General features: G+C 38.4%; 1 protein-coding gene across 1 annotated transcript; it reads right to left on the bottom strand.

Moving 5' to 3' along the window:
* Positions 1 to 2,860: 2,860 nt before the first annotated feature.
* Positions 2,861 to 35,913, bottom strand: GUCA1C (guanylate cyclase activator 1C). The gene is made up of 4 exons (XM_066177340.1): positions 35,710 to 35,913; positions 8,681 to 8,830; positions 5,968 to 6,055; positions 2,861 to 2,991 (listed from the first exon to the last, which is right to left on the bottom strand). Exons 1-4 carry the CDS (start codon positions 35,911 to 35,913, stop codon positions 2,861 to 2,863), a joined length of 573 nt encoding a protein of 190 aa, XP_066033437.1.
* Positions 35,914 to 62,202: the final 26,289 nt, after the last annotated feature.

Here is a 62,202-nt window from a genome sequence, read left to right as displayed (position 1 = left end):
ATCTTATGTATAGTCACAAACATGTGGAGTTACTGTAGATAAATAGTTTTTGAAATGCTGTGCCACACTGTTTACATTAAAATACACAGATATTTGTATCTTAATTACAGAGGTTTCTGCTAAATGATTTTAAATTAGTGTAGGAAATGAGCATTTCAGCTACACCTTCGTAACTTAGTCTAACAAAATATGGCCAAGAATTTCCTTACATACATTGTTTTATAATGCAACACAGAACTCTACCAGAATTGGTAATTCACTTCATATAATTACAGTTATGCAGCAATATTAGGCAGATTTAAATGGAAATACTCTTTTTAAAATCCACTTATTAAAAAAAAAGTCAATGTACATAGATAGTAGTTATTTTTTCAAGTCTATCACTTCATTAGTTTAAAACCAAAAATCCAAAATACAGCTGTTTCCATACACCCAAGCTGCTTAGATTGGACTGTTTTATTTTAAATATTGTAAATCCAGTTCTGAAGGACACCACCCTCATAGGCTTTAAATACAAAAGCATCAGACTAAGAACAGTGAATTTCTGAAGTCTGGGTGTGAGAAAATTGACAGTGACATATTTATGTGTCAAAGATGAGTTAATACAAGAGCTTAAAATTCAAAGCACCAGCAATCTCATACATAATTTTATTTTTTTATTTTTTAAATTAAGGATATAAAAGTTTCAAATGTCAGAACTATAATGTTACAGCTGTTTATAATGTCAAGTGATACATGTTGCATATTCTTTCTATATTCCATTGATCAGCCAGAACCTGGGATAATAATTGTAGATGATGGAGTACATTTCGTGTGCAAATGGACATGGATTTGAAGTGAATTTGGAAGAAAACACTTTCATATTGAAGTCTTAATAACTGTTTTGTTCAACCTGCACCAGTCCTTGCACAAATTATTTTGCTTAATTCTGATGTTTCTTACAGTGATTAGTATTAATGTGATGCCTGCAGGGCATTGTCAGGCATGGAGAACCTAGTCTTATGATATAATATAGTAATTTGATAAAACTTGTTACAGAGGATTAAATCCTCTGAATTGAGGGAGAATCAATCCTGATAGAACCAGGAAGAACTATAGTTTTCCTTTTGCACACATTTCATACCATTCCATTTCAGTTCACAGAATTAGTCTTGTTATTTACAAAGTAAGGTTGTGCTTTAAGCCTGCGTTCCTTAAAAAAATGAAGAATACGTGATCATGCCGTTTGCAGATGCCTTCCCTGCAGTCCTGGCTACCACCTTCAGAGGCAATTGCAAGCCAGTTTGATAGGAGGTAGAAATCTCAGAAAGACTCAATCACTAAAAGCTTTAACTCAGGTATTTGGGCAGGGCAAAGATACCTAAGTTAGTCAGGGAAAGGCTGTCTGTTTTGCAGAAGTACAAGTTACCCTGTACCTCTTACCTTTTGTCTTATGTAGCCATGGCAAAGAGCCCAGTAAACACAATTTTTTTTGCAAAGGAGAACATAGAAATCAAAAGACACAAATCTCTGGGAGTGCTTGCAAAATTATTTCGGTTTTGCTATTCTTTGAACTTCTAATTTTGCTTTACAAAGACTACAAAATTTAATTCCAATACTTTTATAAAAGGTTAATTTGACAGAACAGTGGCTGAGCCCTGGAAAAAAAACCCAAAATATCACGTTGTTTTAATTAACAAATGTAATAAAATCAAGAGTAGTAGAGACCTTGTTGAGGAAGATACACATCTTGGCAATATATACTGAAGTGTTCCCCAGAGAACTTAATCAAATTTTGAGTACTGATTAGAGCAAATGTTAGGTTAATACAAAGCAGACTTTGTTCTTAATTCATCTGGATAGAGCACAGTCCTACCTAAAAGTTTGTGACCACCCTTTAGATAGTAGGTTAAAGAACACATTATCAAAAGAAAAAAATTATTAACTTTGTGTCTTCTAGAAAAATTGCAGTTTGCATTATTTTCATTATTTTATTGATTAGTCTGAACAGAAAAAAAAGTGCTGTTTTCAGTTTGGATAGTGGTAATTTTCTTCATAGTAGCTGGTATGAGACTTTGTTTGGATTTGTAACCAAAACAATATTGATAACACAAAGATGTTTTCATTACTGCTGAGAAGCACTTGCACAGTGACAAGTCCTTTTCTGCCTCTCATCACACCCCACCACTGAGCGGGCTGGGGGTGCACAAGGAGTGAAGGGACAGAGCCAGGACAGCTGACCCCAAGTGACCACAAGGATATCCCACACCATGTGGAGTCATGCCCTGCATATAAAACTGGGTGAGAAGAAGGAAGGGAGGGGATGTTCAAAGCGATGGCATTTATCTTCTCAAGTCACTCTTACGGTTGATGGATCCATGCTTTCCATGGAGATGGCTGAACATCTGCCTGCCTGTGGGAAATGGTGAATGAATTCCTTGCTTTGCTTGTGTGCATTTTCATTCCATATTAAACTGTCTTTATTTCAGCCCACAAGTTATTTCACTTTCACTCTTCCAATTCTCTTCCCCATCCCACTAGAGTGGAGTGAGTGAGCAGCTAGCCAGGGTTTTTCCACAACATGTTCGTAGAGATCAAATAAGTTACTTTTACTGCATCGAATACCTTTTCTATTATATGCAGGCAAAAGTTGTTAGTTTTTGGGGGATTTTTTTGTCTGTGGCTGCCACAGTCATTAGCAAGGGAAAGAATAAAGAAAATAAAAGGAGATATATGAAGAGTGAAAATTGTTACTCCTGGAGAAGGCTGCTCAGTATTGCCCGGGCAGGCTTTGACAACATCAAGCTCTCTGAATATATCAAATATATCAAATATCATCCTTGAAATGATGACACAGAGACAACCTCCATGACTGGATCCTTCAGACACTGTTTCTCCTGCCGTTCTGTATGACTTTAAGCACGTTGGAAAGGTCAAAACTTTTCGTAATCAATTCCATTAGGTCCTCATCTTTTTCCACACCATTGATAAACTCTTCCAATGTCAGTTCCCCTAGAAGAAAGTCAGATACTCTTTAGAAACTGAGAAACCCAGCAATCTCTCTAGTTAACAAAAGACCATTCATGCTAGATTGAATCCCATATGAAAGCTGCTGATAGGCAGATACAGGTAGACTATTTGCTAATGTTTTCTCACTTTGCATCAGTCAGATCCTAGAACTCAGACTCGTTTTTCTGTTCAAACACGTCAAACACAGCTTTCACTGAAGTCTGAGACAATTATAAGTGCTCATAAATGTGTGTAAAGGGCTGTTATGAAGCTTGTATCAGGGCTGAATTTAGATGTACTGGCCACTTCTCACTGAGCTAACTGGAATTTATCTTAGAGCTGGTTTTAAAAGAGATTAGGGTGTGATTTGCTAAGGATTAGTGGGCATAGTCCCTGTGTTGACTACTAGGATTATTTAGAGCCATGATCAGATGCAGGAAAAAAAAAAACAAACAGCTAAATGGTTTGATAGATAAATTCTTCAAGGGAACTGAAACGGGCCATTTAGATTTTTTTGGGCTCATGTTAAAATCAGCTAATAACTTGGAAGTTTCAAGACAACAATAAAATCTCTTTTATTGAAGAGTAGTAATATTGTTTAATGTTGTTCTTCATTTCCTGCTCTTTTCCCTGTCAGCAAAGACCAGTTCTAGGCATGTGTCTGTTTCCATAGTACACAGAAATGCAGTTTTCTGTCTAGGGGTTGTTCCAGTGTTACTGTTTTACTTTGAGAGGAGAAATAAATCTTGGTTGAATAAGAAGAGCCAGATTTTTTCCTCTGAGAATGGTTTAAAGTTTCTTGTTAAATTCACAACAATGAGTGTTTTCTCAGTAAAATAAGAAATGACAAGGGCCAGGCAAAGAGGAAAATAGCTGGATGAGTTAAGGCCCCAGGGTGCAGGAGAGCAGCAATTCAAGTCGTGTATGTCTGGTGAATGCTGAGCATGCTGACTTTGGGCTATTTTCAGGTTTAAGTACTCCCTGTAGGGTTTTTTTTTGTGTCTTGGTTTTTGTCCATGGCGGCCTTGGAAACTTCAACTGACATGAAAAAGGAAAATGATCAGCATTTAAAAAATGTGAAAACCACTTTCTAGCCATAGTCAGTAAAGTTTGCTTTCTGTTTAGTCGCGTATGCCCTTCCTACACTGGTGACAGGCCCATATAAAGAGGAAAGTCATCATTTGACAGAAGTCCTGGTTCTTAGGCTTCAATGATAGAAGATCCTCCTAAGATCCTCTCCAGGAGCTGGCATGCAGAGCCCTGAGGAAGTTTGTACTTCTTTTTTCACTAACAGCCTATATAATCTTTCCACAAGCAGAATCAGAACAAGCCATCTCTGCACACTTGCATGCATCATCCTTCTTCGTCACTCATCCACTCACTTCCTCTGAACTCTCCTCCTATCCCAGGCATTCCTCTTAGTTCCCCCTCTCCTTTCCTCCTTCCTGTATTGCCTTTGACTCAGGTCTTTGGGTGGATGGGGTTCCTGGACTAATCATGTGGACATCCTGCACCATTTTCCTGCTTATTCAGGTCAACTGGTCTTGGATTCTCTCCTCTTGATCCCAAGCTGTACATTTTGAGGTACCAATAGCAGGAGTACAAACCACACTGCAGTTGCCAATGAGGCTACCCTGGCAGGCCCAGACTCACTGCTGCTGTGATGGGCCTCAGATTTCTGTGAGATATTGAAAGCAAATTGCAAAACCAAGAGATTTGTTTTAAGAATTGTTCTTACAACACATGGGATTATTTATTGTATATTAATGTAAAGAAGGACTTTGCAATTTCTTTGTCTATTTGCACTTTTCTTTAATAAGCTACAGAGAGGTAACATAGTTGAAGCTAAACTTGGTAAAACTTGGCCCATTCCTCAGGTCAAGCTAGTTCTGTTGCTTTCCAGAAATTTAAAAACTAAGAAACTATGGAAAACATTTTGAAATGGAATCACTATGAAGATGATGCTGAATATGTCATGTTCTGGACTTTCCTTGCTAAAATGTAAGACACAAGTGATGGTCTAGCTCAGATACAATTATTCCTTGCCAGTATGGTCAAAGGAGTGAATAATCATAGAATTTGGGTTAGATTTTGACTGGGTTATTTGGACTTCTTTCATAATTTGTTTTCACCAAGAGTGGGCCAAGGAAGTGGGTCAAAAAAACCCCTCCACTAATGCATCCTCCACATGCATCACAAGACCACTGTTTATACTCTGATTATATACTGCAAACAACTTTTAAGAGTAACCTCAATACACTAAATTTTAAAGACCATAAAAATGCCCCTCCCTCTGCCAAACTGCCCAAAGTTCCTGTCTGTGACCTGACTTTGCCCTTTTTTTCTTTTCTAATGTTCCTAATTTATCAATGCAGCAGTTGCTCTAAAACTTGGTTGCCAGTGGAAGGAATATCTTCATGATTAGAGGTATGAGGGGGGACTTTAATCTGCAACAAATTTTCAATTAGAAACAACTCTGAAGCCGTGAAATAAAATTATAGTTTCCAAATGCAAGACAAATTGGTTTAATCTAGTATCTTGAGGAAAAAACAGGAGCATGTATCTTAGCATGTGTTGACAGTCAGCCTTCAAGGAACATCCAATATGCTCACCAGTCTTTGGAACATGCTAGAGCATGTGCAACCATGAATCCTATTTGGTTTTGGGTTTTTTTTTTTTTTTTTAAGGATTTAAAATAGATTATGCCAACACAAATATATTACTCCCTCACTGTCAATCACACTTGCATTTTGCTGTGCAACTTGAGAACTGGCATTTTGGATGAACAGTGCAGGACCTCTGTTTTAGCCCTTCCTGCATGTAATTTCTTTGTCAGTTGATTTACACTTCACTGTAAAGCTGAAGTAAAATAAGGGCATCAGACTTTCAGTTATCTAAACCAGTCATTCTTCAGTTGCGTGTTCAAATCCTTTCTTGCAGCGGAGTCCCTGCCAATGCCAACAAAACCTAGATTCTTACCGTCATTGTTCACATCTATCTTCTGAAATATCATGTTTGTGAACTCTTCAGCAGTCATGTTGGTGTAGCCATTAATGGCCTGGATAGCCTGAGGGCAGAAACACAGGAAGTTCTCTCAGAGTTTTTCCCATCAAGTTGTGAAAATAATACACTGGCAGAAGCAGTACTTGAAGTGCAACTCTTTAGTTCACAAACCCATTGAGAAACCTCTAAATAAATAGCTATTTCAAGTAAAACTTCAGTAATGAGGACTGGAAAGTTAATTAACATAACATGGCCTGGAGATTACAGACTAATTTGTGTATCTCTGAAGAACCGTGTGGCACCTCTGCTCTGTAATACACTTTAGATTCCTCATCAGCATTTTTATCTGGCCCTAGAGAGTTCCCTGCCTTCAGAGAGTGCCCTTTGGTCTGTGTGATTTAAATGCAGTATTGTTTTTTGATTTAAATGCAGTATTGTTTTTCCCAGCTGAAAGCACATACAGAGAAAGCATAAGTAATTTTTCTATTAAGACATGTTTAATTTAGTAATCACAAATAAAGTCAGCAGTCCTGGAAGTTGTCAGAGTTTACTTGTCCTCCAGAGAAGTTAAGAAAACCAGAAGAATCCCCTCTTTTTTTTTTTTTTGTAGCGAAATGACTCAATATTTGGAGTAAAGGTATAAATGAATGTTTTTGCTAGATTTTGTCCTTTTGTTCTATTGATTGAGAAAATATGGGCATATATAAACATGCATATACATTATATAATGGGCACACTAGGGAATTTTTTTCTCTGCACTTGAATTATCTTGAGGTGAACTATATTGTGTTTGATAAGTCACTGTATGTACCACTTGTTTCTTTTGGTGTCTCTTCCCTAATGTTATAATAGACCTCATATTTTAAAACAAGAAGTTAAACCTATTCAGCAGTGATATAGAATTCTTGGTCAAATAAAATGATAAAAATGCTCCTCCAAATGCCCCAAATTTCTGTCTGTTTCAAAAAGGAGCAATAGTTTTACAACACACTTGTTTTACATACGCTTGTTTCTATTACTAATTTGTCCTTTAGGTATTTCTGGTGTTTTATATGTCTGACCCTCCTGTGGTCTTCAGTAGAGAGTTGTGTCCCTTCCACAGTTAAATTCATTGCAGTGCCAACAGTAAAGCACTGGTTCTTAAGTATTTGAGTCACTGACTACCACCTAAGCCCCTTAAATAGTAAAATACTGGGCATTGAAATGGTGCATGGTTATCTGGAAGGAGGTTTGGTGGTTGGTAGTGATATGCTGGTCTGTAATTTGCATAGCTGTAGAGACAGATTTCATTTTAATAGCACCTTTGTGTTTCTAAATTAATGTCTCAGATATGAGACATCTTTTTGTTTACTGATGTTTATGATATGCTGAGCACCCCTTAATGGCTGTGAACCTGTTTGTTCTTTTTTTTTCTTTTAGAGCACACCATTTTTAATCTAGTCTAGGTCAGTGACTTAGGCAGGTTTAAACTAAAGTCCTTATGCTTCAAAAGAGATGAAAACACACAGAGGTCTGAACTGGTTTTAAAACCAGGTAAATGAAAAAAGAGCTATTCTTTACATTGGAAGGATTTTAATTTTAATTCTCATTTTGGATAAAGCCCCAGACAAAACACTGTTGACTCATTGGCTCTGGGTGAAAATTAATGGAGAATATTTGCGGAAGAAAGATTTCATTAGTCTCAAGGAGAAATCTGGAAAATTCAGCCTCTCCTGCAGAAAGCGTCTCTTTAGGTGATCACCTTTATTTGTTTGGCCCGGTAGCTCCACCTGGCTGCAGTTCCTTTCAGTTTTAGCAGCAGCTATTTAAAGTCTCTAACAGCGGCTGGCTTGGCACTAGCAGTAATGCCGACTTCAGTAAAAGTACGTTCCTTGTTTGTTATGACATTAAAACTCTATTAAGGTTTGATGCTCCCTGCAGAAAAACTTTGATCTGTAGTGAGGTCTGTACATTTAGAGAGCAGTATTGAGTCATATATATTTGTAAGGAGTCCTAACATACCTTTTGGATGAAAGCAGCTAATGAAGAGCACAATGTTATTTCATTAGAGTGAGTTGAAAATTATGAAGATAGTTTTAAAGAAGTAATTGCACTTCTTTGGTTTTATGGGTTTGATGTTGACCCATTTTCTGCAAAATTTTGGAAGTGTTTTTATCCAGATATCACTGTGGGATTAGTAAAATCATATTTCCATGATTTAGTTTTAAAACGGGTAAATTGCATTTGTAGTAACCAAACCTAAGAGTCTTTCAAAAAATTAAAATATTGTAATATTTTGATGACATCTGTATTTTTCTTGCTGCAAGATCAGTTTGGGAAGCCAGTTTTCCACAATAGACTGGCACATATACTTGTAACCATCTGTTTTATCCATTATGCTGCTACCATTCTACCCTGCCTTATAGTATAGTTTATCACAATAATGTCTCTACTGTTTTTACAGTATTTCACTTTCAGTGAAGTATTTTATCTGTAGAACTATGGTTTAAAGTAAAATACTACTTAGACGTGTTTAATAAGGAAGAAAATAATGTCAGAAGTGTCACTACTAGCCACTGTTAATTTTGGTTTTACAATCATAAAACATTAGATAAAGTACTGACAGTCCATTTACAGCACATGATGAACCACTGTTTCAGGGGCAATGCATTATATCAAATGCTCTTGCTGTTGGTTGTAACTTGCTTACCCTGAATATGCTTAATAGTTCTTTCTTGTCAATGCATCCGTTTCCATCAGCATCGTATAGCTTGAAATACCATTTCAATTTTTGGTCAATTTTCCCTCGTATAACCAAATTTATTGCAGCTATGAACTCCAAGAAGTCTATAAATCCATCCTAAGAGAGAGAGGGAGAGAAAAAAACACACCTATTTAACAACATTGGTTTTCAGTTCTTTCTGGCACTTGCACAGAAACAGGTCATCAAATTCCCTAAAATACACATTGATTTATGAAGCACCTTAACATAGAAATCTTCTGTGGTATTAAAAAAGGATAGAAGAGTGTGCTGAACCGGAAGAGCTATAGGAAGAGGTGTTAGGAAGGATAGTTTTTTCTTCCCTGAAATCTGGGGCTTGTGGAGGTGAGGGGGAAATCTGTTCTAAGCAATTGTTATTGGCTGTTTTTAAGAGGAAAAGAAACACTTTTATGGCAGACTTCCATGCGAAAAAGAGGAGTTTGGGATATCTGGTTTGATACTAATGAGATATTGACAGTGGAGTTGTTTACATCTATACTGCAGAACTATGTATGATTTCCAGTGCCACAGAGCTGTTTCAGGTGTTATTCTTCTCAGAGATCATGTAATAAGTGTTTTAAAATTGTAACCAATACTCTGGCATGAACCCTAAGTACTGTGGTTTATCCAAATAAAAATCAGTCCTCTCTGATGAACATTTTGAATGAGATATAAAGCCTTCAAGGCATAAGCTAGTCTCTAAATATTGAGGATTGGGGATATTCATAAGAAAAGAATTTCAGATTGATTTAATTCATTATTTTCTTACTGCTTTGCTCAAGCTACTGATAGAAGCCTGTCAAGGTCAGGCCTCCATAGTCATGTTCTTCTGTTTCTGTGAAAATGTGGTTAGGATGGAACAAACTGTTGCTGAATTTGGAGCATACTTGCTCCAACTGTTTCTCATGTGCATACAAAAAGAATTAACAGCTGGTAAATTTAGTCTTGTGATCAGAATCCAATTGGTCAGAATCCAATTGCTCAAAAAACCTTGGAAAGACTCGTTAGTTTCAGTTGGCCTTTGACTGAAAAGAGAAGGTTGGATGAGTATCAAGTAGGTTTAGCATGTAGCTTAGTTTTATTACCATACATCAACAGACATCTTGCCAGTTGAGGTTTACAATCAGCAGGCATTAATCAGTCCTGAATATTGTACTACAGGAAAAGAAGACCTGTAATGATGTGGTGCAACTCATTGCCAAAATCAGAACCTCAGATTGTTTAGGTTGGAAAAGACCCTTAAGGTCATCAGGTCCAACAGTTAACCCAGAACTGCCAAGTCCATCACTAAACTGTGTCCCTATGTGCCACACCTTACATGTCATTTGAAGACCTCCAAGCACTATCAGTATATTTTTGTGACAAGGAGCCAGACATATGAGCGTGCAAAGAACGATGAAAACCAGGAATTTATAAGGGCTAGAATATACTGAAATTGAGAGCTCTGCTGACCAACCTTCCATTGAACACAACCCTAAACTCCTGAAACCATCCCCACACATCTACCTGCCTAGATTCAATCAGAAAAGATTGTGGAAGTGAATGCGGGTTCTCAAAGACTGGATTTATATTTTTAAATAGGAGTCTATCCTCTTTTTTTTTTTTTTTTTTTTTTTTTTTTTTTTTTTTTTTTTCCTTTTTTTTTTCTTCATTCTCCTTTTAGATTCCTCACAATTGTGCCCTCATGATGCTGATTTGGGTGAGAGCTCCTGGGAGCCCCTTGTAGTGCTTGTTAAGATTTCTGAGCAAGGCTGATCAGCAGAGTGGCACCTAAGAGAGAAATCCAATGTATTCAAACACCACATTCAGCCTTCATGCAGAAATGGTGTGTGCATAAGTTGTGCAAACTGACCATTGCTTCACAGACCCTCTGCAGGTTTTCTGGTGGTTGCTTGTTTTACTCTAATTGCAATCACAAGCAAATGCAGCAAAGACACCATTTAACCACTGTTTAAGATTAAATGAAATGTGACAGTAACTACATATAATTTTCAAACAAAATTAGGCCCAGTATTAAAAGCAGATGCTTAGCCAAAAATGACATATCACGCACAACAAACTTAATCTTCTTTTTGGCACACTGGCTTAAATTTCCATTTTGCAAGTATTATTTCAAGAAGGATCTCATGAAGTATTTTACTGGAGGTCAAAATGTATTTGACTGATAGCATTTCCATCATCTGATTTGATATATCTATTGAGAATGTGGTTAAATACATTTCACATTGCTGCTTTTTTACTGCATTTCATACTGCTTATTGCAACTACAGATTAATTTTAGGATTGTTGGATGTCCATGACCAGATTAATTTTCTTCTTTCTCCCTTACATTTCACTTGGGATTTTGGAAAATATTATTTTGTTTGCTTTCTTTCTGCATCTTGGTGTCACTATTGTTGCTCCGACAAAACATCAAAAGTTTGGACACCAGTCTAATGTGTTTGGGTATGTAATTGTGATCTGGTGGATTATATGGCCTGTCCCAAACAGCAAGGGACTGAAGGCCAGGGTCAAAAAATTACCGCCTCTGAAAAACACCTGGAGAAATTGTAGTTGTCAGGAAAGCCCTAGCCACTTACTGTAGCCGTGCAAAAACTACAGGTGACATGGTAGCCAGCAGCCAGTTTCTATTTCTCAGGCACTGAAATACTGAGAAGGTAGACAAGTTTGTCTACTTGACGTGGAACCAGAAGCATTTCATAAAAGCATTGATGAGAAATGTAAAACATTTCTCATAAAATGTAAAACACCAAAAAACATACATTGTAAGTAAAAAGGAAGACATTTATGGGATGCAGAAGGCTACAGTGATCTTGTTGCATATATACAGAACTTTCTGAGATAAAGAGAAATACTGCACTTTTTACAGTAGCATCTCAAAACACTACATTAAACAGTGAAAAACATCATAACAGCAACCTATGAAGATCATCCTGTGGTTCTGTGAGTACAACAAATAATGCAATAAATGTGTTATGCTGTTATTAAAAGAATACTGCTGTGCTGATTTACCCATCTGTTTCTCTACAATCATTCTCAGTCCAAGTACCTAGGTAGGTCCTTATGTGTCTCTGGGCTCTCTAAAACACCTCTCTGCAGCATGCACAGCAATGTATCTGTTGCCTGTTAGGAAGTCATTAATTCACAAGCAAAGGGCTACTGTAAGAATAATAAAATAAATTTTTAAATAATGCTCAACAACATAATAAGCAGAGCTGATTACTAGTGGTGGAAGATATAAATTATTTACTTTTGGTGTTTAACTCTGTAATTGTCAAATATTTGTAATATTTTTTATTAAATGGAATTAATGCTAGTGAAACCTGCTTATTCATCAGCTTTGGACACAAGACAAATTTGGGGGTGTAAAGGTTTCTTTTCCATGTCTGTATGGTGCTGCCTCTGCCTTCCTTTGTCTGCAGCATGTTGCCATGGGCACCTGTAGGGATGGTGAAGTCTTCCACCCTCTCCTGCCCAAATGAACAGAGGCACATGGGGTCAGTTCACAGTGTACCCTTCTGGGTATGGTGTAAAATAGAGGGATAGAAATCTCCTAATGTAGTTCTGAGGAGTGGGCTGGAGGCATGCCAAAAAAATGGGTTCAGATCTTCTTTTATATGCCCCAAAGTCTTCTGTATTTCTATACGTAGTAGGCTTAATAAAAATGTAGATCTATTTTTATTCTTTTAACAGCTTGACTGATGAACAAGAAGTTTAAGGATGCATTATAGTCATGCATGTGTTTGTGTCCTTTGTTACTGTGCTTTTGTAACTTGTTTTGCTTTCACTTTTCACTTGGAACAGACTGATTCACAAAACAAAGACAAAAGAAGGCTGCAAAAATGGAAGGAGAGCTTGCTGATGGTATGAAATTGATCCTCAGGGCACTACCATCCATGACTGCCTAAGGCCCAGAGCCCGTTTCAGTTTTTGTTAGCTACTGGATCTCCTGAGGAAAAAGGAATTTAATTTTGTCCTTTCATGAGAGGTTTTTGCTTCAGGCTGTCAGTCTATGTACCTTTACTGGAGGCTGCTCACCATTATTTGGTGAGGACAGAGATGTGTGTCCCCTGGGGCAAAGCTGGGCAGTGAGGGACTGCCACATTATACAATGGCCATTAATTCTCCAGCCCTGGAGCTGTAGGAGGGCATTACCCTTTGGCTCCCAGAAAAGCACCGCTAATCTTCACAGATCCTTAAAAAAACTCTTAGGACTTCAAACTATAGAGATTAAAAATAATTGACTTGTCAACTATAAATACACAGCTGATCTGAAACAGCATGGTTATCCAAGGTTGTGCCAGAGTGTTCTGAACTTTGTATTTTGGCTGCTTAGCTCTTCCATGAAAATGATGTCCTGGCAGTGACAGGGACCTCCTTACAGGCGTAGTCAGCCATCTCACACCACATGCTGTGGCCATGCATGTGAAAAGGAACAATTTCTGTCCCTGAAAATCCTATGGTGAGTGAACTCATCATCTTATTTGGACCACTGTGGGCTCTACCAAGAGTCTATAAAATAAGCAGTGCCTTGTTTCCAAAATTTGCTCCTGAAAAATCTCTAAACTCAATCTGACAGCAGGAGAATAGCTCAAATTGTTTATCAGGATTAATGCATGTGCAAACATAGATGGTCCAGGTATTTCAAACCTAGGGCTTAGGTCATTAAGCCACCTTCTTTCCCAATCGCCTGTCTTTCAGAATAGTCCTTAAACCTCTTAAGGCAGAGGGAGGAGGTGTGGGTCAAACAGCTCAGAATAACTGTGAAATTTATAGGTAATCCTATGTGCTTCTTTCTTTCTCACTGGGTCCAATTTCAAATATAGCACTGCTTTCTCTGCCCTCGGAAACCTAAAGGAGGATTCATTTCACTCTATTTCTTGTTCCTCCACTTCATGGAATCGGAGAATGATGGAATCGTGTAGGTTGGAAAAGGCCTCAAAGATCATTGAGTCCAACCATCCTTGGTTTGTTTTTGCTTCTGAGTACTTTCGTCTGGTCCTCAAAGGTCGCGTGTGCAATTGTTGAAGAAATAAAGAGCTACTTGTAACTCTGTTACTTTGTTACCCAGGATCTTATACTGGAGTTTGAGCTTGGCCAGACTCACAGGTTTCATAAGTAAACAGAGATGGCATTTGTCATGGGGCAGGAGAGATCTCAGCAAGCAAAGATTATTAAATAAGGATGAGGAACAAAGCAGGGAATTAGGATCTGCAGGTCATTAAGTGGTTTTGTAATCGTTGCATTCTCACTGTTACGTAAAGAGATGAGGCTGTATTGACCAGGCTGTTACACAAGGTTCTGCTTTGCCCAGGTGAAGAGGACCTGTTAGGTTTGGGGACTTAGAAATTACCGGGACATTTGTCAGCTATGTGACCTGGCTCTCAGACTTGCAGGCTACCCTGGTAAAACCTGGTGAAATCCAGAATGTTAAGATGGCAATTTTATTACTTTAAAATTAACAACTACCCCCTAACTACCTGCCATCATTGACAATTTTCTTTCAAGATTACTGGAGAAGACAGGGAGATCACCAGGCTGGGGCCTCTGCCCAGGAAGGCTGTACTGAAAAGAGCTAGCCCGCTGCCCTCGGCTGTCCTCTGGATGCTGGAATTTAGCTTTCTGCACTCCTAATTTTGAGCCTTTGCATGTGCTTTTAGGAACATCTTTCCCAACTTAAAGCAGTAGGCCAGAGAGGAAAAACACTAAAAAATGCAGCCATGACAACACATTTTCCAGCAAATTCCTTGCTAAAAATCCTAGCAGATGTTTCTTGTTTGACAAATTCAAAAGCGTAGCAGGACAAACCTCCAGTAAAATTTGCCTTGTTTTAAAAGAAAAATGCTGCCAAGGAGGTCAGGAAAAAAGATTACCTCCTTCTCTCTGAATTATTATAACTTTGAAATTAAGGGGCTTTCAGGCAAAGATATGGGAAAAGGAGTAACAGTTCCTTACTAATATGTATAACATGGCAAACGAACAAACAACAACCACAGCATTAACAACAAGCAAAAACTAGAATCCCAATCACAGCCTTCTCTCAGCTCTGGAGCACTTCCCCTTTGGTGCAGTTACGGTCACAGCCGGCAGGGGCGCTGTTGGACCCCAGACAGACAGGGCAGGTGCGATGATTCCCCCGTGGCTGCAGGGGGCGCTGTGGCGCGAGTGCAGTCACATCTTCCTCACCTGGTGTAAAACTTTTAGTTCATATCTCAAAACTCATAATGTTAAATCCTATAGTCAAGAATTCAACTGTACTTGGTTTAAGCAAGTGATGATTTTAATGATAACGTAGGTTTTTAGTTGGTAATGACAAATTATTACGCCATAAATTTGTATTATCACAGCAATGTTTGCTTCAGACCTTCTGTAACTTCAGCTCTAGAATCCCAGTGATCCCAAGTTACACCAGACACCTTCTGCCAAAGGCTCTGGGAGACACCATTGTTCCCGGCTGTGGAGTAGAGCATGTTCTTCACCTCTGGTCCCGTCCTGACTGGGACAAGGGCTACTGCATGAGTGATCTCCTGCTTGATCTGGGCAAAGGCTTGTTGCTGTTCAGGGCCCCAGTGGAAATCGTTCTTCTTGCAGGTGTCCAAGTATAGAGGGCTCACAATCTGGCAGTACTCGGGAATGTTTATTCTCCAAAAACCTATGGCACCTAGGAAAGCTTGTGTTTCCTTCTTGCTGGTTGGTGGAGATATCACGGTGATCTTACTGATGACCTCAGTGGGAATCTGACACCATCCAACCTGCCACTTTACTCCCAGGAACTGGATCTCTGGGGCAGGTCCCTTAACTTTGCTTTTCTTGATAGCAAAACTGTCTTTCAGGAGAACCTGGATGATCTTCTCTACTTTCTCAAACACTTTGGCTGCTGTGTTCCCCCACACAATGATGTCATTGATGTACTGTAGATGTTCCGGAGCCTCATCCATCTCCAGTGCAGCCTGGATCAGGCCATGGCAGATGGTGGGGCTGTGTTTCCACCCTGGGCAGTCGGTTCCAGGTGTACTGCACGCCCCTCCAAGGGAAAGCAAACTGAGGCCTGCATTCTGCAGCCAGAGGAATGGAGAAAAATGCATTGGCAATGTCAATAGTGGCATACCACCCCGCTGCCTTGGACTCCAGCTCGTACTGAAGTTCCAGCATGTCCGACACAGCAGTGCTCAGCGGTGGAGTCACTTCATTCAATGCACGACAGTCCACAGTCAGTCTCCATTCTCCATCAGACTTGCGCACAGGCCAGATGGGGCTGTTGAAGGGTGAGTGGGTTTTGCTGACCACTCTTTGGCTCTCCAGTTAACGGATCATCTTGTGGATGGGGATCACGGTATCCCAATTCATCTGGTACTGCCAGCACTGTCAAGGTGGCAATTGGTACTTGTTTTTCCTCCACCTTCAGAAGTCCAGCTGCCGAAGGATTCTCTGATAGTCCAGGAAAGGTGTTCAGTTGCTTAATGCCCTCTGCCTCCACAGCAGCTATCCTAAATGCCCACCTGAGTCCCTTTGGATCTTTGTAATAGCTGTTCCTGAGGAAGTCTATGCCCAGAATACACGGGGCCTCTGGGCTGGTCACAATCGGAAGTTTCTGCCACTCCTTCCTGGTCAGGCTCACCTCAGCTTCCAACAAGGTCAATTGCTGCGATCTCTCTGTCACCCTGGCGGTGCAAACAGGTTCTGTCCCCACATGTCCTGATTGCATTAGGGTACACTGCATGCCAGTGTCAACCAAAGCTTCATATTTCTGTGTCTCTGATGTGCCAGGCCATCGGATCCACACCATCCAAAAGATCCAGTTTTCCCATGCCTCTTCCTGGATAGAGGCAGGGCCCCTTTAGCTCTGGTTATCATTTTCTTCCTGGGCATACATAGTAGAGGTTCCTTCAAGGGGATCTGACAGATCCTCCTCAGTCCTGTAATACCTGGCAGCTTGGTCATAGGAGGCTGAAGCTACCTTCACTTTAGCAGAACTCGCTCAGTTAGTGTTTCCCTCCTTGAGTTGATGCATCCATGCTGCCAGGACAGAAGTGGGTTTCCCATCCCACCTTCTCATGTCACCCCCATGGTCACACAGGAAAAACCACAGCTCAGCTCATGGGGTGTACCCCCTCTCCTGAGTTCTTGCGTTGGGGTCTGTGACTTGCATTTGTGCCACACTGTTCTTCCTTACCTGCACCCTCACCTCCCTAATCTCTTCTTTAAACTTGTCTTTGAGGTCCTTAACCACAGCAGAGATTTTAGGGCACTGCACCTTTCAAAGGCACTTAATCGTACTGAGAAGAATTAGGTTACTATATTGCTTTGAATGCAGCAAAGCATAATTTAACCTCCTCATTTACAGTAATCAGACTAGTTATTTAACATTTGAGATAATTTTGTGCAACATTACTCCAAATTAAGGAGAAGCAAATGATTTGGTTTTGTTGTTTTTGTTGCTTTTGTTGGACTGTGTCTGAAACTAATAGGAACAGGATTTTTACATGTCACTTTCAAGAAGTCCAAATATATCAGGAAGATGTAGATTTTTGTAACTTCCAACCGAAGAATTCTTTCTGTCTAAGACATATCTAGAGCTTTATTTTCTTCCAGCCCTTGGTTTAGAAGCCAATTAATTTTTTCAATACAGGTTTTTATTGCTGACTACAACTTGATAGCAGTGACTGTCATAAAACAAAAATAAGCTTTTCTAGGCTTTTCTTGTTGTAGGGACATTTATAAGAGTGACAAAGCCTTCAAAACCAGAGCAAGCAAGAGTTAGGCTTCTCTGGGCAAAGTGGAAGTACTGGTCCAATACAAGAACCATGGAAAAGGATTGATGTAAAGCATCATGCCTTGATGCAAAATCAGTTTATATGGTTCTTGGCCCCATAGTGTATGTAATGCAGATGTTGCTGCTGCAACCTTGTTGCCTTGGCTAAGCTGGTTGGTTAGAGTAGGCTAAGAAAATTGTCCAAGGAGTCATTTCAGGCTGAAGACATCCCTGAACTTATGTTTGCTCAATTATTCAGAGACTTATGACACAAAAGAGGAAAGTAGTTCAGGAAAGTTTGGGAAAATATTTCTCTGATTATCATCCTTACTTTCTATTAACTATTGCACCCAATTTTATTGTGTTAGCTTTGGTAATGCCTGGAAACATGTAAGGATGTAGCAAAGGGGCTAAGTGGCTCCTTAGGCAGCCTGACAATTCATATCACAGCTGCTATTGCCAGTTCTGAGCACACAGCAGAGCAAGACAGTCTGCAAAAGGAGGCCCAACTGAAAACTATATTTTCCAGGAAAGGACAGTTTGCAAAGTTATCCCGAGCCATTTAATTAATCCCACAAGAAGTGGAAATGCTTAAGATTTATGTTCCAGGTAATTTTCGAAGGATTGCTCTCTAGCACCCATTTTTTTTCATCCTTTAAGGGCTCTTCATACCTTCTGTGGTCATGTGGAAGGCAGCTAATACGTCGTGCTAGGTAACAATTGCTCAGTTGGGCCCTGCAGTCTCTAACAAAATAATATCTTCACTAGAATCCCTAGACTAGATGCTTCATAGAGATGAACATAACATTACTCTCTCTCTCACAGTTCTTAAGGTGGAAAAAGTGGAAGAAAAAAAAAACAAGTGAAGGTCAAATGAAGAATAAATTACAATAAGCAGCAAAAGACCTCTGAAAAATATGACATCTTTCTGTGGACATTTGTATGCTGTTCATGGAATATGAAGTGCAAACACTACTTTAATAGAGAACTTCATGGCCAAATGACCCTCATTTCCTTCTGCTACAATACCAAAGATGTTGTACTTGGCTAACCACATTCGTGTCCCTATGACCAAAAGAAGATAACATCTACTTATATCCAGAACACAAAATCAGATGCTGAAAAGTCTACATGAAAATTTGAATTATAAAGACACCACAGAAGAGTGGGGAAGGAGGTAGAATGAGAAAAAAACGGAAAGCTGCTCTGCCTCCCAACACTTCTTGGCTTTGTTCAAAGTACAAGGAATGAAGCGAAACAGTTGTTCTTCAGGAAAAAAAAAAAGGAAAAAGAAAAAAAATATATATAACTTGAGATTTAGTTTACATTGCAAAGTAGTCATCTCTACACACAACAAAGTTGTATTGAAGTAAGATATTTTTGCATTTCTTATTATCTGTTCTACATCAAACATTATTTTAAAAGTTTCTTCTTAATATTTTAAATGGATTCATTTTAAAATCTTTTTTTATCACTCTAATCTGCATACTGATGTCAAATGAACTCTATCAGAGAACTATTTTACATTTTAAATGAAAAAGACAAAGTAGAAAAATGATTAAAGATTGACATCAGCTGGTGGCTCCTTATCAAAAGATTTCTAAAACTGCTGTGGAGTGTCCGTTTTTGTGCATCTACCAAATTTCTCTCTGCATAAGAAGTAGCAGAAAATTGTGTTCTCTGATGTGGTCTGTCCAATGCTTTATAAATTTTAACAGAAAATTCTGGAACTTGTGTAATTTTCCTTTCATGCCACACACCTATCAATCTTTTCTCTTCACAGTAAACCTACCTTTTAAAATCCGATTTTCCTACAAAGCAACAGACATTTATTCCTGTAGCTAGTTTCAATTAATGCCAAAAGAAGCAGTGAGAGAACTACAACAGCATCATCCCCTTTTCAGTCCATTGCTTCATGTGTTAAATGGCTACACAAATTTTGTCCTTCAGAGTTTATAAGAACTCAGTCAATCAATCAATCAATCAGCAGTGTTCAATTTTTTTTTTAATGGTGGCAAAACCTATCTGCAAGCTAACAGGGAATGGATGACAGTGATCTGGGTTTCTGATTTAAAGAAAGAAGATATTTCAGAATGAGTGTTAAATAGTAGCAGTGCTGACTGTAGAATTTTTCCTTATTTCTGCCTAAGAGCAAATAACACATCCAATGTATTATGGATATACCAGACATTTTTTTTTCCTAGATGTGTTGTCTCCTTTAACATCAGTGAAACCTCATTTTGACAGATATAATGGCACTGAAATATGATACATATTCTCACCGAAAACCAAATATACGTCAGTATACTTGGCAACTACTGAGATGTTATAGGTGAACATAGCTGTTTCCTCTCTAAAATTCATCATTAGGAAGCATGAACTAGGACTGACAGTTATGGGTGGACTGAGACGCAGGAGAAGGAAAAAAAAGTAGGAAGAATTAAATGTGTTTGTATGTGCTTGCAGATTTATCCTTTTTGTATTACAAATAGCTTAAGGGCGAAGAAGACTGAGATAATTTTTCCCTAAGAGGGGACTCTTCAGATCTAAGACAGGGGATCCTTAAAAAAATTAATTTGGTTGCACTTGTATTTTCATAAACATATTATTTTTGGAAGTTTTCATTGGAAAGCTGTGGCAAAAGATAAACCTACCACTTCTTATCCTGCCAATGTCATTATATAAATATTGCCTACAAGTATTAATGGATGAGTCATCAATAAAACATTTGCTGAAATGCTACCTTCTGCACTCCTTGTGATAATCTCAAGGAAAGTGAACTTTCCAATTACAGTTCCGAATGCTCAGCACCTTTATTTTTCAATGCTGTTAATAATGATGAAGAACAGCTTTCAAACTTCACTGGCGTATTTATTTGTTTGCTTGTTTGTATGTTTAATTATTAGCGAAGCATCCCACAAAGGGCAAAGAAGGGCTGAAAAACCTTCACATGAGAGTCCCCGTTTTTAAGGAACTTAAAAAAATTAAAAAAGACATCTGTGTTCTTGGTGTATAGGGTCACTTAGGTTTGCAACCACTGGTGGTCTGCACAAGAGACACACTAGGAAGGGTTAGTGCTTATTTACTATGTTCCTGACAGGAAAGGTTTTCAGACACAGCCTTTGTCACTAACCTCGTACAGAAACAGGTCCTGCCTGGAAATGGCCTTTGTGCATTGAACAGGTGCACTCTGTTGAGCCAGAACCACAAATACCTGTACAGTGCTGATCTGATAGGTATACCTCACAGGTGTACCCATACCTCCCAGGTGTACCTGTACCTCACAGATGTGCCTGTACCTCACAGATGTGCCTGTATCTCACAGATGTCCCTGTACCTCACAGGTGTCCCTGTACCTCACAGATGTCCCTGTACCTCACAGGTGTGCCTGTACACACATTAGCATGTGAGATAACAGCCCAAGAAGCCAAACAGCCACAGCACCATTGTCTCTTTGGCACAAAATGATCTGCCTGCTGCTGACACCAGAGGAGACCACAATCTCCACATAGCATTTAATTGCTCTGTGAAGATGTCCCCTTCCTTGTCATTTGTTCACTAGCCATTAATTTCCATGAGTGGGGAGCTGAACTAATTTTTTATCTCCAACCTAGAGAAAGGCAGGGAATAAGATTTGGCTTGCAACTGAATTCCTGTTGGTATTTGTATGGATGCCTTGAGAGTGAAATGAGTTTTGACTGGGCTTTCAACCTATCACAAATTGTCAAAAAAAATTTACCATGCTGCTATTATTCTTTTTAAACTTTTCAGTTTACTGGAAATTTAGGGTTTTTACTGGAAATCCTAAGAGGGACAAGAGTGTCTGTAAGAGGCTTCAGCTGGAAGCAGCAAAGCTGATGAGAAGGTGAAATTTACAACTGTAATTACATCCCACAGTCCAACTGGCAGCCTATGAGGTTAATATTCCACACCTTACATGCTAGAGGTTTTAAACTGGGCACACATGAAACACAGAGGAGGAAATCTATGCACCTCCCAGGAGGGTTTTACCATCTTGTTCTTTTATATACCTCCAAACATGGATGTCCTCAGATTAACTCGAGGCATTAGGCTGCTATAATTGGAATTGTAGATTAATCACAGGACTAACTCTTTAGCAGAGCTTTCTGAGCAGATCCCTATTTTGAGAAAACGGAAGCCTACATGTGAAAAATATATTTTATGCTGAGAAGACCGTATTAAATGACTCAAGTTTTCCATAATGGTTGTCTCTAGATTTAGATCAAATGTAAACTAGTCACTAAACTATATGATTTTTTATAAGCTTCAGCAATAGAAGTAATAACAATTTTTAACTGTAAAAGTCCACTACTAAACCATGGTTAGAGCAGGAAAAAATCATGTCATGCATCTATAAGAAGTCAGCTATGGGAAGCATGGGAGAAGGTTCAAGTTTGCCAACCATCTAATTATAACACTTATATATAAAGGGCACTTTTAAGTGAAAGAAAATAATCTCTATCAAGAAGTTTGGTATATTCCACCAGTCATTGAGATAGTCACCCCTTAATTAGAAAGCAAAAACCAGAAAAGGATGCAGTAGAAAAGGAAACAAAATTTTGATCTTCGTACCTCAGAAGTTGTTAAAGTACTGAAAGAACTGAATGTCAGCAAAAATGATGAAATTATTTCTGAATTTGTGCATTATGCATTATTATGTCCACTAACTGCTGTGGCTTGGAGATGATTCTCATCTGTTTAATAGAGCACAGTGCCTAAAAGTTCTGCATGTCAGAGACCTCTTATTTGTACAGTAATTGCTACAATTTCAGACCCCACAGTGTGATACCTCCAGTCACCATCCACTGGCCATTCTTCATGCATCTGTACTTAACTAAAACCTTTTCAGGATCAAATCCTACATTTTTGCCAAAAATCCTGGGGCAGAGAAAAATCTGTAGAAAAACCTTTCTACAGGTTCTAGGACAAAAAGTGAGCATGTGGAATAAAGAGATCCTCTTATTTTACTTCATAAACAACATTACTTTCTTCCCACTCTAAGAAGCTGGCTGTTGCCATTTTATTCTCAGCTTAATCACATAAAAAACCATCACAGCCATGTATCTGAAAATCATTTGATCTCTGCTGCTTGTTTCTAAAAGTATTTCTTAAACACACTGGCCATTTGTCTTGGTAATGTATTAAAAAAGAAATTCAATGTATGAAAACAGAGTGCTTTTAACAATGCTAGAAAAAAAAAGAAATACAATCATTATACTGAGTAGAGATTAAAATACAGAAAATCTGTAAAGCTCTGTAAAGAGTTGCCATGGGCACAGGATATACTTACATCTTAAATTGCTCCTTTCCATTTTTTTCTGCATAAAAATATCTGTTGGTCTCAAATATGCCAGTTTTAGTTTTGTTTGCCTTCCCTAGCAAGATTGATCCTCTCAATATCTATCATACCTTACAAATGCTCACAGGCTACTGATCAACATAGATTTCTGAGCTTTGTTGCACTCTGTCTCGATTCCCAACTGCTCTATTGTTTAACACCTATTTCTCTACTCTGTTTTCTGTTTGGTTTTTTTGTGTGGTTTTTTTTTTGGTTTTTTTTTTTTTTTAATTTTTTTTAATTTTTTTTTATTTCCTCATTTTTCTTTTAGCTTGGAAACTGATCTACAGGTAGGGATGTCCTTGCTGTAGCCACAGTTCAACTCCACATTACGTGGAAAGCTGAATTTTTTAGTAAAACTCCTTGTGAAACGCCTGAAAAAAATGGGATATCTGTAGGGACTGGTAGAGATGCTACACTAAGACACCATCTGGACACACATGACCTTCTCTTGTGAAGGGACTGCATTCTAACCCACTCAGTTAGTTTAATCAAACAGGCCATCCCTAACTGGCCTGGTATCTGTGACTCCAAGACTGACAAAATACAGACAAGGGAGAAGACAGTAGGGGGAAATGCTTTCTCCTGTGCTGACTCTACAGCCATACCATGCAGTCCCCCAGGGATGTGCTCCTGAAAGTTGTGATGGCTGGCAATAGGCTGGGTGATGAACTGGTTTTCCTGCGAGACAATTCCTGGACATTACCCCATTCCTCAGCCTGTGTTGATCTTAGCTCATCTGAGGAAGATGACAAAAGCCAGACAGATACAACAAGAAAGTTCCTGGTAAAAGAGGGAGTTCAGTCACACAGATGAAGCAGCTGAGATCTTTCAGGACAGCGATCCTGAAAGCCGTGCTGAAAAGGCAGTGTGTTCTCTAGCTGACAGTCCTGGTGCAGCTCTTCATGCCTCTCTGTTTTTGATGCCATACATAACTCCCATCTACATTTAAAATGTGTATTAAGTCCCCCAAAGTATCTGTCTTCAACTTGTCATAAAAACAATTGTTTTAGTGTCTGGCAGTTTAACCACTTTGCATGTACAAGAGATGGCAGCCTGCAAAGCAGAGTGGCACAACTCTGTAACACCAGACAAAGTAGCAACAATTAGCAGATGACTCCTATTTTTTCAGTGTCTTTGGCCACTACCACAGCAAAGGGTGAGCCAATGCCCTTTCTCTAACCTACTTTGATTCCACTCTCCTCACTTTTACATTAATCCGGAATCTGAAGGTCTCAACAAACCTGAAGGTTTCACAGCACTGCAGAGCATGTGCCCCAGGCCACTTAGCATCACAAGGACTGGAGGGCTCAAGGTGGCCAGCTCCAGCACCTTACAACCGTGAAGCAATGCTCAAGACAGACCTAGGAAAGGGTGCTGCACGGAAGTACCAAATGACTGTGTCTTCAGCCGTGTCTATACTACTAAGGAAAAGGTATCTTTTCTGTCTGGGAGCCAGCTACATTACAGAGGGCTGATTGCAATCAAGAGCAGTAATTGCAGTATAAAGGAGGGTAAATTAGAAGTATAGCCTGGAGAAACTGCTTGACCTCTTCATTCAGTAGTACTTGGTCTTGCGACTTGTACACTGAGTGTAAGCTCCTCATCTGAGTTTTTTTCACCTCTGCCACATGTTCAATATGGTACTCTGAGAAAATCCATTTAAATCCATTTATATACACGGCACTTCATCTTCAGTTGTAAGAACTTATTAACTTTGAGCACACCAATGTTTTCATACGCTTATATACAAGCACAGGATACGCAATGAATAGAAGAATAATCAGTGAACTGGAAATTACATCTCTTTTAAAGAATTGTTTCCTGACATTTTTTAAAATGTCCCCAGAAAGTACTAACAAAAGTCCTAATCCAAACCCTCAAAGCACAGTCTCACTTCTTCACCTCTAGTGCACCCTAATGGCAAACCTGTCCACAAAAGCAGTTTTGGGAGAATAGCACAAAGAAGAGCCTGCAGGCTACAAGTCACAAAAAAGGCAATACTATGAGATTAAAAAAAAATAAAGAAAAGAAGGTTTACCTGGTTCAGATCAAAGATGTCAAACACTCGTTTAATGTATAGGTCTCCCTGTGGATCCAGCCCTTGAAGATCCAAAAGTTTCTTGAATTCGTGCAGACTAAGCAGCCCAGATGGACATTCTCTCATAAATTTGCTGTAATAATGGTGCATCTGTGCAGGGGGATCTGGTAATGATTCTTGGGCACCCATGTTGTTACACAGTAAACGTTCCTTTTTGTGTGTTCACATTTCTATCTCCCAGGTTCAAAGTCTTGCTCATGACCACAACTCGGGTTAATATGGCTTTTAAACCGCTATGTTAAACATCTTACAGCGTAAGTTCTATTTTTATGTAGTGCCTATCTCTACTCATGAGATTAACTTTAATGCCCAGGTCTAAAATAGATGGGATTTCGAACAGTGGCTAAAGTAGAAGCAAAGAGCACTATGGTCAAATTATAGTTCATCACTCTTCCATTAACTACAAACATACCTGTTATTAAAAAAATAAAGAGGATATTCTAAAAGTGACTGATTTTGAATTATATACAAGCCATTAGCTACACACAAGAGTATAATTCTGGAATACCTGTCAGGAATAGCTATAATTTTTGCTGCAAATAAGGCTGGAAAAGTTGAGAGCGCAAACAGCAATGCCTGTTATTATAGCCTCTTTGCTGTAAGTGGATTAAGCCTTTCTAAAAATTGAGCCCTTTGGACTCCTCCTTGATGTACTTTTTATCATAAATATGCTGTGAATTTGTGTGCAAATTACATCCTATTTCTTCCCTCTTGGCTTGGGTTTCCAGATATAATACACAGTTTTGGTTGCCAGCCTTGTCATAGAATTTAAATGGAAGAGGAATCTTTTACAGTAACTTCCGTAACAGGAATCAACTTAGTCCGGTAAGTAAATTAAAAACAGGTCTGTTCTTGGTCAGTGGTGTAGTCTTGCTTTCTGGTTTATAGCTTTCAGGAGCTGAATTCCTTCTTCCTCCATAAGCTCAGGGAAGGGGTTAGGTATCAGTAATACTTCTGTACTGATTAGGTTTTATACAAGGAGATGAGCGGCTCAGGAGCGTTACTATAGGACAAAGAAATGAGGGGCTAAAAATAACCAGTGTGAACATATAGGATGTTAGTGACGCAGAAAGAAGACGCTGCCGCTCATCCTTTTCATTTATAATCACACAATGTCGTTAAAGAGCACAGCCCATGAAAAATGGCTACCATCCTCCAGCCTGACTTCAGCCTGAGAGCAATCAATACTATAGGATCAGGTCAGTTTTTGAGAAGGACCCCCATACTCCTAATGGTCTGTACTTCAGCTCTCTTCACAAGGACAGCAACAAGTTTATTATCATACACTTCAAAATATGGCATATGAGTAAGAAAGCTTGAACACTTGTTAGGTGCTCATGAACCTCTGAAGATCAAGCAGAAAGATCCAGACATTGCCATCAGTTTAGCCAGAACTGGTTCAACAAGCAAAGAACATAGGGAAAAGTGGACAAGTCGGTGTGTTGCCTTTCCTCCAGAGACCATGTCCCAGGCCTAGACCTGCTGTGTGATCCCAGTGACTGAGAGAGAATAGAGACACACCCTGTGCAGGGTGCTGGTGTGCACATTTCATGTGCAGGTGTGTGTGGCTAGAACATTGAGGGTAAATGAAGATGATGCAAGGACAAGGGAGGTGAAAGGAGAGCAGACAGACCTCTTGGGGATGCACAGTCTGACGACAGTTCTGAACTTTCTTCTTCAGCCATCATGCCCTGCTCTTGAAGGAATGAGAAGTGATTGTGTCAAACAGCAAAGACAGGTATTATGGTTTAACCCCAAGTGGCAACTGAGTACTATTGACAGCTGTACTCTCAGTCTCACCCCATCCTGCCCCTGGTGGGATGGAGAAGAGAATAGGAAAAAGACTGGTAGAACTGAGTTTAGATAAGAGTAGTTTAATAACTGAAATAAAATAAATATAGTAACTAATAATAATAATAATAATAATAATAATGCAGGAGAGGAATAAAGTCCAAGAAAAAAGAGTGTTGTACAGTACAATTACTCACCACCCTCTGAGCTATGCCCAGCTTGTCCCTGAGCAACAATTGGCTCCTCCCAGCCAACTCCCCTTAGTTTATATATTGAACATGACATTCTGTGGTGTGGAGTATCCCTTTGGCCAGTTTGGGTCAGCTATCCTGGCTGTGATCCCTCCCAGCTTCTTATGCACCTCCTCAGTGGCAGAGCATAAGACACTGAAAAGTCCTTGATTTAGCATAATCACTACATATTAACAACCAAAGCATCAGTGTGTTATTAATATTACTCCTATTAAATCCAAAACACAGCATTGTACCAGATACAAGGAAGAAAAAGAACCCTATCCCAGCTGAAACCAAGACAATAGAGTATCAGGAATAAGACTTAACCAGGCTGAAAATTTGACATGATATGGTTATGTTAAGGACTGTCCATCAATAACTCACCCAGTGCTAGTCATCCTTCGTCTTTTCTCTCTTTCACTTGGGCAATAACAGCTCCCTCCCACCTCTTCACATGACCTTGTACAGACACTGGTCACTGGCTTTCATTCTAGGCACAGGGAACTTGGGAGTTGCTCACGTATACTGATCCCTTTCCTCTCCCTCCTCTTTTCTTCCCATACTTTTGCTTGTTGCTTCCAAATAGCAAGTCTTGGGGAAGTCTGCTCACAGTGATCGAGGCACAGGAGAGACTGCTGCATTGCCTTAAAGAAGGGCCTTAGAAGTCTGGCTTTTTGTCAGATTTTGTACATTCTGGCAAAAGACTTACAAGAGAATGTTCAGTTAAAGTTGGAATGCTTTTAAAGTAGTACCTGTTTTCAGAATCCCTTTACCTTAATAAGAATAACTAAAACACCTGTAAAGACAGCAAAAATGCCTGGGTAAAAAATTATCTGATTTATAGTTTAGTCTCGCAGCATCCCTCACCCTTAGTAGGAGACTAGAATGGTATAATTTCTTTGATATAACACCTGACAAAATGAAAGGTGAGTTTTACGGGGCACAAAAAGACTGAAATTTATAACCCTCTGCATAGTCTGATGGTACTTAATGAGCTGCAGAGAAAGCATGTGCTGAGATAGTAGAAATTCTATGGAAATCACCTGTTCCAGAAGCCAAAGGCATTGGAGCATTTCTATTTATAAATAAAAATAGAAAAAATGATAGCAATGTGGAGCTGAACTGAATAAATTAATACAGCAAAGATAATTCAAAGAATGCTGAAACAATGGGTGTAGAGACTAGTTTGTGTATAGAAAACGCAGTGAAACAATTCCTAATGGGCTATCTGTACCAAACAAAGCTAATTCTAAAAGGTGAAGATAAAATTACAGTATCTATTGAGATGCCAAAAGCTTTTAGGAGCCTGTACAATATTCTGGGAATAAAAAACCCAAACAAACAAACAAAAACAAACAAACAAACAAACAAACAAAAAAAACCAACCAAAAAAACCCTTACAAACAGGCGACAGTGGGACTATGCACTTAAACCAAAAATGATAGTCCCATAATAAAGATTGCTTGTTCAAGACATGCAACAACATGGGCACACAGGAAATGTACATTGCAGGTAAAGCAAAGAGAAGGCTATCCTCCCAGAAGAGCTGGATCAGCCTACCCTAGTTGGAAAATTTACCTATGAAGGCTTTCAGTGTTAGGGGTTTTTGCTTTTGTGTTGTTGGTTTATTTTGATTTTTAAGACTCAAATTATTAGGTCTCAGCCATCACCATCTTCTCTCTCTGGACCACTCTACAGTTTTCTTAACTATTTGAATGAGTGTTTAGCTTCTCAATTCTGCATTTCTTCTATGCATTATACAAGGAGGAAGACCAAGCTGACCTTTCTTTCTTTTATCCTCATCAAAATGTAGCTTGCTTTTATGGGCTATACTTTATAAACCGGAAAGATTTTGCCCCAATGAGACGAATTTCTAGTAGGAAACAACCCCCTTTTCTGAGGCAAGAGGACTCACAAATTCTTGCTAACTCAAACATCGGGATGGGGAGAAGAGAGGTCGTAGCTGCTTTCTGAGGTGTTTAAACCCTGGTACCACTGTGTGACACACAGTTGCTGAATTATTCTCTCATTGAAAATACTGATCAAGCGCTGGCCCAACTTTGCTACTTCACAGCCACATTCCTTGTGTGCCTGCTACTGTAGTTGTACAAACAACTACCTCCTTGAGGTTTTTGTACAGCTTTAATACTGAAAAAGAAGGCAGTGCCTGTTAAAACAATACATCTATAAGAGCCTATAATGTTTGATTTCTTTTTGTAGTACTGCTTCATTATTCCTGACATGGAGATTATGAGTATAGCTCAATGATACACATCTTGGTGATGAGAAAGTCAACTGTCCTTATCTTAGTTGTGCAGAGCCCAGTCTAGGATGTAATTCTGTGGGTGTTGTTAGCCACGCATACCACAGTGCGCCCGTATCTATAAATAACCAGCAAACCATGCATAATGAAATAACAAGTCTTATCCTTCTCACAGAACCATTTGTAGTGCTGTGCTTTTCCTTTAGTTTTAATGATCATGGGAAGCGCTCTGAGATACCAATTTTACATTTTCCATTTGGAGTTCATGACTTACAAGGAGGAGCCACTGCTGAAGCTGTTATTTTCATCAAGGTTTTTAGTTGTCGAAGAGGTGCATCCTCCTTTGTCAGGAGGATAAGTCAGGAATACTTTCTTTTAGTAGTTGTTGTGAATTCACTGATTTTCCTAAACTCATGGGGGCAAGATCTTGGGCTGCACCTTTTCTGGTGGGTGTCAGGGAACTGCAAGTGGGACTAACAATCCCTGCTACTGCTAACCTGCTATTTTTCAGTGGTCTCATTAGAAATGAAGAGGAAGAGTCCTCTTATCCAGGGAAAATCTGAGACACCAATGAAATGTCCTGGCTCCAAATGGGAGAATTAAGAAGAAAAAAAAAAAATCACTGAACTTTTTCATGCTGATGAACTAGATGGGAGGATCCCCAGAAATCTTCATGTTAATGGTAATAGATCTAAATTAGCACTCACCCCAACAATGTTTTGATGCCACAGGCTGTTTTCACAAAGCATTTCAGCTTAGACAAATTGGATTTTTCCAGTTAATAATGCTACGTATAGATCCTTAAACAACTCTAAATCTTGACTTCCTGTTTTTATCTGCCTACACAGCACAGCTATTCAGAAAAAAAAAAGAAATTATTTTAAATTTTTTATTTTTTTTTCCCTACTAGCAATAGAATTCCCTGAGTTAAGCACTTTAGAAAAAGGAAAACCAAGCCAACAGAGTCATCAGCAAGCATTTAATTAAAGGACGAGGCTATCTTCCCTAGTTAGGTGCCGTTGTTTTGATCGCAGACATTTTCCCTCCTGGCGCCTGAAGTCTTTCCCAAGGTGAGCAGACACTGAGCCACTGGCATCTCCTAGTGGCTTGGGCTCGCAAGACAAGGGCTTGTGTTCTTGCTAAAGGAGCACGGTGGTATTTTTGTCCAGCAATCCCTGTCCCAGTGCTTTTCTGGGACACTGGAGAGGCTTTGTGGAGAGACACCTCCAGGGATTGGATCCTGTGACTGCCACTGCCAGCTCCCCCTCTCTCACTGCAGTGAGCAAACAACCACTTTTATTCCCAGATGTTGTTTCTGTCCAACTATCGGCTCTGCTTCTGGTGGAGAATTAATCTCTCGTTAAGATTTTACTCTCTTTTCAACATTTTTCCTCCATAGCTGGCATTTCAGCTCCACAAAGGTTTCAATTAATGTACAAAGAAGGGATGAGGCACTATTTCCTCCTTCCACTCCTCAAACATTTATTCCCATCTCTTTATACTTGGGCCTCGATTTTGTAAATTTTGCTTTTTGTTTTACATTTCACTTGTTTCTTCCCTCTCCTCAAAAGCTGTTATCAACTTATTCCTGTCTATTCCTGTTTTTTTTCACTGCGCTTTTTCCACTCCATTTATCGATTATTTCCATTTATCTTCTTGAAGTTACAAAATCTTCTTTCTGATGTATGCAAAAATTGAAGTCTGTCTTCCTTCCACTACCTAGCTTTGAAAGTTGTTTTTTTTTTTTTAATAGGAGGTGAATAGGGACGTAAAACAGCTGTATAACACTTTTACAAGCTTTCCAAATAAGAATAAAAACACAATGATAAAATAAAGTAGAAAACCAGAAAAGATTCATTGTAACTGTCTGAAAATGCAGCTATGAACAGAATTTACTTTAGAAATGGTGGGGAAAGTAACTTTTAAAAAGGAGAGTGAAGACAAAAATATTCACACGACCTACTAGTAGTGAAAGGGGAAAATGTGAGGGGTTTATGGCTCTCATCCAGCCCTACCAACAAGGAAACAAATTCATTTTGGAGATTTTTGAAGACCTTGTCAATAGGTGGGTCCTTCTCTTTGTCTGGAGTGACCTTGACATGTACTCAGGTGCCTCTGCAGGGACTCCCTTGAAGACAAAACATGACATTTATGCTCAAGTTGTATAAGAGTTTGTGTCAGGTTTGCAGCCTTGGTTCTCTTGCTAAACTTCAAATGGATCATACAGCATCATTAGCATTGGGAAAAAAATCTTCAGATCTCACAGAAATCTCTCACAGAAAGTATCAGGTTATTTAAATACAGACACAGGTGCAATTCACATGACAGCACCTGAAGAAAGGGTATAAATCAGAGCTAGGGAAATTTGGAAAGGGGACTTCTCACTGAAAACAAACTCTTCATGACTCTCCAATTAAAGGTACGTACTTTGATTTAACATCCCATCTAAACCAAGCATGGTATAAGTACTTTTCCTCATATAAATCTAATCATTTAACCTAAGGTTAAAAAAGGTTTAAAAGGTTAAAAAGAACTAGCAACGTGTATATAATTCTGAAACAGCAAGAGCATGGGGAGAAACTAAAAAGTAATCATTTTACTTAATTTGAATAATCCACTTAACACACATGTTCTGTTCACAGGCTCATTGATGGGTTTTCAGATAATAAAGTGATAGAAATTTGAATATTTAAAGCATAGCTCTTTTGTTATTATAGAAACTGGAAGCTGACAGAGTAATCTTCAGCAGTTTCAGGTTCAGGGAGAAGCCTGCAATTTGTTGTTTGCTTGGAATCTCACTTCCTAAAATCTAAACACATGCCTGCAAAATAAAGCAATTTCATCTCGAATTATTTTCTTCATCCACTAATGCTATAAATCTGGCAGTGATTTTTACCACTATGGCAGCAGAGAAAATCTGATCCTCTATCAGAGAAAATTAACATGCAGAATTTGGGCTGGAGTGTGTTTGGAGGGGGCAGGGTAAAGAAAACAAAAGAAAACTAATGCTGCAATTTTCAACATCAAAATAAAATGGCATTATGGCCTTTTACATCTGTACATGTTATGCCAGTTCAGAACCTTGATTTACATGTAGGAGTTTTTCAGAAACTGATTAAAAAAAAAATCTTCTGTTACGAGTTAGTTTCCACTGACTCAGGTAAGTTGTTTTTCCCTTGATGTATAAGGCAGGGCAGAAAGACTTTGTTCATCTAACTTGGAAAGAGCTGAGTCATCTTTAACTAAGATCCTTTGTCTCTGCTAAGCACAGAAAGGAGTCTTGAGCTGGATTTCTGCATTAAGATCAGCATCCAGAAGACAAGTGCTTTTCCATTGTACTCTGCCTGAGCCGTGGTCTTGTTAGAAGTGTTGATGCAGTCAGAATGACAAAGAATACTATGAGGATGCTGTTACCAGGAAAGCCATGCCAAGCCATAAAACTCCCAGATGCATTTCTCTTGGCAAGCTAGTATGGCCACAGTTCATTCTGCTTGTTACTTAAATCAGACCCCTAAGCCATCCTGAAGCCCCACAGAATGACTTCACAGGAAACATAAATTACAGCAGATAAATATACACATCATGTCTAACGAAACATATTAGAAGCAGTGTGAATGCCAAAGGGGAAACTTGTGAAATCCTGGCACATTGTTTGAGACGTCCTGGTTCTCGTTTGCCACAGGGTTTTCATTGAGGCTTTCACAAGACTTTATTCAAGGCAAGAGGGGAATAAAACTGAGCTACAGCTTATCTAGATGCTATGTGTTGTATCTGAATAATGTGGCTATACTCTTGCCATTTAATCAAAAATAGATTCTTTTTTATTAGTATTTAAAGGGAAAAATTTAAACATTCAGATAAAATATTCTGGTTCACTTGATTCACTTCCCTAAGTGTTTAAACCTTTCCAACTACTAAATTATACAAATAGATTGGGCGGGGTTTAAAACTTGCTAGCTCTTTTTTTGGGAATGGAAGTCCCATTCTTTATCTTCTTTCCATCTCCAAATGGTTATAGACTATACAATCTTATGTAATTGACAATTCTAAATGTGCCATTCCTGTTCTGCCTTCTAAATAACTTTGCCTGGTCCTATTGCTGCAGCTGAGCAACAGCTCAATTAAGAAAGCACACAATAAAATCTATGCCTCAGATTAGTAGTAGCTAGTGGAGGATTGTTACAGCATCTTGCAGAACAGGAAATGAATATCAGATATTTAGTGGGAGCCCATTATTAAATAATGAGATTTTAAGCCTAGCATGAACAGTTTTACAGTGGATTTTATGAAGCCCTGAAGCCCAAATCGTTGTTAAATTTCATTAAAATGGGGGAAGACTTCCAAACTGATAAAAAACTGAAGCATCTTTTTCTGTCTAACATGGAACATTAATTAAACAAACCCTTCTGGGAAGAGCAAAACAAAAGCCTAGAGCCATACAAACTGTGTCTTTTGTCCCCTAAAACCCCAAACACTGGTACCCCAGCTCCCTCCTGTATTTTCTCTAGGCAAAAGGAAACAAATGCCTGATCATTTTGTCAGCCAAGTGTTGCCTTAAACAATGAGTAAAAGCTTAATTCTGCATGGATTCTGGGTGTGTCCCTGCTACCCAGCTGCCAAATTTTATGAAAACATTAGGAACTGATTAACTGAAATGCCTACTCTTTGAAATTTTGTGGAAATATTCAAATTGATTAAAATGTTCTGGGCATATCAGAGAAGGAGATTAAAGATTGATTGGTAGGAAGAGTCAAACTGATATATAGTGTATAAAACCTGACAAGTTTAAGGCATACATCTTAATATTCCTCAGCTAACTTGAGCAAACTACTCCATGGGTGATAAGCTACTAGTAATGGGAGAAAGGCAATTAGGAACTTTTAGAATACCAGCAAACCCAAAGATATTGTCCCATAAAATAAAAAGCCAAAATCCCCAACACCCAAAGCTCCCCACACTTTTCAAGAGCACTGATGTGAAAAGGGCTTTTTGCAGTACACATGAATGCTAAACTGGAAGAGCTCTTGGGTGAGCTCAGACACTGTCCCTGTGAGCTGTGCAGGAAGGTTAGCATTCATAAAGCTTTTCTGGGGAACTTGAGGCATCAAATTTTTAATTGAAAAGAACATAGCAAATTAAGAATTTCTGCCAGTCAGGTTTCATGTTTGTAGACTGGAAGTCTGCTCATCATCTGTAATTAGCACATTTATTGAGTTAGGTGATACTACTTAATCAAATTGCAGTGTGTTTAACCATCTGGTAATTGGCCATGGGAAGGAAAAAGCATGCAAGGAGCCTGATTTTATAGGAAGAGTCCTTGCGGATTATGGAAGAAAGAATTACATAATTCCAAAAAAGGAAGCTATACTGGGAGTGGAGATATATATGAAAACACATAATGTAAAATAGAGGTACTGTTGCATATAAAGACACACGAGGTACGTTATATTCTCAGCATTTTCTGAAACAAGTGTAATTAATTCGATAATGAAGGACAGAAAGGCAATTTCTTGAACTGGAAAATGTGTGGAGCAGTTATGTCTACTATTTGGACCAGTTTTAACCTGCTGTTAAAGTAATCTGTGTAATGTAATAATTTTTTTTATACATCTCTGAAGTCCTTGAGATAAATAATGTGGGTAGAGAACACTAATGCTTTATTGTTTTTTAAAAAAATACTTCTTTATACCAAGATGGGCCCATCTCTTCTATTAGCTGAAAGCTGAGTTTTTATTATTGACAGTTCAGCCTAAGCCTGATTTCTGTGTCTTTTTTAGGGATCACATATGACTCTTCATTCCTTTTGTCACATTTGGTAGAAAGTGTTACTTTGGCTCTAGGGGAAAATACCTCTGGATGGGTCTCGTGGCTAGAAGGAGCCTGTATGAACTCTGTGTTGGAATAACATAAGACAGCGATGCATCTAAGCCGCTGGACAGATCCTTAGGAGGACCTAGGATGTTAAGCAGTGAAATTGGGATGATGGATCAAACCCAAACAGATGTGCCTTTGGAAAAGGGGGGTTGACTGATACCAAATTAGGCCACAGAAGGTGTTCAGAATGAATCCCGTGACAGAAGGAGTCTTATTGTGCCTATGTTGCATAATCTGAAAGCATTAATACCTATGGATCCAGCTGAACACTCACTGCCTTAGAAAGATTTTTCAAGCAGCTATATAAATAAAAATTTCAATCATTAATGCATACTGAAAATAATAACAAAAATCTGGTTTTCATAGACGAGAAACCATCAGCATGTATTAGAATGACTCTATGAAACTTTCAAATTGGCAAAATATACTGGGAACAGAGCACTCAACATTGTTTGCCAGCCAGTGTTGTTTAACTGCTCGGAGTTTTCTATTGAAACACTTCCATTACCTCTGAGTAGGGAGCTTGCAGCTCTCTGAGACATGTCTTGGAGTGCATCAAATGGTACAGCCATAGGAAAGCCCAGAAGTCAAGAATGAATTCTTACCTTATTCATGTCAAATGTGTGAAATACTTGTTCAACATAGTTGTTAGCTTCAGGAGTAAGTCCATGTAGATCCAGAACATGTTTAAATTCATGCAGGCAAAGCTGTCCGGATGGGCACTCCTTCATAAACTTTGTGTACCAGTGGTGAATTTCCATAGCATTAATGTCATCTGCTGATCCAGCAGCACCCATTGCGTCAAACATACCAGGTAACCTTTTTCAGTATTTATTCATCCAAATGCTGATTCTTGCTTCCCAAGAGTGATCATTCAAACACCAACTCTGCCTTTGAGAGCTACTTTAAACCTCTTACAGATCACAACCAAGATAGACTAAGTAAATATAGCACCCTAGCAAGATTACTGGCACCCAGTTTTAGTACCCTGTGGTTTTAGCGGCTAATTACAGTCTTTGTGCACAGTCAGTCTGCAGAGCCTCAGATGAACTGATTATACCAGTTCTCATCTTGCACTTGCATCTGTAGTGCTAAAGGTATTTAAACTGGATGAATATTGAAAAAGCAACATGCAGGAACTTTGAGGGTAGTTTCTAAAACTTCATTTTAATAATTTATAAAGTTTTAACTAAAACTTAGAACCATTTTAATACTTGGATACATTTTGTGCAGATGCCTTGGAGTAAGTGACTTTTCATTTATTATTATTTCTGTACATATGGTGCTCCAAATCTTACCTTACAAGTCAAAACTGCAACACTATTTGACTTGGATAACCTGAAAAAATTTAAAGTAGCCATACACTAAGCACAAAAAAACTTGTTGTCTTTAGACAGCAGTTCTACAAGCATCTGAGTCTGCTGTAAGCCAATGTCGTCCTGAAAATTGCTTCCCCACTGCCATTGCTTTTTACCTTCCCTTAGGCCTGAGAAGTGTTTGTGGTTGCACTTGGGAACAAGTGTTAGAACAGATCCAGGCAAGGGCTTGCAATAAGATTGAATACCAACAAATATAGTTAGCTATAGAAAATACTGCTTACATTTTTGCATTGCCTGGTGTCACAGTACCGGGTTCTACAAGAGAACAGATAAAGTGAAGGTGGAAAAGGGTGGCCAGCATTACAGGGGGTGCAGGACTGCAGCCTTCTGCTGCTTCAAATCGTTCGTGGAAACTTGTCGTGTCATAATGTCTGTGCTGTATTGCAGTACATAGCTGTGTACAGGTTTACAGCATTTAAGCCCTACAGCAGATACTATGGCATTCAGTAGGTAGAGACTAAACTGGTAGAATGTAAAAATACAGCTGTTACACCTGAGGCTACTGCAGAGGTGGTGTCCCACCAGTGGCACTGCAGTGATGTCTCTCCAGAGGAAGGTGAGCACCACTCGAGCAGCTTGCTCTGCAGAGCAGGGTGCAGTTCCATTGACCTTGAGTGCTGTGCAGCTGCACGAGATGAATTTTCCTCTGGGCCAAGGCTCCTGATTGCTCAGTTGCAAAAGCTGTGTCAACAGTCAGGAGAGAAAAATTTGGTCTCAAGATGGTGAATAAACTGAACACTACTCTTGGACCTGTCGTGAGGCCTGGTTTTCAGGTGCCAGGAGAGATGAGCATTGTGGTGGTGCATCTGTGGGGTGTGCAGTGGTGACAGAACCAGCTGGGCAAGCTGCCCCTGACACATAAGGTTTAGGGCCACGGCATGCAGGCTCATGTGATTCCCCCAGTATTTTTAGGCAAATAAAGAGCTGTGACGTGCTTAATCATCAGAATTGCAAGATATTTTTCAGAAATGGGTACAAGTCTTCAGTGTAAAAGGGCAACAAGCAGGCCTGTTGCTGGAACAGACTTGCAGCACATATTTACACCTATGCTGCATAAACCAGAGTCTGCAGCCAGTCAGGGCAATGCTGCTGAGGAGAAAAAGAAGGGTGAAAATGCACATGGATGCCTGCAGGACTTCAATAGCGACATATACTGTACGTATCATTAAAAAGTGATTTTTTCCTAATCTCTACTCATTCCTTGGATCACTTTAAACAGTCTCCACAGAGCAAAACTAGCTGCCCACTAACATCCTGTCAGTTATAAGATCAAGACCTTCAATACTGAGAAGCAGCAGGAATTTTCTTTATGAAATACTGAATAAAACCAGAATCTGACACATGTGAAGTGGTATTTGGAAATATGTCACTTCAAAATATCCCTAGCAGGCAAAGAATGCCATGTATTTAATAACAAAGAACAGCAAGCAAAAGAAACGTAACTTAAAATGGCAATCTTCAGTCTTTTATTGTTCTTCATCTAATCTAAATTTTCAACAGTTAGGCATTGAAAATGCCAACACAGAATTTCCCAAATGTATAGCTACCAAATTTATTGTTCAATGAAAAGAGGAAGTTTTAAAGAACTCAAATGTTACTCAGAATCCCTCCCCTCCCACCCCCCTGACCTCCTGAAATAACAGCAGTGTTCAAAGGAAAAAAAATCAAAGGTTTGAACCACAGGTTTCAGAAACTGTAGACATTTTTATTTAGTAAATAAAGTGGCCTGAAATTGGTTTTTTACATTTTCATTTTCAAACCTTCTTCTGAGAAAAGCAACAGCATAAATGGGAATATTAAAAAATAAGCCATCTCAGTCCTTGAAAATGTATATATTTCTTTCACAAGGCATGGAAGACTCTCCGAACTCTGTTGTTATTGTCCTTCTGGAAGACAAGGTTAAAAATGTCAGAAAAATCTACATTTTAGTTAAATAACTCTTCAAGATAATCATCTTGAAGAGTTATTTAAAATATCTCTAAATTATCTGTTTGATGAATTGAAACAAAACCCATCAAATTTGAAGGTGGAGCATTTGAAAAAATAAGCACATGAACAAGCATGACATGCTTGTCAGCAAAGGTCATTATTTTAAAAGAATTAAGAGAAAACATAAGAAAACTTGAAAAAGCAGTGCAATAAACCAGAATAAAATGGAAACATGGAAGCTAGAATTAGGTGCATGTAGGAGAAGAAGCTGCTTTTCAAGGAGTTCTTGGCCATGCTCCTGCTAGAATAGCTTTACTGAGGGATTATAGTGATGAAGTGCACACAGATTAGAAGGGCTATGTTGGTAACACTGTTCTTTTTAGCCATTTAATATCCTCACTTTCACTCGGAGGAAAAGTTACTTCTCTAATTAAAGCACAATTTTCTCAGACTTATTGCATGTCCACATCCACGTTAGCTGGGGAGTACATTTTTTCATGTGTATTCCCCTCCAGCAAAGCCCAGAAGTAGAATGAAGGAGAATGTAGAAGCAGAGAAGTCTCACTGTAGGTCTGCAAACAATGTAATACAAAAGGGAGGAAAGGCAGATGGAAAAGAAAAACAACACCTATCAGAGGGACTCACAGGACTTTAAGAATGCAAGGCGTGCCAAGAAAGGATGAAAAAATTATATATTAAATTCTGCCATAAATGTGAGGCCTGAAAAGAAAAAAACCCTGAATTTATGCATTACAGTGAAAAACAAAATTTAGTTCCAATGGCTTAAATCCAGCATCGGCGGTTACACACACAGAAACCTATTGCCTGAGCAGTGTCTCTATCAAAGAGGCATGTGCTTATTTGCCTCTGAAAATGATTGTAAAGAACCACCCAAGTCACCTGGAACCTCCTAGCCCTGTTGCAGAAGGCACTTAGACCTTCATATGTGATGGTGGGGACTCAAAGCTACTAACATAGGTTATGAAATAAAAATCCTTAAGGGTGTGATAGACGTATCTAGGAAATTTCAAGTTTTCTATGGATGATGCTATAAAATGTAGGAGAAAGTTTAATGAAGCATTTGAAACTGAAGAATTGCAGACAATGAGGACAACAATATCAGGACAGAGAAATCCAGATCTATTAAAGGGAGAAGCTTCAAGAGACTAAGCTCTGACCCCAGCTTTTCCCCAAAGCAAAATTCAGACTAAGTCTCTCTCCTTGTTATATATTAGCACCATCAGTCTCTGCAAGCCACAGGAATAAAACATTTGGACTTGAAGATGTAGGAAGACAGCACCATTTAAAAGTTTTATCTGATCCCCTTACTACAGTGACAGGCAATGGTCTTATCTGTAGACATAAAAACCACAGGTCACTGAAATGAAAAGTCTTATTTTCCTTTAACCTCAAGGCAGCCTCTCTGGAATTCTTTGAAACATTCTGGCAAAATAATTCAAGAAGGAATTAGATTTAAAAAAAAAAAAAAAAGAATGTTTGTGCAATTATAGTGTGTAACTGATTAGCACAAGGTGGTACGGAGGCTAAAAGTAAATATGAGTTTAAAAAAAACCAGATCATTTCGGGGAGGAAAAGCCCATTTAACCCATTTATTGAACCTCTTCTTTGAATGAGTGGCCACAGGCTGCTGGAAGCAGAGAGGGTGACAGAGGTGCCTGTTCCCTAGGCATATGCTCCTGGCTTTTGCCAGAGACAGGAGAGTGGAGCTGGGTATCTTAGACCTGTCTAGTGAAGTGTTGCTATTTTTATACCAGACATGACCCAGAGAGAGTTTAACTGGCTTACCTTTATCCAGCTGGTGGTCAGACAGACTAACTGAAGATCAATCATTTTGGAAAAATTATGATGTTCTGAGGGTCCTGTCTTACATGGATGTTGGGTACAATACAGACAAACCTGGTTTATTTACCACAAATAAATTGCTTACTTACCATAAAAGCATTCATGTAAATTATATTTTCTCTACAGTTTCTATTTGCATCTTCCTATAATTTTTTCACACAGGTTTAATGCTTCTCTATTAGGACATTTTCTGATTTAATTTTCTTGTAAGTTTCTCAGTGTGCTTGTATGTGAAAATACACAACTCTGAATACACAATAATGAACCTGTAAATTAGTGCCTTGTTAATGGTTTAGGTCTTGTATCTGTTTTCTCACATCACAAAAATACTTATGCAGAAATCTGTCTGCTACCAAAATCATGTGGCATAAAGGGACAACAAGGTTCTACCGATATCAACTCATAAGAGAACAAATTATTGTGAAAGCCTACACTGAGGAGATGACTAGATGGCAATTAAATGTTAATTCTTCCTCTTTTTATAACTAATAATTTCTTGTGGTTTTCAAACTTCATTAGATGCCTTTTAAAATTAGTTTTGTAAGTGGGCTCTGAATTGTTGTTAAGGTTACTTAAGTAATATTCTAATGCTACTAAAGCCCTTTATAAAGTATTAAGGTGACACCATAATCTTCCTGGGACTCTTACACAACACACGCTACTTAGTATTTAAAAAAAAAAAAAAAAGAAAGGGCAAGCATCCCCTTCCCTCTACCTAAGTAGAAAAATGAGATAGGATAAATAAAACTTATTTCTTCTTTGGAAGGATAGTAAATATCATAAAATTCACCAAAAGGAATTAAGAAAACAATTTAACAAATAATATTTGGTAAGGGATTATATAAACTCAATTTGAAGAACATATATAACATGCTTACACCACCTTGAAAAGAATTCCGACATTTAATAAGTCACAATTTGATTTAATAGCAGTAATTGCATGTAATCTGTCAGCCCCTCCCTGGGATGGAGTCTGGGATTATCTAAAGGGCAAGATTAGTGCAATGTGAACAGGCAGAGGAATTTGTGGCACGCAAAGCATCAGGTTCTCTCATGAACCAGAGGGACTCAGTGGGAAACACAAGCATGGTCAAGTCCAGTGCAGTAAAGGATGTCTCCCTGTGAGAAATCCAAAGATGGATGCCTGTGCTATCTGTGTGCATCAGTGCTTATAACTGAACATACCACTAACTCTGGAAGTCCAGAACCAGCCACATTTTGCTTCTTTTGTTAAATAACAAGAAAAACTTGAAAATTAAATGTAATTTAATGTAATCTTCCCTGTGAAGTGATTTCAGTAATTCTGACATCTTTCCCCTCAGACTACTAATTTTTCCTTGAAAAGCCATGTTTGCAGATCACAGCTTTGCTGCATTTTGCCAGCATAGTCTGCTTTGTGGACATGGTGATGGATAGAATTTTTCTTTCATTTTTAAACAGTATGAGACCTTTTAAATCTAAACAGACCATTTCATTTTATATCCTAATAACCTATATCCTGAATATAGGCAACCTGAAAGTCCCTTTAAAATATATTTCTAGTGAGAACTACCGAGAACTCCTATAAATATTCATCAGCATGTAGAGAATCACAAGTTAGTAACTCACCATGGTTAATAATCCCTAACAGAGGACATGCAAAGAGTGGCCTGTAAGGTCCATCCATGGTTCATGCCTGGTCAGCAGCAACCGATATAGAATGGACTTGTGTGATTCCAGGAACTTACTTTGTACCATATCCAAAACCTTTGGCCAGCCCCTATGCCAATTTTTTGTTAGAGAGTTCAGACTGCAAAAACCTGGTAACTTTTGTTACTCCTGTTATTCTTTTGTCAGAAGGACCCTGAAGAGTTGAGAGAAATGGGATAGGACAAGGAAAACAAAAAGGAAAATAATATCTATTTATCTTACTTTCAGCATTTGGTATTATATCCTAAGAGGCAATGCATAAAAATAAAAAACAGCATGGGATTTAATTTATAAGAAAGATGCATGAAGGTCTTTCAACCTTTTATAGCTTATATTGCTCAAGAGGAATTTCATCAACACTGTGCTATGCAGCTCTGGCTGTGCTCTAAAGTTGTCTCATGCTGCCACAGCAATCTCAAGATAGTTCCTAGCTGGTGTAACTCCTGAAAAACTTTAAGATATGAAAAAATACCAGCAGACACAACATTTATTCGAGTGTTTTTTTAACTGAGTATTGTCAAAGAGTATTGCTTTGTGTTTTAGTCTGAAAAACTGATAAAAATACACTTTAGAGAACTTACACCAAGAAGCTGCACTCTATGAGTAAGACACAACTCCAGTGTATTTAGAGGAGGAATGCACATGCTTAATCAGCACATGCAATTAAAATAAAGGCAAGGAAATCTGTTAGAGTTTAGAATGCAAGGATCATTGTTTCCAGACATTTTTGCTGATCTATTGCAGCTATTGCAGACTTCTTTTTTTTGCATTTTAAAGTGTTTTCATCATCATGGAACAGGTCATTTTATCAGCATTCACTATTAAGAGTAAATCACTTGAACTCTAAGCTCTGAAAAATTTGACTCAGACTTGCAATCACAATTTCAAAAGAAACTAAGGGGAAAAAAACCAGATTGGGGTTCCAAAGCTGTCTGATGGCTTAATTTCATGAAAAGAAATTTGCTCTGTAGCTTAAGAAGTGAGAGTTTCATAATCTCTTTGTGAAACGAGGTAGGTTCCCCTCAGCTGTTAGACTAAGACCTTTTAATAGACTAGTTTTTCTTCTATCACAGTTCCTAAAAATCACCATGCTGATATGATTTGTCTAAAACATAAGTTACATTTCTTAGAGCAATTCCTCTCAGTCTGAAGAGTTACTCAAAATTAATCCTTGCTTTTGCATTAATGAGTTCGAGACCAATTTTCCAGGCTGTGAGCAAAGAAATTAATGCATTCACCCCCACCCCCCAAAAAAAAAAATTACAGAAATCAGTTAAGTGAAATAAATTCTGTCTTCATTAATTTTGCTAGTTTTTACTGCCAAAATATTTTGCAACAATAACTGAAAGCTAACGCCATGCTCAGGTTTTCTGAATTGGCTTGACCTGTTTGTCTACTTCATATAATTTAAGAAACCTCTTTGAAGTATTAAACATACTTTTGTTAATAAGTTCAAGAATAGAAATAAAATCATGCTGTTTTTCTTGGAAAGAGCATCCACAAAGCACTGTAACACCTATTCAATAGCACATCTTTAAATAAATTTTTTTACCTGGACATAGCATGATTTCACTTGGTAAGGAAGAATCTTATTTAGTAAGAAAACTAATTAGTATTTACATTCACAAGGTATTGTGAGTGTATAAAAGAGTCAAAAGATTTTGTAACGAAGAAACAACTGAACAAAAGCTAAGAGAAAGGAGAGAGTAGTAATTAAATTCAGGAGAGTATAGAAGGCATAGCTGAGCAAATTAACTCTCTGTCATCAGCAGGTGAATACAGAGAGTCGATTTGTCCTCTTGTGCCTTAAAGGTGACATTGGAACATTTAAAAATAATAAGTCTGCACTGCTGGAGTAAAAGGCCGGGATAATGGATAAATATGCCCTCTAGTACTATTTATGCCTTGGGAAGGCTGACCTGAAACAGAGATTGAACAGAGCTAGACAATGAAGTAGATATTTATTGAAAGGCCTTTAAGGTACACCTTGACCAGCACAAGAGCCTTGCCAGGGCTACACCCAAGGTGGACTTAAAATGGTCACAAAATGGACAAACAGTCACGAGACCTTACACTTTTATAAGTTTTGGTGTATTTGCATATTGGGGTTTAATTGTCCAATTACAGCTTCTGGTTGTGAGGTTGTGAGGTCCTTGTTTTCTCTCTTCAGTCCACCGTTGTTTGTGCTTTTGGGCCTGAAAGTTGTACTCATTGTCCTTGCTCTCCAGGAAAAGGATTTGTTTTGTCTACCTACTCTGTGAAGAGAACTTACTAAGCCTAATATGAGGCTCAGAACTGCACCCCTAGGCAGCACAGAATGTGAAAAACATGAAAGCTAAAACTTAAAGCATCACTATTACAAGTTTCATATTCTTTGACCTAAAAAGAAACTGAAAAGAAAAAGGGTAAAAGTCTGTTTAATACTGGAGAGCAGTTCCTGGAAAAGTTTAAAAGCCTGACGTTTGTTTCTGTGAAAAACCTCTAAGAATGTGAATGTGCATTTTGGACAAGCAGTTGCTGGCATCTCCCAGTAACATAAGCTCCCAGTAAGCACACACAGTAGTAAACATTCCTTTAATTCAGCATAAGACAAAATATGAAAAGGTCTCTATAAAAAAATTCCTCGGTCCTTGATGGGGAAGCAATTCAAACTTTGCATGCAAAGATCTGATTTTTACTTTTCACCTTAAAGGTATCTGAAAGCTTTTAATTCTAAATCAAATTAGTAGTTTGCAGAAGATGCAGGAAAGGAATTTATTAATGGGAACAGAGTGAGCTGCAGCTTCTCTGAATGGTGCTGTAGTGCTATCTTCTGAGTTTGCTGTACATCTGCACAGTTGTAAAAACAATTGGGTGGCAATTTGTCCACAGAGGCAAAACACAGCAGCTAAGAACATATAACTTGGCGTGGTAAAAATAATAAAGCTGAGTAGCTGTACTTACCCAGAGTGACTCCTCAAGTGTAACAATTTCTCTTGTGATTGTGATGGGCTGCCCGTGGCCAGCTGCCAGATGCCAACCCAACTCTCTCATTCCACTTCCTCAGTAAGACATGGGAGAAAAGATGGAAAAGCTCAAGGGTCAAGTTAAAGAGAGGGAGCTTGCTTACCCATTACTCATAAGGAAAAGACTTGACTTGAAGAAAATTAATTTAGTTTATTCTCTATTAAAATAGAGTACCAACCAGAGAAAGAAAGACAAACCAAAACCTTCCCCAAAGTCCCTCTTTTTGACATGCTCAACTTCACTCTCTCATTCCTGACTCCCCTGCTCCCTGCTTCCAAGCAGTGCAGGGAATGGGGGCTGTGATAAGTCCATAACAGCTCTTATTTTCTCTCCTACCTCTGCATTCTTTTCTTCTGCAGGGTGGCTCCTTCCCACGGGCTACAGCACTTCAGGATCAGCCTGCTCCAGCATGGGCTCCTCATGGGCCATGGGTCCCTCAGGGCATGTCCACCTGCCAAAGTGTGGTCCTTTCCATGGGCTGCAGTGTGGATGCCTGCTCCAGTGTGACCTCCTGCAGGGAGAATCTCTGCTTGGATACCTGGAACATCTTCTCCTCCTCTGACTTCAGTGTCTGCAGGGCTGTATTCCACACCCTCCCCTCACTCCTCACTGGCTGCAGCATTTTGCCCTTTCCGACACAGATTTTTCCTGAGGCACTGTCATTGTGACTGCAGGGTTCAGCTGTGCCTTGTGGTCAGTCCTGTGGAATGAGCTGAACTGGCTGTGCTCAGGATGGGGCAGTCCCCACCACTCCTCACCAAGGCCACTCTGCAGCCCCCCACTAGCACCCTGTACATTGCTTCAACCACAATTTCAGTGCAGCTGAGGATGGGGACGAAAGCAGGCTCTGTCTGCATGGAAAAACAGGAAAAACCAATGACTTCCCATACAAAACTCACTGGAAAAATTGTGACAATGCCACAGTCAGGGTCACCGTGGTTTTCCGTGGAACAGGAACTCTGCATTCTGAGTGAATACAATCAGGCAGCTGTTGGTTCTCAGACTGTAAATACAGATGTAAGATCTCCTCAAGGTGTGCAGGCAAACTTCTCTTCATAGCCCATGTTTGGAAAAAAACAGCAGGTCTCCAAGAAGCTCAATGACAATAAAAGCAAATGCACATCTGTGATGAAGGTTTCCAAAGCATCGAGGTCAGGAAAGCCATGTCTTGGTGACTCAATCAGGGCATCTTACTAAGAACCTTGTAATGCAGCTATCCCCTCATACAGTGGAAGAAAAAGCCTTCCACCTGTGTGCAACAAATGAAACCAATGCTTTTAAATGCCACAAGGCTTTAACTTCTTGTAACTTGGTCAGGGAGAAAGATTAAAATCATACATACAAAGTGTGCTTACAAGACTTCAGTACATACCATTCCACTAGAAGAAGTAGCAGAAAATGTCCTTAATGGGCAGTTTTTAATTTAGTACACTCTTAAGTAGCTGAAAACTTCTCAATTTTATGATAATTAATTCTGTGTTTTTTCAACCAGCTGTATAAAGTGAAACCAAACCATCTGGCCACCATAGTGTATAATTTACTGTGATTAAAATTAAAGAACTGGACCGCAGGCCAACTAACTCTTTTTGCTCTCCCATGTGTCTTCACACTGTATCTGTACTATCTGACACCATCAATGTTTCTTCTACACAATGCCAGTAGTAGTACAGAAAGCTTTTTTATTTTAATTTTACTTCAATGATGGAAAGAGTCCATGTTTTAAAAAACAATTCCTTTTTTTGAGATAAGAGGCTGCAGCACAGAAAGAGGTTTGTCTAGAGCTGCAGTAAAACCATGGTGGTGCCAGAGTGCGTGCAGATCTGACACCTGACTCAGTCACTTGGCATCTTGGGGATGAGGTCCCCTCCCACAATTCTGTCTCCATTTGTGAAAGGGGAGCTGATGAAGAGCTGCCTTCTGCTGCAAGGCTGCTGCAGCTCCCACTGGACATTTTAGGTTGTATTTGTTCAAGGCTTTATGCACAGTGGTTGTGAGTTCAGCAAGGAGAGTAGCAGAGGAAAGGAGTGAAGAAGGAACTTCTTTCAGACAGAATGTTCGTATTGCCTAATCTGCATTGTTCAATTACTCTGCTTGAATTACTGAATGTCTTAAGATGGACGAAAAGTAATCAAGGTTGTCATTTCAATAAATGAAGTGCAACCAAAATCACAAATAGAGTTAAACACACCTGGAAACTGTACTGCAAGCTGGTGTGATACCTTGCTTTACACACTGAACTATCATGCCACTGCACTCAGAGAGTAAGGGAAGTCAGCTTGCAAGCCTAGTGTTACCTGCAGCAAGTCTGAAACTGGGAGCACTTCAGATGCCAGTGCTTCTGGCCTTAAGGTTGTTGTCTTTTCCCACAGAGCTGTGTTGAAAGTCTGGGTTTAGTGCATTTCTCCCTATTGGCAGAAAAAGTCACCTTAGGGGACCACTGGTATATCTGGCAATTGGACATCTGCTCAGTTTCAGGTACAGAACAATGATAAGGCTGCTATATCATGCCTATAACATACATTTGAAAAGACTGCTTAATGCATGAAATAAAGTCTGGCTGTTCAATTGCAGCATGCTCTTGCTTTTCCACAAACTGCATTTACTGAATAAAAGAATAATGAAACAAAACACAGCAGTTTTTCCTCTGTTAAAATTACTAAAATGTTTTTGAGTGACTTCAACATTTTTTCTAATTAAGAAACTGTTTTTCTCTCTCAGCAAATAACATGAATCTTAATTGGCCACAGCAGCTGTATTCACTGGAACAGAAATGTCACCATTTTGCCAACAATTACCTTTAAAAATTCTTCATATCTCCACTTTTTTAATCAGAAATTGATAATCCTTAAGTAGAAATCCTGGTTAAGTATTGATATTTTAATCTTAGTTCCTGACTATATTTTTTTCTTTACTTGAAGAAAAATCTAGTAAACTCTACTTTAAACTCTACTTTATCCAGTGGTTCAATGTAAAAGACTCCTGGAGAGCAGAAACCTACTGTGAGACCAGGTGCCCTTTAAACCTGACTTACAGCTTCTTAGTTTTAATGGTCAATGTTAACAGGAGTGTGGAATATGGCCCTAATTCTGTCATTTGGTTAGTATACCACTCCCTTTTTTTTCAGGGGGTAAATGGGCTGAATATATCTAAACCCCTTACTGCTTCTGTCTTCAGAACGTGACTTAACACTTTGCTTTTTACTACAGACCAGTCAGTCTTATGAGAAGAATCTGCCAAGTGAGTAAGTTTGGTATTTTATCCCTTTGTAAAACACATAGTATATCACAAGCCAAATTAAAAATGCAGTAAAAAGTGAAAGGGAGTTACAAAGACAATTTAGATAGCACTGCTGCCACAATGCATCCACTTTAAATTCTAAGTGCAATGTTTCCAATCTATACTGTCAAATCATCATTCCTCCTCCAAATCTGTTAGAAATACAACATCTGCCAAAAACTTACATATTCAACTTATACAATTTCCTGAGCGCTGAGTTCAGCACTAAACTAAGATTTCCTCCCTTATTCAAGGACAAACTACTTGCAGCTTTGTCAACTCACTGTCCAGAAAAAGGAACAGTCTTTTGGCCCCTAAACACCAGTGCTGAACAGCCACAGGAGGCATGACTATTACTGTCTTCAGAGACAGTCATAAGAGGTAGTAAGAGATGAAAATCCTCACTTCACCCTGCTAAATCCACCATTACACTATGGTGATGTGACAGGAAAAGAGCCAAATACCCGCCACTTTCATCCTGCTGAAGTGCTGAAACAGGGATTAGAGTTATATAATGTTGTAAAATAGGAATTCAGCGTGCGAAGGGAGGAATCTCTCAGTTCCCTTCCTTATTAAAATCACTGCTCACATGGATGAACTGCCCCTATAGAAACAAACAACAGCCAAACCCTCAAAACTAGCTCTCACCCAAGCATAGTGTTACAAAATCACATTCCAGAGTGATCACTGAGTGCCTGAGAATATCTGCTTAGTATAAAACTGTAGGGAAATTTGGTCAAAGGTTTATTATGTTCTGGGAATTTTTCATCGTGCTCAAGTTTTGTTTTTATTTGCCCATAAGGCTCTGAAACAGACTGAAAAATGATTGAAAACAATCTGTACACAAGGTGAGCACAGCAGGATTTCTAAAACATTTGCACAGGAAAGCTTCTCTTGGATGAGGGATGGGATTTCCAGTGTTGACCTACACATGCACAAGAAAGACCCCAAGAGTCCATGAATGCTATCACAGCACCAGCTTTCACGTGATGGTACAGACTTCTTCAATACACTAAATAAGCAGAGAGCAGAGGAAGAAGAACTTAAAAACTTAAAGAAAGTTAGAGGTCCTCTTTCCTCAGCAGTTCTTACGGCTTCTTAGCTGTTCATATGCTAAAGCTACCACAGTTGGTGTAAAACTAAAATTTGAAATCAGGGAGACCACACTGTCCTTATTTTTGAGTAAGGGCTCTGGAGTCAGGTGAAACCTCCACTGGGCTGAGAACACTGTTCGCAGGGCTCTGGACTGGGGAACTCTGGTTTTCTCCAACCCTGCAGCAGAATCCTAAAGCCCGCTTGGTCTAGAATGCAGGGAGCAAGGGATGACTATCCCAGCCACTTCAGCCAGGCAGAACAAAATTAGGCATAACAGCAAAGTGAAAGCAAAGAGCTGACAGAAAACTAAGTCCAAGTAGGTTTAAGCCCTTCCAAATGATGGTGGTACTGATAGTTCTCTGGAAGAAAAAGGGTTGGAAGGGTTTGGAAGAAGTGGAGTGAAAACAGCTCAAGTATTAAATGTCTGCTTGTGCTTTGGGAACAAGAGGATATGTTTCTTGGAAAAGCATGGAATCCTTCACAGCCTGGCTGTGCAGGGTAGACTGTAATACACACAGTGCAAGCTGGATAAATGTTGATTAAATCATTTGTTTTGCCCACTGGAGTTCAATAGTATCAGTCAGGGATGGACGGAAGACATTGTTCAAAATATGCTTTCATCCATCAGAAGACAGGTGCTTTTGTAGCAGGGAGACAAGTGAATCAGAGTTGTAAGTTTATCAAAGAGCAAAAAGTGGTTGGTAGAGTGAAACCTCAGAAATTTATTAACTTAAACATGCAAAATCAAACAATTAAATGATGAATAGGCACTTTTGCACAAAAATAAAGTTAAACAGACTAAAACTTTTAAGAAACACCTAGTGTTCAGTATTTTGGATTTTAAAAAAGTGTTGAATATTTTACACTACAATATCTAGTATTTCACTGCACCAATATTCTGACTGTTGCCATCTTCAGAAATATTACATTATTTGAGAAACATACTAAAACTAAAGCTTTATTCGGCAGGCTTCCTTTTACTGACCTTTAAGAGAGGCACATGAAAAAATTCAGAGCAACAATTCCCAGTTTTGATATGTGCTGTAAAGTGCAGAAATTGATGCTGCACACAGCAGCAGTTCAAGATACCACATAAAGATAAATGATTAAGGTACTACAGGAAAATTATTTGTCCAGATACTACCTCATTCTGATATAATATTATTTTAGTACCTGCATTAGTATTACTGAAGTGCCTTTCCCATTTATCTTGCCTCTGCACAGGCACAGTCTACATGTCTTTACACTCATCCATCCAAAAGAGAACAAGATAGCTGGTTGAATGCTACATTGCATTTAACCACCCTGACAAGAGTAGGGTCAGACATACAACACTCCGGCCTAGGGAGTCTTATTATAGCAAATTTATGAGAGCAGATGTTGCTCCAATCCTTGCAAGACTACATGTTGTGTTTGGCACACTGGTGTTAAGCAGCTACATTTTATTGCAGCTGCATAAAGTAGCAATTATATTTTTCTAACTACATGCTAAAAATATACCACTGAAACTAAGCTAGCATGATTAAGGGATCTGAAGCCTTGGACAAGCCCTAGACTTTAATACATTGGGTGAATAGTAGGGTCTTAGAAAAACACTTTTTTTTTTTTTTTTTTTTTTTGGAAGTTTAGAAATAGGTGTTTAATCGCTGCTTTTAAAGTCTTCTTTCTGAAAATAGTTGAGGCTGTTTTCCATCAACAATGTGAGATTTCTTGTGTTAACCCTATATTTATAAAATAAATTACTAGTAAATGAAGAAGAATAAGAATAAACAAGAATTCTATAGATATAATTTACATCAAGAGGCATTTATTTACAGAAAAATGTGGCTTGTAAAATTATTATTAGGTTTTTCAAAATTGACTGCGCTTGTGATTTAAATCTTTAAAAGAATAAAATAATCATTTCAGTGGGTATGGAAGGCAAAATCCCACGCATAAGACTCAATTAAGATTGCACTCAAATCTAGGAAAAGTCTCATTCCAAAGTAAATCTTCAAACTCCTCTTGAAGCAAAGTTTATAAAATGCCATGTACAATAAATTCAGGTTCTCTATGTGTTAACCTACCTTATTTTTGATTAAAAACAAGGCTGTAGCTAACAAGAGTCAGATGCTACTGGTTCATCAGGTGTAACTACATCCTACGACACCTTTGCTTCTACTTTCATCAGAAGCAAGTCCACTGATGTTAATGGGTTTAAAATGGTAGAGCTGAGCTATAAATATTTCCTTATTAGTTATTTCCCATTTCAATCAGTACAGTTTCAAACACCAGCTCATCATTATTATAAAACAGATTATGACACTGTCTTTATCTTGAAGAAATTTTTTTTTCTCACTTTTTCTCTTCCTATTCTCTCCTCCAGCTCCTGGGGGATGGAGGTGGTGAGGGTGTGAGAGAGTGGCTGGTGGGTATCCAGTTGCTGGCCACAATATAGAACAAAGATATATAGATACAGATAGATATAGAAATAGATATAGATATGTCAGTACACGCAAAGAATTTTACTAGATCAGGTGAAAAACATTTAACTTTTTGCAAGTGCTTTGACTGACTTAATTGTCTTAAATATGCCTGTCTGCTGAGGATTACTAAATAACATCACATAGATATAGACGCCTCTAAGAGAAGTGGTTGAACTAATGAGGTTGAGCTAATTTCACAGCTGCTGTGAAAATCTGACAGAAGCAGCTTCAACCTCCCAGGGCAGAGCAGGTCAATCTCTTTGCTCATTCTGCCCTTGGACATGCAAAATCCAAAAGGAAGAAGCAGAAACAAGACTGTTTTTTCAGGGAAGGTCCTCAGTGGACTGCAGGCTGTCTATCAGAGACAAACTGAAAACCCTGTTTGATCAGATGTACAGATTCCTACTGACCTACAATTTCCCATCATTTATGAATAGCACAAAACTGCTTCAACTGCCCTGTTTAATTGCCTACTGAAAAGTGAGTGGGTGATTTCACTCTTGCTCTTGGATATTAGGTTTATTATACAAAACTTTGTCTTAGACAACTGCTATATATTCCAGAAGAAAAGGGATTTGTAATAGAGCTAGTAGTAGGCCTTTATTATAGAGTATTATAGAGGTGATAGTAGTTACCATCTGAGAAGAGCAGATTCTTTTTCACAGTGTAATTGGCATTGATTATTTTCTGTCCATGTGCACTATTACTTATCAGTAGAGATGCCCCAGAAAGATGGTTTTATGTAGTGAGTTTGTACAGTACTCTTTGCCATGAGAGAAAGTTGATTATCAGCCACAAGGAAATCAGACCAGTTACAGAAGTTAATCATGGAGCTAGATGCCTGGTGTATAAGTCAAGAAAAGTCAAGAATTATTAGTTTACAAAACAAGACAGGCAAACTTCTAACTTAAAAAAAACCCAACAAAAACCTCAAAAAACCCAACCAACCCCACCCCCCTTGCCAATCTCCCAAACACAACAATAGAACACCAAACCCAACAGCAAAACTCACCTCAAATCCCCCAGAATCAAAGAAAAGAAAACAAGAAACTCCTGAAGAGCAGGGTGCTGTCAGGGGACAAAAAGGGCCCAAGTATGAGTAAGTGCAATCCATGCTCTTGTTTCTCTCTTGTGGCCACAGTGAGTTTTCAGTCCAGTTTTTCCAAGGCTTAGCTATGCCATTTCTCCAAGTGTGTTGATGCAGCTATTGCCAACAAGGCCCAACAGATGATTAAAGGGATGAGGAAAGGAAGCGATGTCATGCTTTCCAAGGAAGGAAAGGATCAGGACAGATGTAACTTACTCCAGTTCTTAACAACACGTTCCTACAAATAGAAAGCAGTACTGAAGCTATTACTGTCACCACTCAGGCATGATGAGAAGTGTTAAAAGTAATGAACTACCTATCTGAACACATAAAAATGAGATAAAGCATGGTATAATGATTATCAGACATTTCAGCTAGTTCTGAAACAGGGATAATACATGTTCTGCAAACTATCCATCAAAGCTATCCTACATTATTCCATGTGACAGATTAAATGTCTGATCTCAGTGCATGCGAAATTGCCAGATATCCAGGAACTTAAGAAAAACCAGGCCAGTTTTCACAAAGAACCTGGGCTTAGTAGTAGTAAAAATTACTGCCTTCTTTTATTCTGCCAAAATGCCAGAGTTTGCGTGGCTTAAAACATAAAAATGAGAAAAAGACTGTGCAGAGAACCATGCAAGAAGAGGCAAATCACGGTCTTAGATGTGTAACTGAGACAGTGATAAAGAGCTAAAAGAAACTCCCATGGAATCACAAAACATAAGCATTATGGAGGTGACATACCTGGAGAGAATTATGGAGTAATTTTGAAAAGTTAATGTTTAAAGCATTAAAGCATCACCCATTTGGGGTGAGTTTATAGCTCACCATTTATAGGACAACCAGAGTAGTTTCTAAGCAGGAATTAAAGACAGATTGGGGTTGAATGATGCAGGGTGGGTAAAACTTGTGTTATGGTAAATTCTTCCTCAATTAAAAAAAAAATAAAAATAGTGTAACACAAGAAAGTGTCTTCAGGATGTCTTGGTCCTGTCCACAGCACCAAGTACTGTGTGTAGACTCAACTTCTTCTTCTTTGCATATCAGGAGAACAGGCCACCTATTACAGAAAGGATACAGCTGGTGAGAAATTTAATTTGTAACATTTTGTATGATCTGCAAAAATTGGGCTAGATGACACTACTTTATACTGCAATTCTAACATGCATGCTGCCTCTTAAAAATGAGGTTATTTTCATACAGACAGTAATTCAGTTGAAGGAAAAAACATGGAACAAAATGTAAACAAAAGTAACACAACAATGGTTCATCTTGATGAAAAGGACTGCAACCTAAACAGCTTCTGTGATATCACCCCAAAACGGATGAATCCAAGGTCTGATAAAAGATGTAACACACACTTGGAACCTTGCTCAGTGCCAAACTTTGTATCCCTTATAGGAAACAGCTGTGTGCTATAAGCACTCAAAACTTTATGGACATTTAGCTTAATGGAATTTTTTTGCTTTCAATCAACTCACCAATGTTGTGCTCTTAAATTAACTGCTTATTCCTAATGGAAACCTACTATCCATACATACTGCTATTACTCCTTGATTTGAAAGTCTTCCTGTTTCTCCACCAAAGTTGCCAGAAATTGGTGCAGTTTTTTTTTTTTTTCAATTAAAAAATTACATTAGGATTTTTTATGCTCACTGTGCTCTAAAAATCCCATTCTATACTGCAGTGAGATGCTACAACAAATCAATGAATGTAACCTACTAATACCAATGAACACAACCTCCTAATATCATCTAAGCTTTGCCTGATTTAACTTCTTCTTATGTTTTGCCCTCTTGATTCTGGTGCATTCAATTGTAAGTATTTTCAATAAATTACTTTTGCAGGATTTTTTCATAGTTTTGGAAATTGACCTCTGGCTATCAAATTTCCATTTCTGAAAGTTAATACGTATTAGATGTCTTTACCCCTCATATAATGTATCAATAGCCTTTCTTTCTCTTCTTTTTTTCATTCTTTTTTTTTTTTTTTTTTTTTTTTTGGAAAGGAGGGTAAAAAGAAAGAGGAAAAGATAAGCGTGCTCTTTAGAGGGTATGATGTTTTTCTAAGGTTTTATATTTGTGTAATTACTTGTAAGAAAATATTAATTGAAGTTATATGTCAGATTTGTCAGTTGACTTTCACTGCATCACCAACCTTATGTTTTCAAGAACAAGTCAGCACTTTAAGACAGATGATCCACAAGTAGTTAAGGCAAATGATATCCCAAGCCAGAGATTTAGAGTGCTCAGTCACTGTATTAAGAGTATTACTGGCTTTAAGACATTGAAAGTCCATCCATGTTACTTTTCCTGCCACAGCACAGCCTTTTGCCATGGTTTACAAGAACCAATGTAAATTCATATTTTTGCACAAATGTCTTCAACCTGCACTGTAAGACACCAGTTTAAAAGATGTTTCTTTAAGCAGCAGGAGGTTTAGCATCACCCCTGAGTTCAATTTTGATACAATTTGTTACTATAGAACAGCCCTGGCATTTTAAAGAAATCCCTCACACAGATAATTTCTGGACCACTGTTTTTTAACATCAATTTTAACAGCATCCGTGGTTCACAAAACAGGTGATTTCCTTTAGATTGGGAAGAGGTACCTGCAAAATTACATAGGAGCTAAGCTAGACTGGAGGTATTTTTACTATAAAAACATGCATGTTGAATGCTTTCACAATCTGAAATCAATCTCTGGGATGTCTCCTTCTCTGTGTCACATTTCAGAATATGTTTCCTTTTGAAAAAGTCTTGAGATTGCTAGAGGACATTCCAGATGTGACTTGCACTTTTGTGCCTGGGGTGCATGGAGGAGATCTTAAATCATGTTTCTGGGTAATGAATGAATATATCTCCATGCTAAAAACCCCAGTTCTCAGTTCTGATTTAAGCAACAAGCTTTCAGGAGAGAGGCATCTCTTTAAAGCACCATTTTCTTGTGCAACATCCTGCTTGCAGTTTTTTTTGTAAAAAAATGTGGGTGAAACAGGATGCTTTTACATTTCACTGACTGACTGCTGTAGGAAAAAAAAAGTTTTCAATTAACAGCTTATTGGCTGGCAAGCCTTTATCTTCTTCCTAGCACTTAGGTTAATGACAGGTTAATCTCCCTAAGACAGATCTGACACACCTCTTTTTCAGGAAATCAGAAAACCAATGAAAGCCTAATCAGTTCACGCGTGGCTACATAATGCCTCTCTACTACTTGCTGCTAAAATGACCAGGCATTATTTTATCAAGTTAAACCAATATTTCATGTAATCTTCATCTGGAGAAAACAATAGGGAAAACAAACCAGAATGCAAACAATCATGCTCATACTCAATAAAGTTTCAGTAAAAAGACGAAGAATGGGCTACGAGGGGATAAATTTTTCCCCAACCTTCTTGAGAGATCAATGTGCATCCTAAAGTATGAAGAATGACAGCACCAATAAGTTTTTATCCCAGCTAGTTTAACTAAAAGCATTACTCATGCCATGCTTTATACAGCTTTATTTACTACTCTCTGACATTCTATTTGTTCTAGCACAACACAGAAACGTTGGGAAAGGTGAATTATAGGAGCTATAGCACCACATTATTTTCCAATTGTGTATACATTAACATTCTGATCCCTTCCTTTCAGGAATGAAATCTGTAGTGAGAGAAGCCTGGTCTCTATCCAAGGCAAAGACATTTGCTTAGTTCACACATACACCCTTCCCCTGTCTTTAATCTTTCAAGATGTGTGTGTGGGTAGAATTTTCAGCCGTCTGAAATAAAAGTGGTTCTATCTTTTTGATACTTGAGGGAATGTGAGAACAATCTAATTGAAGAAAAGTTAAGTTTTTGTTCTGAATAAAAAAAGGTAGCAAAGTACAATGAGCTGTCTCTAAAATGATTTGGGAGCTATTCTAATGGAAAAATACAAATATAATCAAACCTTCACAGAAGTAATGCAATTAGTCTCCTTGTCAAAAGCCAAATCTAAGAAGTGTTAATCCTGAGTTGATCCAATCACTGTAATAAAATCACCATTGCAGAAGATAAGCTTCGTCATCATCTGTTAGCTAAAAGATGAGTGGAAATATTTGTGGTTCAGCAAATCAATGCCCTTTTCCAAAGCACTTGCTAACTATGTAGTATATACCAAAAATGTGCTCCTGAATTTGGTACTTCACACAGCCTCTGTCCACGGCAGTAAAAAAAAATCCATGTCTTGCTCTGAACTACCATCTGGTTTCAAAATGAAGATGTTAAAGCATATAGCCAATACCTATAATTACAAAAAAAAAAAAAAATCATTGAGAAATGAGATACGGTAAAATTTAATCACCATGTTTACAATTTTGAGATCATTGTGCAGGGTAGAGGTCCTAGGAAAAAATTTTTTTAATAGACACCAAATTCTGTAAGCTTGAGGGAAAAATATTAATGGTTCCCTGAATAACCACTATGATAAAAGCAGCTAGAGCTAACCTTACATTTGTGTTTTGATGTGCAGCAAATGTGAGTGAAACAATAGAGAGTTACATGAAAATAGGTGTGTAACAACAGCAAAAGGAGCACACACCTGTTTCTGGGGGACTTGGAGATTGTTCCAGGGAAGTTAGCATCCACTGATGTACTAAGAAATGTCATACTTTATGCACTAAAACCTAATCAAACCAGTTCAACATGAAATGTGTTAATTCCTCCTATAAAGTGAAGTACCATTTACAGAAGTTCCTGCAACTGCACCGTTGACTGTCCTTTGTTTGATCTGTTCTTTTAGTCTCCCTTATGTGGTTATTTAGAGAAAATAAATAAAAAATATTTTATTTTATTTTATTTTATTTTATTTTATTTTATTTTATTTTATTTTATTTTATTTTATTTTATTTTATTTTATTTTATTTTATTTTATTTTATTTTATTTTATTTTATTTTACTGTGTTTCCTCTTTCATGTGCTTCTGTCTGTCAAATGACGAAAGGAAAAAGCTTGTGTTTCAGTGACACTCTGGCCTGTACATAGAAATGATCCCCTGGGAAAAATCAGTGGCTCTTTAATTATGTTAAAACTACCTCAGAATTTGAAATGAGGTTTCTCACATTCTTGGAAAAGAAAGCACAAAAGCATTTACTATACACACTCCAGCAGCATTTTCAGCACAGAGTTTGTTTTGTTTGTGCAAGAACCCTTTTAAAAATACTGAGAACGATTCCTCCTTCAAGCAACTCACTCTTCAACGAGTCTGAAACAAGCAAGATTCAGTACCTGGGGCCGCCTTGCACCAGCCCCTGCTTTGTGAGAAATGCCTTTTGGAGGTTTGTTTGCCTTAATCTCTTGGTGTTTAGTGCACAGAGCTTTAGTGGAGCAAGTGCCTGCTACCATGGTGGCCCAGCAAAAGAGCTGCACAAACCCAGCTCTGCAGCAGCCCAGGACACAGCCCTGGTGGAGACACCTCAGTGGCTCTCACCTGCACGCCTCTCCCACCAGGTGTGTGTCAGCCATCAGGAAGGGCTCACAAAGAAAGAATAAATCTTTTACTTCAAATTAGGTCTACCAAATCACTTTTGACAGCATTTGCACAATCTTCAGTGTTTCTGAAAACACATTTGAACCTGCTTGTTTATGAAAGAAACACTTTGCAGAGCTAAAGGTGAGGTGGAGAACGAGAGTCTGCAATGCTGTATCTCAGGAGCATGGGGATGGATGATCCTCATGGTTCCAAAAGAAAAGACAATATGCTCTTCATCCAGGTGATCTAGTTTTCTTTGGAGATGGAAAGTCTTTACCCTGAGTACAATACCTTTTAGAGCCTACTTTTTGCATGTGGCCCTTTTCCCCTACAGTTCTCTGGGCAGAGAAATGACAGAACTAATCCCTCAAGTAAAATTGGTTTCGGCACTTGCTTTTGTGAGCATCCGTGTACTCCACAGAGAAAGGGAGAAGCCAGCTATGCTGAGACCTGCACCACTTCTGCTTGGTTAGTCTACTTAAGAATTATCTATGTTTGATTTTACAGAGTAACTCATGAATAAGTGTAAAGTTTGACCTTTTCTAGTTCCCTGCTAACACTAAATGGGTTTCCAGTGAGGTAGACTATCCCTGTGAGACACAGTATGACTTTTCTGGGGATGAATTTCTATTTTGCACAGTGTAAAGCTAAAAGCTGACTGTGTGCATGGAGTATTTTCATTTTTATTCTAGCACTGTTTCATAAGTATTCGTCAGAAAGCATGAAATCAAACAAAGAAATACATTTGTTCCTGGGGCTCTGCTGCCTCCAGAATGAAGAGCTAGCTGTTTGTGGTCCTAAAGAAAAGCCCTCCAGCAAAAAAGGTGTATGAAATTTTGGCTCTAATTTATATATGCCTGTCATTAAATGGTAAATACTCACTGAATGACTGTTCAAAAGGTTAGCTACTGACATTTTAAGTTAATGCCCAGATTGAGCATGCCCCCTGATGCCGCAGCACAAAGAAACAATAACAGAAATAAGGTGCAACTCCCCTTTCCAAATGCATAACTGTCCTTACAAGCAGGTGGGAAAAAAAGGTCACTTCAGCTGCGGACACCTCCTTTCTCAGAGATCATTCAGCCTGGGCATGTTCTGGTGATATCAAACCACCTCTCCCTACTCCCATGCAGGGCAAACACAAAAAACTGCAGGCATACAATTTCCTGGGCATTACCACCAAACTTTGTATTTTCTGTTTTAGGAAACTTAGGAAATGAGAATATAAAATGCCCCTTCATTTTTTCTTCTCAAAGGTCTTGAGGTTGAGTGTTAACTGGACTCTCCAGGAGACTGGAGGATGACTAGAATGCAAATTTATCAAATAAAACTACTTACCAAAAATGAGAATAGAAATATATTTTAATATGAGCAGTTTGCATGGTAAATTTTCATAGATCACACTAGTTCAACACTAAATTATATTTCACCTTGGGATTCCTTAAGAGCTATTTTGCATACATTTTCAACACACTGAAAACATGTTATGGGCAGAATTTTTTCCCATAATATTCTTTGCACAAAATTACTGGCTTTGTAAGAGTGATCACTCAGCATAAAATTATATTTGGAGTTTCTTGATGGAATAAATGCATATATCAATTTCATAAGTATGAGGCCAAAACACTACAGGTAAATTTGTCATCTGGTTCAGCCCAAGGGCCCTTCTCATCACCTAGTCTGTTCCTAGAAATGCTACAGGAAAATTCTAAAGGGAGAACAGGAACAGGGCAAGCCATATGTAATACGGCTGCAACAGCTTTCAGCTGTTTTCAGCTGAAATTTTTTACATGAAATTTCCATTCTTTTTTCAAAAAATAGCTAAAGTACGTTTATACAGGAAAACAAACACAAATTCTCAAAAATATAAATGCATTTATACTTCCTTTCTGGGAAAAAATTAGTACCATTTAAACCATGTGTAACAATACCTATTTTCTCTTCTTTTTTCTTTTTCTTTTATAAGAATAAATGCTTGCATTACATTTTGAAAAGTATATATTATGCATCACTTTTCTGCATTGTGCTATCACTACATTTTAGGAATTCATTTACTATTCTTTGATGAGTGACTTAATTTCAAGAAGCATGCAATAAAGAGCTTAACCCCTCTTCACTTGGAAATCCTCAAAAGATTTTGTAGTTTGAGAGAGAATTTAGAAAAAAAGGACTCTAGTGATAGCAATAGTGCTTTACTTGAAAAGACTGTGGTATAAAGATGTAGTATAAAGCCACCATGGTAAAATGTACACATTTGTCAAAATTCCTTTGGATCCATGCACAACTGAAGTGTTATTCCTTATTCACTTGTACAGTGGAAAAAACATTTATCTTAACTGCAAGGGTCCTTTGAAGATATTACCACTAAGATAAAAGCAAATTCAGAGGATGGAGTTATATTTAGATTTTTCAAGAGCAATTGGCAAGGGGTTTCAATCAAAGAAGGTACAATAGAATATGGAATAAAAAATCTGTCCAAAGAACAAAAAGAATACCTTTATAGCAGGAAGCTTTCAGTTCAGCAGAGGTGGCTACAGTGCCTGCACCCTTTCTACCCTCTGGAGAGGCAGTTCTAGGAGCTAGATACTGTCCTCAGACTGAAAAGCCAATAGTTTATATAGTTTAGATAAATGTGAGATGTTCTAAGGATAAAAAAATAGTCAGTATGGCAGTAACATAAGTGCATCAAATTAAAATTTAAAGTAAAGTTTCAGCATTTTTATGATAGCTGGTGCATGGTGACTCATAAAACCTTTATTTGCCTCATTTATGGACCATCAGTGCATTCCTATATTCTGCATGCTCTAAACTCTTAACTTTACTAAATCCTTGTGTCATAGTTCTTTTGGGAAAGCTAACAACTTGGCATAAATGAAGCAGGATTAAGTAAGAACTGAAAACATTGAGCTAAATAGAACATAGAGGTTATGATACCAGGCAAATAAATAACAATATATAGAAGATATGCACAACAAAAACAAAGATAATCAATGCTGGAATAGACAAGCTTCAGGAAAAAAAAAGAAAACTAGATGAAGACAAGAGTAATCCAATTGGTTACTTGGTGAGAAGCAACATTCCCAAAAGAAATTTTAAGGAAATAATATTTAAGGAATTAAATAAAATAAGAAGATGTGTGCATTTGGCAAATTGAAGGAGAAATTCTGAAATACAAAGAACTTGACTTGTAACTTAATTTATTGGCAATTTCTGATAAATGTATCAACTATATAGGGAGATGTAATTTGTTCTAGAGAAGAAAGAAATATAAATAGGAACTTTAATGTTTGATAATGAGGAACTTTTTTGTAAATCTCTTAAGAAGAGCAGAAAAAAATCAAATATACAGATGACCTGAAGGGACAAAATATAAGAATATTACCAGCCTTGCAGAGAATGTCATGAGAGGTAGAGTCAATGTGCTTTCCTGTAGCTGGAGTGATTTATTTTTTTTTATTAAAAACAGGTTCAAAGATAATCCACACAACTACTGACCATCCTTATGCGAGCATGTTTCTGGCTGGCACCTTTTGCAAGACTTGAGATGTGTCCAAGCATCTGTTTCTTATATAAACTGTGGTCAGAAATCCTCAATCAACCAAACAGATATTATCCAGAGTGCAGTGGTGAAACCCGAAACAGAACTAACTTCTCTGAATTGAAGTGACTTGAATGGAAAATCTGATGAAGCAACAGATAGATAGATGTCACTATAGAGATAAAAAAACACATGGGTTATGAGACTGAGGACAGGCAAAAAGGCATAATTTGCAAAATCAGGATAGCCAAAGACATGGTTAACAGTGAGACAGAG

The sequence above is a fragment of the Chamaea fasciata genome, unplaced genomic scaffold (genome assembly GCF_029207755.1).
Source record: "Chamaea fasciata isolate MVZ Bird 193981 ecotype frontalis unplaced genomic scaffold, bChaFas1.0.hap1 SCAF_2, whole genome shotgun sequence".
NCBI lineage: Eukaryota > Metazoa > Chordata > Aves > Passeriformes > Sylviidae > Chamaea > Chamaea fasciata.
This window is presented reverse-complemented; position numbering and strand designations above follow the sequence as displayed.

Excerpts from the sequence above, each read along its gene's own strand:
- GUCA1C (XM_066177340.1), bottom strand. The coding sequence starts at position 35,913 with ATGTTTGACGCAATGGGTGCTGCTGGATCAGCAGATGACATTAATGCT. Across the intron at positions 8,831-35,709 it reads ACACATTTGACATGAATAAG|GATGGATTTATAGACTTCTT; the intron begins GTAAGAATTCAT and ends TCTCTCTCTTAG. Across the intron at positions 6,056-8,680 it reads AACTATTAAGCATATTCAGG|GCTATCCAGGCCATTAATGG; the intron begins GTAAGCAAGTTA and ends TTCTGCCCTCAG.